Below are 60,948 nucleotides of genomic sequence, written 5' to 3'. Positions count from 1 at the left end.
GGGGCACTCGGTTCACAACGTTGACATCTGAAAACTGCTCTCCCACACTGCGCCATACATGCTGTCTGCCATCTGCCCGGTACAGTTGAAATGAGGATTCAACCGTTTACAGCACACTTCTTTAACGTGCCAGTGGCCATCGAAGGTGAGCATTTGCCCACTGAAGTCGGTTACGCCGCCAAACTGCAGTCAGGACAATACCCTGATAAGGACGACGAGCACACAGATGAGCTTCCCTGTGTCGGTTCCTGACAGTTTGTGCAGAAATTCTTCAATTGTGGAAACCCAAAGTTTCATCAGCTGGCTCGTCTCACACCATCCCGCAGGTGAAGAAGCCAGATGTGGAGGTCCTGTGCTGGCGTAGTTACACGTGGTCTGCGATTATGAGGCTGGTTGTGGGTACTGCCTAATATTCTAAAATTACGTTGGAGGAGCCTTATGGTAGAAAAATGTACATTAAATTCTCTGGCAACAGCTCTGGTGGACATTGCTGCAGTCAGCATGCCAATTGCATGTTCCTTTAACTTGAGACATCTGTGGCATTGTGTTGTGTGACAAAACTTCACATTTTACATTTTAGAGTGGACAAAGACACGGTGGTTGGAACCAAAAATCACAAATTTGGACTCATCAGACAAAAGGACAGATTTCCACTGGTCTAATGTCCATTGCTCGTGATTCTTGGCCCAAGCAAGTCTCTTCTTATTATTAATGTCTTTAATAGTGTTTTTTTTTTTTTCAGAAATTCGAACATGAAGGCCTGATTCACGCAGTCTCCTCTGAACAGTTGATGTTGAGATGTGTCTGTTACTTGAACTCTGTGAAGCATTTATTTGGGCTGCAATCTGAGGTGCAGTTAATTGCCGATTTCTGAGGCTGGTAAACCTAATGAACTTATTCTCTGTAGCAGAGGTAACTCTGGGTCTTCCTTTCCTGTGGCGGTCATCATGAGAGCCAGTTTCATCATTGCGCATGATGGTTTTTGCGACTGCACTTGAAGAAACGTTCAAAATTCTTGAAATTCTCCTTATTGACTGACCTTCATGTCTTAAAGTAATGATGGACTGTTGTTTCTCTTTGCTTATTTGAGCTGTTCTTGCCATAATATGGACTTGGTCTTTTACCAAATAGGACTATCTGAATACCAACCCTACCTTGTCACAACACAACTGATTGGCTCAAACGCATTAAGAAGGAAAGAAATTCCACAAATGAACTTTTAACAAGACACACCTGTTAATTGTTAAATAACACTTGTTAACACCTGTTAAATAATAATGTCCAGTTTCTTCTACTTCTTTGAGACTTGTGCTGTACAGTTTATAACTGTGGCAATGAACACACCCAAATCCAAATGTTTAACACACCGGGTATCTTTTGTCTGGCAGCAAACATTTACTACAGGCTGTGGTGTATCCACTGCCATATCTTCACTGGCATCTCTTGTTTTCTCAACTATTTTAGTCGACTCTGCAAAGGAGATTCAATTGTCCGCTCTTACTTTTGCCACCTCAATTTCCTTCACCCTTACAGGGCACTCCAGGAACTCAGGATCAGGATCCCCACCACAATTGCAAACCATCTTCCTTCTACACACCACTCTTCAGTATACTCTGTTCGTCTGCACACACTTGAAACATTGCTCTTTATCAAAAAACAACAGGACCGACAGACTTTCTTCTTTTTCTCTATTCAGCCAGCGAGTCAGACGCCAGGCACCAAACACACCAGGAATTATCTTCAGGTATTCAACCTGAACATCTGTCTTCACCCCTGAGATGACTCCTTTCCCAGGTTTTCTCCTCCGAAGTAAAAAACACAAAACTTCTGTTGTCCGGATTAGGGCTGTGGTGTTCACAAAATTTCATCAGTATATGATTGTCAAGCAAATAACAAACACATTTAGCATCTCCTGGCTTCCACACATAGCCTACAGGCCACTGATGCAGACCTTTGGAACATCTACATTTTAAAAAGTCTAATAAATCCATTTAGCCTACACCTTCGCAATAAATCCATTATTTTTTTAGACAGGTCTAAAGTAACATGATATGAAGAAAATGTAGTCTATTTCAGAAGATCAGAATAGCATACTCTGAGTTGTCCTTATGTTAGGTCCTGATCTGGCTATGCCAAATGGCTGTGGGCTACACTAGTTCATTTAGCAGACAAGATTTGCTTAGAATTCTATGGCGTTATTTTACATTATTTTATAGTATGAAGAACACAATTGAATAAAGCTGAATAAAATATGATTTTTTTCTCCAAATTATTTGAGGGAGTGCGAGAGAGGCCTGTAATTTTCATCATAGGGACACTTCAACTATGAAAGACAAAATGAGGAAAAAAATCCAGAAAATCACATTGTAGGATTTTTAATGAATTTATTTGCAAATTATGGTAGAAAATAAGTGACTATGACTACAGCACTACAGGTGAGGACACTAGCAGGACATTACTACAGCGCTACAGGTGAGGACACTAGCAGGACATGACTACAACACTACAGGTGAGGACACTAGCAGGACATTACTACAGCACTACAGGTGAGGACACTAGCAGGACAAGACTACTGCACTACAGGTGAGGACACTAGCAGGACATGACTACAGCACTACAGGCTACAGGTGAGGACACTAAGCAGGACATGACTACAGCACTACAGGTGAGGACACTAAGCAGGACATGACTACAGCACTACAGGTTACAGGTGAGGACAGTAGCAGGACATGACTACAGCACTACAGCACAACAGGCGAGGACACTAGCAGGTCATGACTACAGCACTACAGGCGAGGACACTAGCAGGACATGACTACATCACTACAGGTGAGGACACTAGCAGGACATGACTACAGCACTACAGGCGAGGACACTAGCAGGACATGACTACAGCACTACAGGTGAGGACACTAGCAGGTCATGACTACAGCACTACAGGCGAGGACACTAGCAGGACATGACTACATCACTACAGGTGAGGACACTAGCAGGACATGACTACAGCACTACAGGCGAGGACACTAGCAGAACATGACTACAGCACTACAGGTGAGGACACTAGCAGGACATGACTACAGCACTACAGGTGAGGACACTAAGCAGGACATGACTACAGCACTACAGGTGAGGACACTAGCAGGACATGACTACAGCACTACAGGTGAGGACACTAAGCAGGACATGACTACAGCACAACAGGTGAGGACACTAAGCAGGACATGACTACAGCACTACAGGTGAGAACACTAGCAGGACATGACTACAGCGCTACAGGTGAGGACACTAGCAGGACATGACTACAACGCTACAGGTGAGGACACTAGCAGGACATGACTACAACACTACAGGTGAGGACACTAGCAGGACATGACTACAACATTACAGGTGAAGACACTAGCAGGACATGACTACAGCACTACAGGTGAGGACACTAGCAGGACATGACTACAGCACTACAGGTGAGGACACTAGCAGGACATGACTACAGCACTACAGGCTACAGGTGAGGACACTAGCAGGACATGACTACAGCACAACAGGTGAGGACACTAGCAGGACATGACTACAGCATTACAGCACTACAGGTGAAGACACTAGCAGGACATGACTACAGCACTACAGCACTACAGGTGAGGACAGTAGCAGGACATGACTACAGCACTACAGGCTACAGGTGAGGACACTAGCAGGACATGACTACAGCACATCAGGTGAGGACACTAGCAGGACATGACTACAGCACTACAGCACTACAGGTGAGGACACTAGCAGGACATGGCTACAGCACTACAGCACTACAGGTGAAGACACTAGCAGGACATTATTACAGCACTACAGCACTACAGGTGAGGACACTAGCAGGACATGACTACAGCACTACAGGTGAATACACTAGCAGGACATGACTACAGCACTACAGCACTACAGGTGAGGACACTAGCAGGACATGACTACAGCACTACAGGCTACAGGTGAGGACACTAGCAGGACATGACTACAGCACTACAGGTGAGGACACTAGCAGGACATGACTACAGCATTACAGGTGAGGACACTAGCAGGACATGACCACAGCACTACAGGTGAGGACACTAAGCAGGACATGACTACAGCACTACAGGTGAGGACACTAGCAGGACATGACTACAGCACTACAGCACTACAGGTGAGGACACTAGCAGGACATGACTACAACACTACAGTTGAAGACACTAGCAGGACATGACTACAGCACTACAGCACTACAGGTGAGGACACTAGCAGGACATTACTACAGCGCTACAGGTGAGGACACTAGCAGGACATGACTACAGCACTACAGGTGAGGACACTAGCAGGACATTACTACAGCACTACAGGTGAGGACACTAGCAGGACATTACTACAGCACTACAGGTGAGGACACTAGCAGGACATGACTACAGCACTACAGGCGAGGACACTAGCAGGACATGACTACAGCACTACAGGTGAGGACACTAGCAGGACATGACTACAGCACTACAGGCGAGGACACTAGCAGGACATGACTACAGCACTACAGGTGAGGACACTAGCAGGACATGACTACAGCACTACAGGTGAGGACACTAAGCAGGACATGACTACAGCACTACAGCACTACAGGTGAGGACACTAGCAGGACATGACTACAGCACTGCAGCACTACAGGTGAAGACACTAGCAGGACATTATTACAGCACTACAGCACTACAGGTGAGGACACTAGCAGAATATGACTACAGCACTACAGGTGAAGACACTAGCAGGACATGACTACAGCACTACAGCACTACAGGTGAGGACAGTAGCAGGACATGACTACAGCACTACAGACTACAGGTGAGGACACTAGCAGGACATGACTACAGCATTACAGGTGAGGACACTAGCAGGACATGACTACAGCATTACAGGTGAGGACACTAGCAGGACATGACTACAGCACTACAGGTGAGGACACTAGCAGGACATGACTACAGCATTACAGGTGAGGACACTAGCAGGACATGACTACAGCACTACAGGTGAGGACACTAGCAGGACATGACTACAGCACTACAGCACTACAGATGAGGACAATAGCAGGACATGACTACAGCACTACAGCACTACAGGTGAGGACACTAGCAGGACATGACTACAACACTACAGGTGAAGACACCAGCAGGACATGACTACAGCACTACAGGTGAGGACACTAGCAGGACATGACTACAGCACTACAGGTGAGGACACTAGCAGGACATGACTACAACACTACAGGTGAAGACACTAGCAGGACATGACTACAGCACTACAGCACTACAGGTGAGGACACTAGCAGGACATTACTACAGCGCTACAGGTGAGGACACTAGCAGGACATGACTACAGCACTACAGGTGAGGGCACTAGCAGGACATTACTACAGCGCTACAGGTGAGGACACTAGCAGGACATTACTACAGCACTACAGGCTACAGGTCATGTTCTGGGCCTGGTGGGGTTGTCTGTGTCACTGGGTAGATGGTAGATCATGTGGGTCAATGGCAGTTAATGTGGGTAGAGAGTAGTTAATGTCGGTAGATGCTCTGAGTTATTAATCGATGTGTGCCTGTAGTTGGGATGGGATATTGCATTGGTTTAACCATTTTGTGTGTGTTTGTCAGGAGGGACGTTCTGCACATCAGAGACAATGGAGCAGGCCAAACCCCACTACTGCAGTTCCTGGGCTCCTATCTTCCAGGCCACGACCCTGTGGCTCAATAGCACTGACTTCATCATGGTTCACGACGGCCCTGCCAACCTGTCACGGCCCGTCACCCCCACCTCCATGGGCCAGTCCACCTCCCTGGCCTCCATCAAGTCCCCTGAGGACATCAGCTCCGACCGACTCCACCTCATCCTGGGTGAGAAGAAATGGGCATGCCCACGGCTTCTCTACTAACTGCCTATGTTGTGTATGGTCTTTCTGTTTGGAGTCACACTGACTCAAGGGCAGCTTTCTATGAATATCATCGAATGAGGGAGAGTGTGGAACAGGAAGACCTGCCTGCCTTGTTTGATCGATCAATGAAGAAACAGCAATGATAGGGAGCAACAGTGGATGATGGGGAGCGTTACCATCTTTAGCACATGTATTCTACCACTGCAAGGTAGGACATTGTATTTTGTTGAAACGTGTCACTTTCTCCCAGTGGATGACGGGGCAGCAGAGAAGGACACAGGCGGCCTGATTCGGGGCCCTGGAGCTGTGCCTGTATGTGCTGGTGCGTAAACTTCCCTAGCTCAGCCCCAAGCTGGCCTGTGGGGGCCAGGGAGGACCGGCATGGAGTCTGTGACAGTGATTGCATACTGGTAGCGGCTGCTCTGGCCATCCTGTCTGACCTCATTGGACAGGAAAAGGCGCAACGCTCGCTCACCATAAAAAATGTGTATTTTTTATGGTTTAAAATATTTTTAAGTTTAAAAGATTGACATTTTGGCCTTCAATGGCCAATGAGGGTAAGCCAAGCTAGGCCTGCTTGCTATACTATCCTGGACTGTGGTTAATTAATTCCATCTAAACTCAACCAAGTCAGTAAGTAAACAGCACAGAGAGTAGGTCAAGACCATGATTAATCGTGAGATTGATTCAGGGAGAATGATTGATTATTTGATCAGTAATGGTCAATACATGACTCACAAATGGACTAATACTCATTTGCAAATGAATGTGTTAAAGCAATTTAAAAACAACTTTATCTTGTTTTAAAGAATGATCACTCAGATGATAGGCTGATTAAACATTCTCCTCCTCACCTCTCCCTTGTCTTTTCTATTGTGCTGTGGTTAACCTGTGGTTAATAGTTAAACCCTCTCTCTTCTCCCCTCAGAGGTAGTGTATCCATCCTGCCTACAGTTGATGGGGGTGCTGAGCGAGTTAGTCCAGCAGCCCTGTGGTGTTGGGGCTCTGGGGCCAGGTAGTGCCTCCTCCCCTATGAGTCGCTCAGAGAAGAGCTGCGGGGCCTGGGCCCACATGCTGCACTGTGCCCTCAACCACCCTGCTGGACTTCTGGGACTCGGGTACGGAGTCAGGGACGAAGCGGAATGGGACCGCATGTCACATAGAAAACAGAATCATGCACACACACACAACCAATCACCCCCCGCCCTCCCCTCCACATACACACGCAGTCAGTTATGACATGGGAGGCCACATCACAAGGAGAACTTGATCACACAAACCAGCCTACATCAAATGGCATGGCCTTTAGTTTGAAAGTCTATACATGCACAATCCCATTTTAAGTTCCTTAATTACATTCCAAGTTTGGTCTTGGGTTTTACAAGTCAAAATACAGTTCAGAATGCACAATTCCATTATAAATTGTATTAAGTTCAGTCAGATTCTAACTGGATGAATTATTATCTTTGTGTCCCTGTCTCTGTTAACAGATGAGCTGAGATCAGTCTGTTGACAGCTCTCACCATCTTCCTGCTGTCTGCCAGTTCTGAGGTCACCACAGCCCAGCCACTGCAGACATGCTGCATAGACAAGTTTCAAGACATCCTGGATTCTAAAGACCCTGTAGAAACTCAGCACTAAATAGTTCAGCAGTAATACAAAACGAAAGCACAAGACAGGCTTTTTAGGACTCCTTGGTGACTCACTGTCTTATGATGACTATAAAAGTATTTTAAGAGTCAACTTTTCTACTATTCTAAGTTCCTCAGTATTACATTCTCTTCAAGCGTTCAATGCAAAGAGGTTCTCCCCACTGATTCTCATATGTAAAGCATATGTAAAGGCGTTATTCACAATTGACTCTATACCAGCTCTCTACTCTTCCTCAGGTGTTCAGAAGGAGTTACCTGTCATGTATTGTCATGTTGTGTCTTGTTTCTGTCCTTTCCCTTCACCCTGTCTCCCTCTGCTGGTCATTATTAGGTTACCTTTTCTCCCCCTCTTTCCCCCAGCTGTTCCTTGTCTCCTCCTAACTACCTCGTCACCCCTTTTCCTACCTGTTCCCTTTTTCCCTCTGATTAGTCCTCTATATCTCTCTCTGTTTTTGTTTCTGTATTTGTCGGATTCTTGTTTGTGTTATTCATGCCTGAACCAGACTATCGTCATGTTTGCTGCAACCTTGTCCTGTCCTGTCGGAATCTGCCGGTCCATCTGAGCCTACGTTTGTTTTGTTATTAAAGAAGCTCTGTTTACGTTGATTCGCTTTTGGGTCCTCATTCACGCACCTAACAGAAGAATCCGACCAAGAATGGACCCAGCGACTTCGGATCCTCTCCACTCAGCCGTCGAGATCCAGGGAGCGATGCTAGGCAGACACGAGCAGGAATTGTCTGCTGCTCGACATGCCGTTGAGACCCTGGCCACCCAAGTCTCCAACCTCACAGAACAGGTTCACCATCTCCGCCTCGATCCACCGGCCACTTCCAGGGCTTTCGAATCTCCGGAGCCCAGAATCAATAACCCGCCGTGTTACTCTGGGGAGCCCACTGAATGCCGCTCGTTCCTCACCCAGTGTGATATTGTGTTTTCTCTCCAGCCCAACACTTACTCCAGGAGCACTGCTCGTGTCGCCTACGTCATATCTCTCCTTACTGGACGGGCTCGTGAGTGGGGCACGGCAATCTGGGAGGCAAGGGCTGAGTGTACTAACCAGTATCAGGACTTTAAGGAGGAGATGATACGGGTTTTTGATCGATCTGTTTTTGGGGAGGAGGCTTCCAGGGCCCTGTCTTCCCTATGTCAAGGTAATCGATCTATAACAGACTACTCTATTGAGTTTCGCACTCTTGCTGCCTCCAGTGGCTGGAACGAGCCGGCTTTGCTCGCTCGTTTTCTGGAGGGTCTCCGCGCAGAGGTAAAGGATGAGATTCTCTCCCGGGAGGTTCCTTCCAGCGTGGATTCCTTGATTGAACTCGCTATTCGCATTGAGCGACGGGTTGATCTTCGTCACCGAGCTCGTGGAAAGGAGCTCGCGTTCTCCGTTGCCCCCCTCTCCGCATCACTACCATCTTCCTCTGCCGGCTCGGGTGCTGAGCCTATGCAGCTGGGAGGTATCCGCATCTCGACTAAGGAGAGGGAACGGAGAATCACCAACCGCCTCTGTCTCTATTGCGGTTCCGCTGGTCATTTTGTCACTTCATGTCCAGTAAAAGCCAGAGCTCATCAGTAAGCGGAGGGCTACTGGTGAGCGCTACTACTCCTGTCTCTCCTTCAAGATCCTGCACTACCTTGTCGGTCCATCTACGCTGGACCGGTTCGTCAGCTTCCTGCAGTGCCTTAATAGACTCTGGGGCGGAGGGCTGTTTTATGGACGAGACCTGGGCTCGGGAACATGACATTCCTCTCAGACAGTTAAGGGAGCCCACGGCCTTGTTCGCCTTGGATGGTAGTCCTCTCCCCAGGATTCAGCGTGAGACGCTACCTTTAACCCTCACTGTCTCTGGTAATCATAGCGAAACCATTTCTTTTTTAATTTTTCGTTCACCTTTTACACCTGTTGTTTTGGGCCATCCCTGGCTAGTTTGTCATAATCCTTCTATTAATTGGTCTAGTAATTCTATCCTCTCCTGGAACGTCTCTTGTCATGTGAAATGTTTAATGTCTGCTATCCCTCCTGTTTCCTCTGTCTCTTCTTCACAGGAGGAGCCTGGTGATTTGACAGGGGTGCCGGAGGAATATCACGATCTGCGCACGGTGTTCAGTCGGTCCAGGGCCACCTCTCTTCCTCCACACCGGTCGTATGATTGTAGTATTGATCTCCTTCCGGGAACCACTCCCCCCCGGGGTAGACTATACTCTCTGTCGGCTCCCGAACGTAAGGCTCTCGAAGATTATTTGTCTGTAGCTCTTGCCGCCGGTACCATAGTCCCCTCCTCCTCTCCCGCCGGAGCGGGGTTTTTTTTTGTTAAGAAGAAGGACGGGTCCCTGCGCCCCTGCATAGATTATCGAGGGCTGAATGACATAACAGTGAAGAATCGTTATCCGCTTCCTCTTATGTCTTCAGCCTTCGAGATCCTGCAGGGAGCCAGGTTTTTCACTAAGTTGGACCTTCGTAACGCTTACCATCTCGTGCGCATCAGGGAGGGGGACGAGTGGAAGACGGCGTTTAACACTCCGTTAGGGCACTTTGAATACCGGGTTCTTCCTTTCGGCCTCGCTAACGCTCCAGCTGTCTTTCAGGCATTAGTCAATGATGTCCTGAGAGACATGCTGAACATCTTTGTTTTCGTTTACCTTGACGATATCCTGATTTTTTCACCGTCACTCCAGATTCATGTTCAGCACGTTCGACGTGTCCTCCAGCGCCTTTTAGAGAATTGTCTTTTTGTGAAGGCTGAGAAGTGCACTTTTCATGCCTCCTCCGTCACATTTCTCGGTTCTGTTATTTCCGCTGAAGGCATTAAGATGGATCCCGCTAAGGTCCAGGCTGTCATTGATTGGCCCGTCCCTAAGTCACGCGTCGAGCTGCAGCGCTTTCTCGGCTTCGCAAACTTCTATCGTCGTTTCATCCGTAATTTCGGTCAGGTGGCAGCTCCTCTCACAGCCCTTACTTCTGTCAAGACGTGCTTTAAGTGGTCCGTTTCCACCCAGGGAGCTTTTGATCTCCTCAAGAATCGTTTTACATCCGCTCCTATCCTTGTTACACCTGACGTCTCTAGACAGTTCGTGGTCGAGGTTGACGCGTCAGAGGTGGGCGTGGGAGCCATTCTTTCTCAGCGCTCCCTCTCTGACGACAAGGTCCACCCTTGCGCGTATTTTTCTCATCGCCTCGTCTCTTCAGTTCTTCAGTAGCCTCCACTGACCCCGAGGGGATTCTCCCTGAGGGGCGTGTTGTCGGGTTGACTGTCTGGGGAATTGAGAGGCAGGTAAAGCAAGCACTCACTCAAACTCCGTCGCCGCGCGCTGGTCCCAGGAACCTTCTTTTCGTTCCCGTTCCTACTCGTCTGGCCGTTCTTCAGTTTCATACTGCGACGGGTTGATCTTCGTCACCGAGCTCGTGGAAAGGAGCTCGCGTTCTCCGTTGCCCCCCTCTCCGCATCACTACCATCTTCCTCTGCCGGCTCGGGTGCTGAGCCTATGCAGCTGGGAGGTATCCGCATCTCGACTAAGGAGAGGGAACGGAGAATCACCAACCGCCTCTGTCTCTATTGCGGTTCCGCTGGTCATTTTGTCACTTCATGTCCAGTAAAAGCCAGAGCTCATCAGTAAGCGGAGGGCTACTGGTGAGCGCTACTACTCCTGTCTCTCCTTCAAGATCCTGCACTACCTTGTCGGTCCATCTACGCTGGACCGGTTCGTCAGCTTCCTGCAGTGCCTTAATAGACTCTGGGGCGGAGGGCTGTTTTATGGACGAGACCTGGGCTCGGGAACATGACATTCCTCTCAGACAGTTAAGGGAGCCCACGGCCTTGTTCGCCTTGGATGGTAGTCCTCTCCCCAGGATTCAGCGTGAGACGCTACCTTTAACCCTCACTGTCTCTGGTAATCATAGCGAAACCATTTCTTTTTTAATTTTTCGTTCACCTTTTACACCTGTTGTTTTGGGCCATCCCTGGCTAGTTTGTCATAATCCTTCTATTAATTGGTCTAGTAATTCTATCCTCTCCTGGAACGTCTCTTGTCATGTGAAATGTTTAATGTCTGCTATCCCTCCTGTTTCCTCTGTCTCTTCTTCACAGGAGGAGCCTGGTGATTTGACAGGGGTGCCGGAGGAATATCACGATCTGCGCACGGTGTTCAGTCGGTCCAGGGCCACCTCTCTTCCTCCACACCGGTCGTATGATTGTAGTATTGATCTCCTTCCGGGAACCACTCCCCCCCGGGGTAGACTATACTCTCTGTCGGCTCCCGAACGTAAGGCTCTCGAAGATTATTTGTCTGTAGCTCTTGCCGCCGGTACCATAGTCCCCTCCTCCTCTCCCGCCGGAGCGGGGTTTTTTTTTGTTAAGAAGAAGGACGGGTCCCTGCGCCCCTGCATAGATTATCGAGGGCTGAATGACATAACAGTGAAGAATCGTTATCCGCTTCCTCTTATGTCTTCAGCCTTCGAGATCCTGCAGGGAGCCAGGTTTTTCACTAAGTTGGACCTTCGTAACGCTTACCATCTCGTGCGCATCAGGGAGGGGGACGAGTGGAAGACGGCGTTTAACACTCCGTTAGGGCACTTTGAATACCGGGTTCTTCCTTTCGGCCTCGCTAACGCTCCAGCTGTCTTTCAGGCATTAGTCAATGATGTCCTGAGAGACATGCTGAACATCTTTGTTTTCGTTTACCTTGACGATATCCTGATTTTTTCACCGTCACTCCAGATTCATGTTCAGCACGTTCGACGTGTCCTCCAGCGCCTTTTAGAGAATTGTCTTTTTGTGAAGGCTGAGAAGTGCACTTTTCATGCCTCCTCCGTCACATTTCTCGGTTCTGTTATTTCCGCTGAAGGCATTAAGATGGATCCCGCTAAGGTCCAGGCTGTCATTGATTGGCCCGTCCCTAAGTCACGCGTCGAGCTGCAGCGCTTTCTCGGCTTCGCGAACTTCTATCGTCGTTTCATCCGTAATTTCGGTCAGGTGGCAGCTCCTCTCACAGCCCTTACTTCTGTCAAGACGTGCTTTAAGTGGTCCGTTTCCACCCAGGGAGCTTTTGATCTCCTCAAGAATCGTTTTACATCCGCTCCTATCCTTGTTACACCTGACGTCTCTAGACAGTTCGTGGTCGAGGTTGACGCGTCAGAGGTGGGCGTGGGAGCCATTCTTTCTCAGCGCTCCCTCTCTGACGACAAGGTCCACCCTTGCGCGTATTTTTCTCATCGCCTCGTCTCTTCAGTTCTTCAGTAGCCTCCACTGACCCCGAGGGGATTCTCCCTGAGGGGCGTGTTGTCGGGTTGACTGTCTGGGGAATTGAGAGGCAGGTAAAGCAAGCACTCACTCAAACTCCGTCGCCGCGCGCTGGTCCCAGGAACCTTCTTTTCGTTCCCGTTCCTACTCGTCTGGCCGTTCTTCAGTTTCATACTGCGACGGGTTGATCTTCGTCACCGAGCTCGTGGAAAGGAGCTCGCGTTCTCCGTTGCCCCCCTCTCCGCATCACTACCATCTTCCTCTGCCGGCTCGGGTGCTGAGCCTATGCAGCTGGGAGGTATCCGCATCTCGACTAAGGAGAGGGAACGGAGAATCACCAACCGCCTCTGTCTCTATTGCGGTTCCGCTGGTCATTTTGTCACTTCATGTCCAGTAAAAGCCAGAGCTCATCAGTAAGCGGAGGGCTACTGGTGAGCGCTACTACTCCTGTCTCTCCTTCAAGATCCTGCACTACCTTGTCGGTCCATCTACGCTGGACCGGTTCGTCAGCTTCCTGCAGTGCCTTAATAGACTCTGGGGCGGAGGGCTGTTTTATGGACGAGACCTGGGCTCGGGAACATGACATTCCTCTCAGACAGTTAAGGGAGCCCACGGCCTTGTTCGCCTTGGATGGTAGTCCTCTCCCCAGGATTCAGCGTGAGACGCTACCTTTAACCCTCACTGTCTCTGGTAATCATAGCGAAACCATTTCTTTTTTAATTTTTCGTTCACCTTTTACACCTGTTGTTTTGGGCCATCCCTGGCTAGTTTGTCATAATCCTTCTATTAATTGGTCTAGTAATTCTATCCTCTCCTGGAACGTCTCTTGTCATGTGAAATGTTTAATGTCTGCTATCCCTCCTGTTTCCTCTGTCTCTTCTTCACAGGAGGAGCCTGGTGATTTGACAGGGGTGCCGGAGGAATATCACGATCTGCGCACGGTGTTCAGTCGGTCCAGGGCCACCTCTCTTCCTCCACACCGGTCGTATGATTGTAGTATTGATCTCCTTCCGGGAACCACTCCCCCCCGGGGTAGACTATACTCTCTCGGTACCATAGTCCCCTCCTCCTCTCCCGCCGGAGCGGGGTTTTTTTTTGTTAAGAAGAAGGACGGGTCCCTGCGCCCCTGCATAGATTATCGAGGGCTGAATGACATAACAGTGAAGAATCGTTATCCGCTTCCTCTTATGTCTTCAGCCTTCGAGATCCTGCAGGGAGCCAGGTTTTTCACTAAGTTGGACCTTCGTAACGCTTACCATCTCGTGCGCATCAGGGAGGGGGACGAGTGGAAGACGGCGTTTAACACTCCGTTAGGGCACTTTGAATACCGGGTTCTTCCTTTCGGCCTCGCTAACGCTCCAGCTGTCTTTCAGGCATTAGTCAATGATGTCCTGAGAGACATGCTGAACATCTTTGTTTTCGTTTACCTTGACGATATCCTGATTTTTTCACCGTCACTCCAGATTCATGTTCAGCACGTTCGACGTGTCCTCCAGCGCCTTTTAGAGAATTGTCTTTTTGTGAAGGCTGAGAAGTGCACTTTTCATGCCTCCTCCGTCACATTTCTCGGTTCTGTTATTTCCGCTGAAGGCATTAAGATGGATCCCGCTAAGGTCCAGGCTGTCATTGATTGGCCCGTCCCTAAGTCACGCGTCGAGCTGCAGCGCTTTCTCGGCTTCGCGAACTTCTATCGTCGTTTCATCCGTAATTTCGGTCAGGTGGCAGCTCCTCTCACAGCCCTTACTTCTGTCAAGACGTGCTTTAAGTGGTCCGTTTCCGCCCAGGGAGCTTTTGATCTCCTCAAGAATCGTTTTACATCCGCTCCTATCCTTGTTACACCTGACGTCTCTAGACAGTTCGTGGTCGAGGTTGACGCGTCAGAGGTGGGCGTGGGAGCCATTCTTTCTCAGCGCTCCCTCTCTGACGACAAGGTCCACCCTTGCGCGTATTTTTCTCATCGCCTCGTCTCTTCAGTTCTTCAGTAGCCTCCACTGACCCCGAGGGGATTCTCCCTGAGGGGCGTGTTGTCGGGTTGACTGTCTGGGGAATTGAGAGGCAGGTAAAGCAAGCACTCACTCAAACTCCGTCGCCGCGCGCTGGTCCCAGGAACCTTCTTTTCGTTCCCGTTCCTACTCGTCTGGCCGTTCTTCAGTTTCATACTGCGACGGGTTGATCTTCGTCACCGAGCTCGTGGAAAGGAGCTCGCGTTCTCCGTTGCCCCCCTCTCCGCATCACTACCATCTTCCTCTGCCGGCTCGGGTGCTGAGCCTATGCAGCTGGGAGGTATCCGCATCTCGACTAAGGAGAGGGAACGGAGAATCACCAACCGCCTCTGTCTCTATTGCGGTTCCGCTGGTCATTTTGTCACTTCATGTCCAGTAAAAGCCAGAGCTCATCAGTAAGCGGAGGGCTACTGGTGAGCGCTACTACTCCTGTCTCTCCTTCAAGATCCTGCACTACCTTGTCGGTCCATCTACGCTGGACCGGTTCGTCAGCTTCCTGCAGTGCCTTAATAGACTCTGGGGCGGAGGGCTGTTTTATGGACGAGACCTGGGCTCGGGAACATGACATTCCTCTCAGACAGTTAAGGGAGCCCACGGCCTTGTTCGCCTTGGATGGTAGTCCTCTCCCCAGGATTCAGCGTGAGACGCTACCTTTAACCCTCACTGTCTCTGGTAATCATAGCGAAACCATTTCTTTTTTAATTTTTCGTTCACCTTTTACACCTGTTGTTTTGGGCCATCCCTGGCTAGTTTGTCATAATCCTTCTATTAATTGGTCTAGTAATTCTATCCTCTCCTGGAACGTCTCTTGTCATGTGAAATGTTTAATGTCTGCTATCCCTCCTGTTTCCTCTGTCTCTTCTTCACAGGAGGAGCCTGGTGATTTGACAGGGGTGCCGGAGGAATATCACGATCTGCGCACGGTGTTCAGTCGGTCCAGGGCCACCTCTCTTCCTCCACACCGGTCGTATGATTGTAGTATTGATCTCCTTCCGGGAACCACTCCCCCCCGGGGTAGACTATACTCTCTGTCGGCTCCCGAACGTAAGGCTCTCGAAGATTATTTGTCTGTAGCTCTTGCCGCCGGTACCATAGTCCCCTCCTCCTCTCCCGCCGGAGCGGGGTTTTTTTTTGTTAAGAAGAAGGACGGGTCCCTGCGCCCCTGCATAGATTATCGAGGGCTGAATGACATAACAGTGAAGAATCGTTATCCGCTTCCTCTTATGTCTTCAGCCTTCGAGATCCTGCAGGGAGCCAGGTTTTTCACTAAGTTGGACCTTCGTAACGCTTACCATCTCGTGCGCATCAGGGAGGGGGACGAGTGGAAGACGGCGTTTAACACTCCGTTAGGGCACTTTGAATACCGGGTTCTTCCTTTCGGCCTCGCTAACGCTCCAGCTGTCTTTCAGGCATTAGTCAATGATGTCCTGAGAGACATGCTGAACATCTTTGTTTTCGTTTACCTTGACGATATCCTGATTTTTTCACCGTCACTCCAGATTCATGTTCAGCACGTTCGACGTGTCCTCCAGCGCCTTTTAGAGAATTGTCTTTTTGTGAAGGCTGAGAAGTGCACTTTTCATGCCTCCTCCGTCACATTTCTCGGTTCTGTTATTTCCGCTGAAGGCATTAAGATGGATCCCGCTAAGGTCCAGGCTGTCATTGATTGGCCCGTCCCTAAGTCACGCGTCGAGCTGCAGCGCTTTCTCGGCTTCGCGAACTTCTATCGTCGTTTCATCCGTAATTTCGGTCAGGTGGCAGCTCCTCTCACAGCCCTTACTTCTGTCAAGACGTGCTTTAAGTGGTCCGTTTCCGCCCAGGGAGCTTTTGATCTCCTCAAGAATCGTTTTACATCCGCTCCTATCCTTGTTACACCTGACGTCTCTAGACAGTTCGTGGTCGAGGTTGACGCGTCAGAGGTGGGCGTGGGAGCCATTCTTTCTCAGCGCTCCCTCTCTGACGACAAGGTCCACCCTTGCGCGTATTTTTCTCATCGCCTCGTCTCTTCAGTTCTTCAGTAGCCTCCACTGACCCCGAGGGGATTCTCCCTGAGGGGCGTGTTGTCGGGTTGACTGTCTGGGGAATTGAGAGGCAGGTAAAGCAAGCACTCACTCAAACTCCGTCGCCGCGCGCTGGTCCCAGGAACCTTCTTTTCGTTCCCGTTCCTACTCGTCTGGCCGTTCTTCAGTGGGCTCACTCTGCCAAGTTAGCCGGCCACCCTGGCGTTCGGGGTACGCTTGCTTCCATTCGCCAGCGTTTTTGGTGGCCCACCCGGGAGCATGACACGCGTCGCTTCGTGGCTGCTTGTTCGGTCTGCGCGCAGACTAAGTCCGGTAACTCCCCTCCTACCGGCCGTCTCAGGCCGCTTCCCATTCCCTCTCGACCGTGGTCTCACATCGCCTTAGATTTTGTCACCGGACTGCCTTCGTCAGCGGGGAAGACTGTTATTCTTACGGTTGTCGACAGGTTCTCTAAGGCGGCTCATTTTATTCCCCTTGCTAAGCTTCCTTCTGCTAAAGAGACGGCACAAATCATCATCAAGAATGTTTTCAGAATTCATGGCCTTCCGTCAGACGTCGTTTCGGACAGAGGTCCGCAATTCACGTCTCAATTTTGGGGGAGTTTTGCCGTTTGATTGGGGCTTCCGTCAGTCTCTCTTCCGGCTTTCACCCCCAGTCTAACGGTCAAGCAGAACGGGCCAATCAGACTATTGGTCGCATCTTACGCAGTCTTTCTTTTCGCAACCCTGCGTCTTGGTCAGAACAGCTCCCCTGGGCAGAATACAGAATACAGAATCTGAATCACATGTTGTCATTATTAGTGCGTACTGTCAATTTATCTTAGTAGGATTATTTTATTTATTTGTACTTTTTACACCTTTTTGTGATATCCGAATGGTAGTTACAGTCTGGTCCCATCGCTGCAACTGCCGTATGGACTCGGGAGAGGCAAAGGTTGAGAGTCATACGTCCTCCAAAACACGACCCTGCCAAGCCACACTGCTTCTTGACACACTGCTCGCTTAACCCGGAAGCCAGCTGCACCAATGTGTTGGAAGAAACACCGTCCAGCTGACGACCAAAGTCAGCTTTCATGCGACCGGCCTGCCACAAGGAGTCACTAGACCATGATGGGACAAGGCCATCCAAACCCTCTCCTAACCCAGACGACGCTGGGCCAATTGTATGGGTCTCCCATTCGCGGCCGGCTCCGACACAGCCGGGTCTGTATTGACGCCTCATCACTGCAATGCAGTGCCTTAGACCGTTGCACCACTCGGGAGGCCATAGTAGGATTCTTACCGCATTAATATTTTTAATAGTCACTAAAGCCAGACACAGATCAAGGACAGTGCCGTAAAAATAATTGTATGACTTTGTATAGTTTAATTTCATGGTAGAATAGGTGTTCATCTTAACTGTTTAACCTCTATGAGGGAATGACAACAGAGTAAAACCAATGTCATCATCAAACACAGATCCCTAACCAGGGAGCTCAAATGCTGCTGCTAGGTTGACACAGGGAAAGGTCTGTGGTTAGTCATATCCTATGTGGGGAGGATTCATTAGTGCAAAGTGTAGCAAAACATTTTGGACTGTAGCAAAACGGAAAAGGAAAACAAGTATTTCTTATGGACAAATTCAGGTAGGTCTCTCTCTGTTTCGGCCTGTTTGCTTCCTAGTGAATACACACACCCCTGCTCAATCAGTGAGGGAAACATTAGTTCACCTCTAACCACAGCAGTTTCATTCACATCTAAACTTTGCTTGGCATCCATGATTGGATGTCTACAGTATTTGTTTTGTCATATCATTTGAATGGCTGTCATCATATTATGTAGAGAGGCAGTCTATACATATATTATACAGACATTTTCAAAGCTGAAAGAGATACATACATACACACTACTGTCATAATTGGAGATTGTTGAAGAAAAATACATATCAGTGTTAAATTCATTCTCCAACACAACTTAGGTTTGAATTGCCATAGCAATACAGGTCAATCAATGTAAACTACCATGTACTGACATGGTTTTTTTAGATGTTTAAGACTAATTGAACTGTACAGAGCAGTGTGTCCACAGAACAATAGAACCACTGCACTGATGTTCTTGAAATGGCATTGCACTTATCATACAGTTTAATGTTGTAACTACATGTCCAGCCAGCAATCAAAACGTTGCTATTAAGTTAACATTATAATGGTCATAATCTTAGAACTTTATTATGGTCACTGACTACATAACATGTATTGAGATCCACATAGCCAGCAGTCAGTTAGCAGCGTCATTTTATCGCTACTTTTTTATTTTGTATTTTACCCCTTTTTCGTGGTATCCAATTGTTTTTAGTAGCTACTATCTTGTCTCATCGCTACAACTCCCGTACAGGCTCGGGAGAGACGAAGGTTGAAAGTCATGCGTCCTCCGATACACAACCCAACCAAGCCGCAGCATTGTGTCGGAGGAAACACCGTGCACCTGGCAACCTTGGTTAGCGCGCACTGCGCCCTGCCTGCCACAGGAATCGCTGGTGCGCGATGAGACAAGGACACCCCTACCCGCCAAGCCTTCCCTAACCCGGGCAATTGTGCGTCACCCCACGGACCTCCCGGTCGCGGCCGGTTACGACAGAGCCTGGGCGCGAACCCACGTCGCGGCCGGTTACGACAGAGCCTGGGCGCGAACCCAGAGTCTCTGATGGCACATCATTTTAGCACTGTATTATGGTCACTGACTACATTAAAAGGGCTGCATTGAGATCCACATAGCCAGCAGTCAGTTAGCAGCGTCACTTTATCGTTACTAGCATAATCCTCTCAGTGTTCATGTTAAATTACCCTACATAAATATCCTGGGTTGCTGAGTGTGATAGAATGTATGTCAAAATAAATTCTGCTCCAAAGATACACTCATCAGAATAGTGGTTTATGAAATGGATGCATGCATCGAATTTCAATCTAATGCAATTAAAATTGAATTGACAGTATAATATTGGATCAGTCAATCGTGGGAAGGTGGTTCAGAAAGTTAACACAACAAATTAAAAAATGTATGCACATTTTTTTTATCTGGTATGGAGGACATTATCCTGCTTTCAGCTTGGTTTTTGCTCGGGCTGTTTAGCACTTTCATACTGCTTTTGTGCCTGTGAGGATACTGTAAAATGTTAGCCTGGCCATTTATTTTGTAAACTGTACAAATAGAAATATTGGGTACAATTAACACATTATTTTCTAATGGCAGTGGGTGAATAAAACCAAAAATAATGTGGGTAAGGGTATGATAGCATTCTGTATGCATGTATTCTGCATTTTGCATTTTCTGTCTGACTGACTGCAATATTCATGAATGATACCAATTGAGTATGTACAGTACCAGTCAAAAGTTTGGACACACCTACTCATTCCAGGGTTGTTCTTTATTTTTACTATTTTCTACATTGTAGAATAATAGTGAATACATAAAAACAATGAAATAACACATATGGAATCATGTAGTAAGCAAAAAAGTGTTAAACAAACCAAAATACATTTTAGATTCTTCAAAGTAGCCACCCTTTGCCTTGATGACAAAGGTTACTACATGATTCCATATGTGTTATTTAATCGTTTTGATGTCTTCACTATTATTCTACATGAGTAGGCGTGTCCAAACTTTTGACTGGAACTGTAGGTCCATCCTTTACACAAATAAAGTAATTCTTGAAATGGGGTCTCTGTGCTTTTCCACGTATTGTAGCTAGCGCCCCCTGGCATACAGCCGCAATGCTGTCAGCCCGTGAATAGAGAATACAGTAGGACGCTGCGTAGCCTCGTGATGCATACGACGGAGAGCCAACTCCGTTACCTCGACCGCTCTCCATTTCGCCTGAATTTATATATTGCATTACTGTCCACTTTGACCTTTATGGCTCGGTAAAAATAACTGGGAATTAAGTATTTTATTCCCCTTAGGTTGGATTGTACCTTAACGCACTATTGTATTTAATCGACTGTCATTTTATTTTTTGTCATCTGAAAGACGGTGAGTGTGTATCTACTATGTTTGTGTTGTAAACCGAGCAACCTAGTTTTTCCTACGTGTTATGACTGACAGAAGTGTTGCGGCCTTGGGCTCTCTTGGAACTGAATCATCGCGGATTATGTGTTGATGGTCAGGCCATGCATTGTAACATTGTATTACGACCATGTTTTGAACTCTTCTGTATTATTCAAACCTCAGAATATACATGTTAGTAATTCTTGTAGCAGTTTCATTGTTTGATTTTAGGCGACTAACTACTGTTAATCTGACTCGGTAGGATGAGCTAGGTACGCTAACGTTAATTTAGCTGTCTAGTGATGTACAGACACCAAAATAACACGCAAATGTTGGCGTCCTCCTATACAGTCTGCTGTGTTTGATATATTATGTCGTTGAGCATGAAGTAGTAGTTATTGAATTAATTGTAATTGACTTGTATTAGCTAACAATTACCGGTTAAATGCTAACGTTCGTTTAGCTAAATATAGCTAACGTTAACGTTAGTCATCTAACAGTAAGCTAACTACAGCAGGTAATACGTTTTTTGTCTTCGTGGACTGATGGCTAACGTTATGTTGATAGAACTGGGCTAGTTAGCCAGTACCTAGCTAAGTGTAGCCAAGCCTTATAGCAAACGTTAGGTTGTTTACGCTAGCTAGCTATGCAGTATAACTTGTTTTGTAAAATTGGTATGCTGCCACTTAACGTTAACTAGCAGTTCTTTCACAACTGTAACGTCAGTAAATTACGTTTGCTAAACTTCTCCGCAGTAAATGCGAACCAAGTCATGGAATTAACTAGCTACTGTAGCTAGTTAGTTAGGTCTATATAAAGACCTGTTTATGTTTGCTGTACTTTCTGGTGTTACTAATAATAATGGATTTGTGACATTAGCTAGCTACTTGAATAATGATAATGTCAAAAGTAAGGAGATTATTAGTGTGTCCATTGTCAGACTGTAGATGTAAGATAGATAAACGTTACCTAGTACTGGGCTATCCTTTCTGGATATTCAGTTGGTGGTTCAAAATAAATGGAACAAAGGGCTAATTCCTACACAAGTACTAGAAACGTCTGGGAGACAATTCGGTGGGAGTCAGTAGTTGCCAGTTATAGAAACCGCAAATGTTCTCTGGTAATTTGTGATGCATCTGTTGATAAGAGTATCTACCCCAATTATCTTATCCTATAGCCATCCAGGCTCTAACAAATTGACACTGTTTTACTGTTTCAAGTCCTAATGAACATAGTCCAACCCCCAACCGAAAATAGTTGAACTCAGTATTGTGTGGAGATGATACCTCCAGTCTGCAGCTTGACTCCTGACCCACACTAAATCCTGGCAGCACTTCACCCCTGTCGACTCCAATAGCTCCCTGTCTCCCAATGCATTGATGATAAGATCCTCATTCTGACCTACAAAGCCCTCACCATCTTGCCTTGCTCCTAGGCACTGAAACTCCCTCCCTCCACCCATTTGTAACTCTTGAGGCCATCATTCTCTTTCATTCCCTCCTAAAGCGCCCCCACCCACATACAAGCAAAGAAATACACTACAAACCCCAATCCCGCCCCTAAACCGGGTTCGTATCCCAAACCCGCCCTTACCCTAATCCGGGTTCGTATCCCAAACCCGCCCCTTACCCTAAACCGGGTTCGTATCCCACCCCTTACCCTAAACCGGGTTCGTATCCCAATCCCGCCCCTTACTCTAAACCGGGTTCGTATCCCAATCCCGCACCTTATCCTAAACTGGGTTCGTATCCCAACCCAAATCCCGCCGCTTACCCTAAACCGGGTTTGTATCTCAACCCAAATCCCGCCCCTTACCCTAAACCAGGTTCGTATCCCGACCCCCTCCTTACCCTAGACCGGGTTCGTATCCCAACCCAACCCTCCCCTCTCCATACACTGATACATCACTCTTTCCCATCTTTGAGCCCACCCCTCTTTTTATTAATGTTTTTGTTTAGTCTGATGTTTATTTTGACTCCTGTTTTATTTTTGTAATTCTTGATTTCTATGTTGTAAAGTGACTTTGGGTTCTTGAAGTCCCATTTTTTTAAATTATTGTTACATACAGTACCCAGAGAAGTGAGGCCCAAAACCTGTTATTTTCCTGAGAGGAAAAGTTACTGTTGCTTAGTTATTTATAGCAATTACCATGTTTCAGATGTCACAAGAACTAGCTACAAACCTTTGTTGCTCTGATTTGCCCAACGTAATCCCTTTGGCAACTGCAAATTGAGCCAGTCATGATTAAATTAAATGCCAGCTTTCTCTCTTTCTCTCCCCCCCATCTACCTCTCCACCCCAGGTGAAGGAAGACTACATGACACACAGGAGGGAGCAGTGATTGGACCTGTCCGTGTTTTCTCCATCCGGCGGATGAGTCCCCAGCTCAGCCCACAGCAGTGATTGGGCTAGGTGCCAGATAGGGAGCTGTAGCAGGGGGGTAATCATGGCGGACGTGGACCCAGACACCTTGCTGGAGTGGCTCCAGATGGGCCAGGGAGATGAGAGGGACATGCAGCTGATCGCCCTGGAGCAGCTCTGCATGTTATTGCTCATGTCTGACAACGTGGACCGCTGCTTCGAGACGTGAGTCACCAACACACACTGTCAACTGTCTATCTCACAAACATCTCAAGCATTAGTCATACTGTTGAGAGGACAATGTCGCGCTTATACAAACTGCCTATAATGACGGCACAAGCCTTTTTATTTGGTTACTGTTGAGTCGTTCGTGGATGCTTATGTTTATATAGCTAGTCCTCTCTTGCAAAATAGATTTTCTCATTGAGAATAACCTATATAAATAAAGGTTATATATGCCCTCCTCTGTCCCCCAGGTGTCCCCCACGCACCTTCCTCCCCGCCCTGTGTAAGATCTTCTTGGACGAAAGCGCCCCGGACAACGTGCTGGAGGTGACGGCCCGTGCCATCACATACTACCTGGACGTGTCGGCTGAATGCACCCGCAGGATCGTGGGCGTGGACGGGGCCATCAAGGCTCTGTGTAACCGCCTGGTGGTGGTGGAGCTCAACAACAGGACCAGCAGAGACCTGGCCGAGCAGTGTGTCAAGGTACGCTTTTATTTAGAATTTGGGCTTGAAGCATTATTCTATTAAACACTGTGGGAGCATTACACCGCTGTGGAGAAGTCGTTTTTGTTCTACTTTATAAAAACAATTCCCTTGCTTTTTTATTTTTATGTGATCAACTGTTTGCTTCAGGGCATAAAATGAACACCTGCCAAATGCGGGTCGATTTAGGTATTGGTGGGTAAGAATTAGAGGTCGACCGATTATGATTTTGCAACGCCAATACCGATTTTTTTATATATATATATATATTTATATATATTATATATTATATATTATATATTTGTAATAATGACAATTACAACAATACTGAATGAACAATGAACCCTTTCATTTTAACTTAATATAATACATCAATAAAAATCAATTTAGTCTCAAATAAATAATGAAACATGTTCAATTTGGTTTAAATAATGCAAAAAACAAAGTGTTGGAGAAGAAAGTAAAAGTGCAATATGTTCCATGTAAAAAAAAAGCTAACGTTTAAGTTCCTTGCTCAGAACATGAGAACATATGAAAGCTGGTGGTTCCTTTTAACATGAGTCTTCAATATTCCCAGGTAAGAAGTTTTAGGTTGTAGTTATTATAGGACTATTTCTCTCTATACCATTTGTATTTCATATACCTTTGGCTATTGTATGTTCTTATAGGCACTATAGTATTGCCAGCCTAATCTCGGGAGTTGATAGGCTTGAAATCATAAACAGCGCAATGCTTAAAGCACAGAGAAGAACTGCTGGCCAACACAGTAAAGTGCAGTTTGAATTAATGCTTACGAGCCTGCTGCTGCCTACCACCGCTCAGTCAGAGTGCTCTATCAAATCATAGACTTAATTATAATATAATAACACACAGAAATACGAGCCTTAGGTCATTAATATGGTAAAATCCAGAAACTATAATTTAGAAAACAAAACATTTATTCTTTCAGTGAAATACGGAACCGTTCCGTATTTTATCTAATGGTGGCATCCCTAAGTCTAAATATTCCTGTTACATTGCACAACCTTCAATGTTATGTCATAATTTTGTAAAATTCTGGCAAATTAGTTCGCAACAAGCCAGGCGGCCCAAACTGTTGCATATACCCTGACTCTGCGTGCTATTGCCTGCTAACCTGGATTTCTTTTAACTAAATATGCAGGTTTAAAAATATATACTTCTGTGTATTCATTTTAAGAAAGGCATTGATGTTTATGGTTAGGTACATTTCGTGCAACGATTCTGCTTTTTTCGCAAATGCGCTTGTTGGCTGTCTTTGTTAGGATGAAATAGCCTTCATACAGTTCGCAACGATCCAGGTGGCCCAAACTGCTGCATATACCCTGACTCTGTTGCACAGAACGCAAGAGAAGTGACACAATTTCCCTAGTTAAAATAAATTAATGTTAGCAGGCAATATTAACTAAATATGCAGGTTTAAAAATATACACTTGTGAATTGATTTTAAGAAAGGCGTTGATGTTTATGGTTAGGTACACATTGGTGCAACGACAGTGCTTTTTTTGTGAATGCGCTTGTTAAATCATCACCCGTTTGGAGAGGTAGGATGTGATTCAATGCTAAATTAACAGGCACCGCATTGATTATATGCAATGCAGGACAAGCTAGATAAACTAGTACTATCATCAACCATGTGTGGTTAACTAGTGATTAACTAGTGATTTTTTTTTTTTAATAAGATATGTTTAATGCTAGCTAGCACCTTACCTTGGCTCCTGGCTGCACTCGCATAACAGGTAGCCAGCCTGCCACGCAGTCTACTTGTGGAGTGCAATGTAATTGGCCATGATCGGTGTCCAAAAATGCTGATTATCGATTTTGAAAACTTGAAATCGGCCCTAATTAATCGTCCATTCCCATTAATCAGTCGACCTCTAGTAAGAATGTCTACCTCACCAGTCACGTTGGCGGGAGGTCAATTTTCAGGGCTCTACAGTGCGAGCATTACATTTGCATTTGTGAAAAAAAAATGGTCAAAAGTCAAGTATGAGCATATGTGCGATTTCTAGCATAAAAATGCTGAAGTAGCTGTTTTCACAGTATTTCTGCTGTTTTGTTTCATAGCCGCTAATCACACCAAGAAATACGAATACTACATCCCACCTCGCGCAGCAACAGTTTTGCACACTGTGAGTGAAGTGCTGATAGATCATTTTTTTGGATGCACAGGCATCAATGTTGGTCTAATTTACTCATGACCCACAATTCAATGCAAACTGTAGTCGCGTGTCAAACTCCGGTGGCACGGTGTCATTTAATCAACGTGGCTGTATTTTTGGAATGTGAGAAACTTATGATGCTGTCTTGCAAAAAAAATATGTATAGATGACATTGATTTTAGTGTTGGCATATTGGCTTAGTCTCATAGTGAGGAGCCTATAAAACGTTGTTAGCTTTAGAAACAGATTTTTGGGGATTCTGAAATTTATTGGAATAAATGACCAAACTATAAAACTAACTAGCCAGCTATAAGTAACTAGCTAGCTAGCAACCTGACAGGAGTGCTAACTAGCTACGTTAGCTTGCTAGGCACAATAATAGCTTTAGATTGGTTGTTTTTTAAGCTCAATTTCAAGATTTCCACCAAGGACGTTATCTCTCTTATCACTCTCCCTCGCTTGGGCAAGGGACATTTAAGGTACACTCTGATGTGACGATGTAATACGTCATTCAAGGGCTGAGGGTTTAGGGCCAAGGGCTGTCGACTTTTAATTTGGACTGCAGCCACTGTCTACTACTAGTCACATCCCAAATCTCACACACATACAGACACACGTGACATGACTCCAGTGGCCCCGTTAATCTCACACCCTTAAAGGGGAAGCTGAACATTTGGTCTAATCGGATATTTTGGTTAAAAGAAAGTATGACATTTAAATTTAGCACATTACTTATTAATACATGTATTGTTTTAGAAACATTACAAAACATGGTCATCAGTTGTTTAAAAAAAATGTAATTATGACAAAAAAAAATTTTGGCTGGTAGAGTTCTTTTCATCTACTTGCCACAGTTGCTGGTGGAAGAAAAAATAACATGTTACGCCCTGCAAGAAAACATTATCTTTCTTTACCTGGGACCTTTTATTCAAATCACAAGATGCGTATGAGGAGTTTATTCAAATTAGCTCTTGAATATGTAGGTCATGTTTCACAACATATATATATATATCTGGTTTAGGAAGGGTTTATGTATGTGGTAGAATATTACAGAACATGCTCATACTCAAAGTAGTCAGGTGCAGAGTCCTCGTTGTGAAATCCATAGTAAAAAATGGGCCGCGCATCATAAATAATAATTTATGAATATATTCTTCTGCTGACTATTTGTGGTGTCATTTGTCAGGTGCTGGAGCTGATCTGTACCAGGGAGTCTGGTGCAGTGTTTGAGTCTGGGGGTCTGAACTGTGTGCTTAGCTTCATCCGGGACAGCGGTCATCTGGTCCATAAGGACACCCTGCACTCTGCCATGTCTGTGGTGTCTCGCCTGTGCAGCAAGATGGAGCCCCAGGACTCCTCTCTGGAGACCTGCGTGGAGTCCCTCTCCAGTCTTCTCAAACACGAAGACCACCAGGTGAATGGCACACCCACTCAGGGGTCATCGGTTGGGGGGGTGGTCATCCATGCACATTGGTGGTGGATGAATAAGTTTTCCCCATTTCTATATTAAGTGCTTTGAACTACTGGAAAAGTGGTATATAAATCCAATCAGTTATATAAATTGAATCAATTATCACTGGAAAGAAGCTTGAATGTCTAGTTGCAAATGATTGCATTGTTATTGATGAAAATGCAACCCATTGATTGACAGGTGTCTGACGGTGCTCTGCGCTGCTTTGCCTCCCTGGCGGACCGGTTCACCCGTCGAGGGGTGGACCCCGCGCCACTGGCCAAGCACGGTCTGACAGAGGAGCTGCTGTCCCGGATGGCGGCTGCAGGGGGCACGGTCTCCGGTTCCTCCTCCACCTGTAAGCCAGGCCGGACCTCCACTGGGGCCCAACCCACCGCCGCCGACTCCAAACTCTCCAACCAGGTGTCCACCATCGTTAGCCTGCTGTCCACGCTGTGCAGAGGCTCTCCCCTCGTCACTCATGTAAGGACATTTTACATTTAGTATTGTTAAAAAAACAAAAAAAACATTTACAAATCAAATTGCCCATTGTTGGTACAAAATACTTTTCTCAATGTGAGTCTTTAAGGACCAGCTCATATCTCAGAGACTACTGAGAAGAGTTTTATTAGATGGCTTTTATTTTAAGTCCTTAGCCTTGTCAAATTATTGCAGTTTGATTTGTGGTAGCTGTATTTGGTGTTATGAGCACTCTGGGACACATTTCTGTATTAGTAAGAATTCATAATGTATTTCATAGCAATTTTATTGGCACAAATTTTAATATATGAACTGCAATATCTTGAAAGCTAACCGTAATAAAAATAACATAAAACGTTGAAAGGATCTAATTTCAGAATATATTAGTGAAGAGAACTGTATTGTAATGAGAGCTATTCTGAAGTGACACTGTGACTAGTATAAGAGAATAATGGGATAATAATAGAAGTGGTGTTTTTGTTTTGTCTCTCTGTGTGTGTGTTTCCTGTGTGTGTGTGTGTATAGGATCTGTTACGCTCTGCTCTGCCTGACTCCATGGAGAGTGCCATGCAGGGGGACGAGCGCTGTGTTCTGGACACCATGCGTTTGGTGGACCTGCTGCTGGTGCTGCTGTTCGAGGGCCGCAAGGCTCTGCCCAAATCCACTGCTGGCTCAACAGGGCGCATCCCGGGCCTGCGACGGCTGGACAGCTCCGGGGAGCGTTCCCACCGACAGCTCATCGACTGTATCCGCAGCAAAGACACAGACGCTCTCATTGATGCCATCGACACCGGAGGTGGGTGGGTGGATAGTATTGGCTCAAAAGTAATGCACTGTAAAGGGTATAGGGCACCATTTGGGACCCAGATATATCCTATATGTTGGTCTGTCAGGAGGCTAGGGCACATGATGATGTGGCAGAGGAAGTTTGTCCAATCTGGTGTAATGGTGCAATTTTTCTTAATTAATTTCAGCCGTTTGTTTTGCATAATGGTAAATGTGTCATGTTTATGAAAAGTGTCTGTTATTGCACACGCATATTCAATTGCTTAAAATGGTTCCTATGTTGCAGCTTTTGAAGTGAATTTCATGGATGACGTCGGGCAGACTCTTCTGAATTGGGCCTCTGCGTTTGGCACACAGGAAATGGTAAGCTATTTCAGACTGAGTCTCGTATCCCTCTATCTCTTTACAGAGATTACCCAATACATTATGGGGACCATTACGCATGCGAACAGAACAGAATGGCTTATTGTGCCAGGGGGATTAAAGATATATTTTGGAAATGAGGCACTGTATCTAGTTCCCCAGAGTCAGATGAGCTCATGGATACCATTTTTATGTCTCTGCGCGCAGTTGAAGGAAGTTGTTAACTAGCTCTAGAACAATTACTTTCTAGCGCAATGCAGATACCCATATACAGTGCCTTCGGAAAGTATTCAGACCCTTCGACTTATTCCACATTTTGTTACGTTACAGCTTTATTCTAAAATGGATTAAATCGTTTTTCCCCCCTCGTCAATCTACACACAATACCCCACAACGACGATATAATACCCCATAATGACAAAGAAAAACGGCTTTTTAGACATTTTAGCAAATGTATAAATAAAATAAAAAACGGAAATATCACATTTCCATAAGTATTCAGACCCTTTATTCAGTACTTTGTTGAAGCACCTTTGGCAGTGATTACAGCATCGAGTCTTCTTGGGTATGACGTTACAAGCATGGCAAACCTGTATTTGGGGAATTTCTCAAATTCTTCTCTGCAGATGCTCTCAGGTTGGAAGGGAGCCGTGCTGCACAGCTAATTTCAAGTCTCCAGAGATGTTTGATCGGGTTCAAGTCTGGGCTCTGGCTGTTTTCTTGGCTGTGTGCTTAGGGTGTTGTCCTGTTGGAAGAAGAACCTTCACCCCAATCTGAGGTCCTGAGCACTCTGGAGCAGGTTGTCATCAAGGATATCTCTGTACTTTGCTCTGTTCATCTTTGCCTCGATCCTGACTAGTCTCCCAGTTCCTGCCGCTGAAAAACATCCTCACAGCATGATGCTGCCACCACCATGCTTCACCGTAGGGATGGTGCAAGGTTTCCTCCAGACGTGATGCTTGGAATTCAGGCCAAAGCGTTCAATCTTGGTTTCATCAGACCAGAGAATCTTGTTTCCTTTAGGTGCCTTTTGGAAGACTCCAAGCAGGCTGTCATTTGCCGTTTACCGAGGAGTGTCTTCCGTCTGGCCTCTCTACCATAAAGACGTGATTGGTGGAGTGCTGCAAAGAGATGGTTGTCCTTCTGGACGGTTCTCCCATCTCCACATAGGAACTCTGGAGCGCTGTCAGAGTGACAGGGTCCGAATACTTTCCGAAGGTACTTTGTCATTGCAGTAATGCTAGTTAGCATTGGCTCAGTAAACTACCTCTAACTTCCTTTATACTGGACATAGAGACACAAAAATTGTATCCATGACTTAATCTGACTCCGGGGAAGTAGATAAGTGGCATTGACAAAATCCCAAAGTATCCTTTTAAGGACAGCATCTCTTCCCTGTTGTGCTGCAAGAATGGTTTCAGTACTCAAGGTTCTGTCAATAGGTGTCCATAGCAACAAACTGTATGCATGGCCTAATGCAGACAGATTACTATGGTTTGGTTCCATAATGGCTTGTTTGTCACCCCGAAACCAGACCACGACACTATTGTATTCATTTGGCACCAAACAGAAGAAAATGGACTGAAATAAGGAGAGTCCAATAATACACGTCTGTTCCAAAATGTTGTAAAAAGTTGTTCTTTGCGTGCCTTCATTATCAAGACTCTGTTGAAATACCCCTGTTGTGGTTGATGTCCCAGGTTGAGTTCCTGTGTGAGAGAGGTGCTGATGTCAACAGAGGTCAGAGGTCCTCCTCCCTCCACTACGCTGCCTGTTTTGGACGGCCTCAAGTAGCAAAGGTAGCTATGGTCTCTTTAACCTTGAGAGGAAATCTCTTTTAACGCTCAAACGGCTGTTTTTTCCAACAACATCCCTTGATAAAGGCCCAGCAGCTGGACTGTTGGCTGCTTGGTGTATATTGAATTCAATGAATGTAAAGAAAACATAGGATAAAGTTTTTGCGTGTGCACCCTATCCTCTATATGTTGTTTGGGAATACAGGCAGATACAGTAAGTTCCCCTAGTAAGCATTTTTCTATGTGTCTATAGACTCTACTGCGACATGGAGCCAACCCTGACCTCCGAGATGAAGATGGGAAAACTCCCCTGGACAAAGCAAGGGAGCGTGGCCACAGTGAGGTGGTAGCCATTCTCCAGTCTCCTGGTGAGTTCTAACAATATATTAACAGCTGTGCTGCCGACTGATTCCATGAAAATCCTTGGTCGTCAGTGGCTCATGCCCATCAGAGAATAAAGGACGGTGGTTATTTCACAATTTGTTGTTCTCTTTTGTTCTGAAGGAGACTGGATGTGCCCTGTTAACAAAGGAGAGGACAAGAAGAAGAAAGACTTGAACGAGGAGGAGGAGGGCAGCGAACCCAAAGGAGACCCTGAGATGGCCCCCATCTACCTGAAGAGGCTGCTACCAGTATTTGCACAAACCTTTCAGCAAACCATGCTACCTTCTATTAGGTAAGCACAACTTTGAGAGTAACTTGACCAAAGGACCTTTGTCTAAACTCACAGAGATGTATATATTACTGAGTTCCTGAATGCAATTTTATTTGAATAGGGACACATACAAATCCATTAACACAGGGTTTCCCAAACTATGGGTCGTGTGATTTGAAAATGGGGTTGCGAGAGAAGTTTTGCGGTTGGTTCATAGAACATGCTATTGTAATAAACCGAGTGAGTTATTTTTTCTCCCTACACGTGTCTCTATCTTTTTTAAGCTACAAAATATTATGACCCCATCACTGAAAGATACTGTAAGACTCTCAGGAACACGTACGTACTGTTTCTCTACTATGCCCACAAGCTGTTAGCACCGAGTGGACAAGACCAGGCTCTAAATCAGACTAGGGGGGAAAGAACATCATCAACAATAAGGTTATTTTCTACATAGAGATCATACAACATTATTGCCTGATGCTCTTCTGAACTTCTCAATCCCTTTTCTAAAGCATTTCAGTCACTTCAAACCATAATGTCTTCAGATTGAAATACTGTCAAGCTGAAAAAGTTTGGAAACCCCTGCATTAAAGGTGCAATATGCAGAAATCGTACCTCCATTTCCTGGTTGCTAAAATTCTAATAGTTTGCTTAATTTCAGTTTCTCGTTCAGAGAATCATTGTACCATCTAAACCTCTGTGAAATATATTTTCATTAATCAAAAATATTGTAGTTTCAGCTGTTTTGAAGCTGGTGTACAAAACCGAAAGCAAAAGACTCAAAAATGACACAGATCTGTTCTATGCATCTTATACTTGCTTTCAATGATCATGACAGATCTATAACTCACATTTCTATGGGCATTTGGTCAGGTTGCCCAAAAAGTGACATTGGTGCTTTAACATGTCGTCCCTCTGTCCCTTACAGGAAAGCTAGCCTGGCTCTGATCAGGAAGATGATCCACTACAGCTGTGAAGTGCTGCTGAAGGAGGTGTGTGACTCTGACGCCGGTCACAACTTGCCAACCGTGCTAGTGGAGATCACCGCCACCGTACTGGATCAGGAGGTACGGCACTACACAACATCCATCTCTTTGTGTATGTGTGTGTTCAAGATGTGTGTGTGTGTGTGTGTGATCCTCCACTATTAACAACGTCCACCAATAACCGAATGCCTGTTAAAAAGCAATTTAGTTGCACCAGCTCTCTAGTAATCCACAGGCTAAGTTAAATGTGGTGTCTCTTCCTGTACAGGACGATGATGACGGTCACCTGCTGGCACTGCAGATCATCAGAGACCTGGTGGACAAAGGAGGAGATGTCTTCCTGGACCAGTTGGCTAGACTGGGCGTCATCAACAAGGTGTCCACTCTGGCTGGACCCACCTCAGACGATGAGAACGAGGAAGTGTCCAAACCAGAGAAGGTGCAATAAGAACACCATAATGCAGTTCAAATATACACTGATAGAGCTTTGTGATTTCTGTGTAATAAAAAGTGTTCCGCAAAGAAAATTGATTTAAAATCTCTGGATAAGAGCGTCTGCTACATGACTAAAATGTAAAGTAAATGTCTCTGGTTCCACCAGGAGGATGAGCCACAGGAGGATGCCAAAGAGGTGCAGCAGGGGAAGCCCTACCACTGGCGTGACTGGTCCATTATCAGGGGGAGGGACTGCCTGTACATCTGGAGTGATGCTGCAGCCCTGGAGCTCTCCAACGGCTCCAACGGATGGTTCCGCTTCATCCTGGACGGCAAGCTGGCCACCATGTACTCCAGCGGCAGCCCCGAGGGAGGCTCCGACAGCTCAGGTAGACCTAGCTACATACCTTCTCAATCGACCTGGTATGTTATGACTTGAACTTTCCTCAACTAGTTACTTATTCCTCTCCATCTCTTATTTGGAATTGAGGCCAGAATGAGCTCCCTCCACTCGCATACATGCAGTTGTAACAAGTGAATAACCGTGTTGTACTACCCACCCAGAAAGTCGTAGTGAGTTTTTGGAGAAGCTGCAGCGTGCCCGGAGCCAGGTGAAACCTGTGACAGCCAGCCAGCCCATTCTGTCTGCCCTGGGTCCCACCAAGCTGACGGTGGGGAACTGGTCCCTGACCTGCCTGAAGGAGGGAGAGATCGCCATCCACAACTCTGACGGACAGCAGGCCACCATCCTCAAGGAGGACCTGCCCGGCTTCGTGTTTGAGTCCAACAGGGGCACGAAGCACTCCTTCACCGCTGAAACATCACTAGGTCTGTTAGTTTGAACTTCAGTGCATATAGATCATATCATTTTGTTGTATTTAATTCTGTAGTTAAATGTGCCTAAATTGTTTATAGATTAATCTCTCTCATTTTATAATTTATTTATTTCATCTCAGGGTTTCCGTTATGAAAATGTGTGTCCGGACGTTTGACTGGCAGAATTTTAATTTACTGGACTTTTTGAGAAATTTACCATAACCTGATTCTGACACACGGTGCTCAGAATGACAAAAATCACATTTTATATTATGGTAATTAAACTTAACAGAACATGCAAATCGAGAAGGCGATGATGTGTGTCCTTACTGCACACAATTACTTTTCCCCAGTAATGAACAGCAAAATCACTAGCCTATACATAGGCTGCGTGTGACTTTCATGTTTCGGAAGCACATTTTCACCGTAAAAATGCACCTTTATAATAAATCATTCCATGCATCATCGCATTTGCAGACTTATGTAACAGCCTGCTAATCATAATGTGATTAGATTGGATAGTCATAATTTAGGCTAATATAACTCAATCACTGTTGCATGGCTGAGCGTGTAGTGTAGAGGCCTGGACTATAAGCTATATCAGATGTTTTTCCTGTGCAAAGAAAGAAACCTACGTCATGCAATTCTACTAAACTTTATATGACTGGAGACAGCAGAATCTTTTTTTAGGCCTCTGAGAAGGGGAGATAAATAGAATATGACGTCCATCTAAACTGGAGGAGGAAATTATTGTTTTAGGACAGACTTTTATGTGTCACTGACCCAACAATGATCGAGTGAATATGCGCACTGCACACTCACTGGGGATATGGCCGATGTTTTCTGCTGGTGCCAATAAGATAGACTACAGGCCTTCGCTTGTTCACTCAATTAAGTTGATCATTTTCATAACTAAAAGACATTAGTATTTTTGTCATGGTCTTCTCTTTCCAAACTGTTTTTATTTATTTCTGTAAAGACAGGAGTATGCTAATTAGGCTATCATTTTGGCAATTTAATTCCATTAGCCTTTTGGACGCGGCGCTTATGTCAATCTACTACCCCAATAGTAGAACAGTTTACCTAGGCTATTGGGATATTTCTTTCTTGACAAGCTGACCAAACGGACAGTTGTGGGATTATAGATCCCAAATTCATACAACTTTTAAAAATCAATGAATCTGATGCAATACATCAGAACGTTTCGCTTAAAATGTTGATCAACTATTTCTTAACATTATTAGTGCAGTAATGCACACAAAGCACTAGGATATGGACAATGAAATAAAATAATTGCCTTTTAAGATAGGACAATGTTTTGTTTCATGAGCATGGCTTTATTTCTATTACAGCATATTGGAGGCCTATCATTCATATTCCATTCACCCAGTTGAATGTAACTTGAATAGGTTTAGGCTACTACAAAATGTTCCTATACCCATCATGAGGTTGCTACAACTTAGCCTATGAAAAGTTTACAACATAGGTGTAGAGAGAAATTAGGTGAGACCGTGACACATGGGCAGACAGTGACACATTCAATACCGCCTTTCACACTCCTGCCTGCATCTAGCTGATCTAGGGTGTAATTATTAGTCCAACAGTTGCAAATTAGAGTTTTTATTGGACAAATTAAGATATGTTTATCACTGTTTCGTTCCGTTTGCTTCTGTTTTTAAGAAATGTTTTTCAACAGAATAGGAGGAATGAATACACCCCTGATCACACACACACACAGTTTACTTTCATAGCAGCCACGTTGTATTCCTTCTCACCTCTACACGCTCTCCTCTCACCTTTTTCCTTCACTTGTGGACGTCAAACCATATAACCTAGACATAGCCTACATTGTTGTCACCATATTAGCTAAAGTAATGTGATAGACAACATAGCTAATAGAACTAACACATTAGTAAACCCAATACAAGCATTCAGTACAGTGTTCAATCAGTAAGCAGTTTAGCAGTTCCACCGATGGGTCTCAGTGGCAAAAAATGAGTAAAACCAAAAGCTTACCATGTCTTGGAAGAGAAATTCATTTGTTTCCAAACTGTTCAACTATTGTCTTTTTCTCTCTTTGGGTCAACTACTCAACCCATTTTATGCACTGCAGTGCTAGCTGTAGCTTATACTTTCACTACTAGATTAATTGGATGGATAACATGTCAGTTCATGCTGCAAGAGCTCTGATAGGTTGGAGGACATCCTCCAGAAGTTGTCATAATTACTGTGTAAGTCTATGGAAGGGGGTGAGAACCATGAGCCTTCTAGGTTTTGTATTGAAGTCCATGTACCCAGAGGAGGATGGAAGCTAGCTGTCCTTCGGCTGCACCATGGTGCTACCCTACAGAGTGCTGTTGAGGCTACTGTAGACCTTAATTGCAAAACAATGTGTTCTAATAAATTATTTGGTGACGTGAACATGTTTTATAGTATAGTTTTATCTAAAAATGACAATGTTTCACTATAAAAATATATAAATAATAATTCACTAAGGAATTGTCCTCCCCTTCCACCTCTGAGGAGCCTCTACTTCGCTACAGATATGGTTGGGTTTTGCCTAGGCTACTTTAAAGCAAGATGATGTCTCATGTAGTGCCACATTCTGGTTTCAACGATTAGGTAGCCATATGTTTTCTAAATGCATACTGCCTCCAGCTCATTGCAAAGTGTTGTGTGGCACGCTGAAGCCTACCTACTGTTGCCTCAGCATTTGAATAGCGAATGAGAAGTGCACTGAAATTGCCAGTTGATATATCGAGTAGCTTATTTTAATCATGGCCCAAAAATTAATAAGATCCATAATGAATGTACACCCTCCAATTTAATTCCACTAAATTATGCAAATGAACTCATAGACCAGTAAGTATGACCAGTCAAATGTATTTCCATCAATTAATAGACTATAAAGCATTATCTCAATAGGATTTGTTTTCTATTCCCGGACAATTGGCCTTTTAAAATTAATTACAGCCAAAAGCCGGGTAATACCGGCTAACGGAAACCCTGAGACTATATTAAAAGTATGTGGACACCCCTTCAAATTAGTGGATTTGACTATTCAGCCACACCTGTTGCTAACGGGTATATAAAATCCAGCACACCGCCATGCAATCTACAAAGAAAAACATTGGCAGTAGAATGGCCTTTACCGAAGAGCTCAGTGATTTTCAACGTGGCACTGTCATAGGCACATTTCCAGTTTGTCAAATTTCTGCCATGCTAGAGCTGCCCTGCTCAACTGTAACTACTGCTATTGTGAAGTGGAGCAACAATGGCTCAGCTGTGACGTGGTAGGCCACTCCCCCTGCCCAAATGCATAATGCCAACTGTAAAGTTTGGTCGATGATGAATATTTTCTGGTGCTGTTTTTCATGGTTTGAATGGGGCTAAGCGCCTTAGTCCCAGTGAAGGGTAATCTTAACGCTACAGCATACAATGACGTTCTAGGCGATTCTGTGCTTCCAACTTTGTGGCCAGTTTGGGCAAGGCCCTTTCCTGTTTCAGCATGACAATGCCCTGGTGGACAGTGTGAGGTGAATAGAGAAATGGTTTGTTGAGATCTGTGTGGAAGAACTTGACTGGCCTGCAAAGTGCCCTGACCTCAACCCCATCGAAAGCCTTTGGGATTAATTGGAAGGCTGACTGCAAGCCAGGCCTAATTGCCCAACATCAGTGCCTTACCTCACTAATGCTCTTGTGGCTGAATGGAATCAAGTCCCCACAGAAATGTTCCAACATCTAGTGGAAAGTTTTCCCAGAAGAGTGGAGGCTGTTATAGCAGCAAAGGGGGCACAAACTCCATATTAATGCCCATGATGTTGGAATGAGATGTTCACCGTGCAGGTGTCCACATACTTTTGGTCATGTAGTGTGTATGTGTGTATAAAGAAAAATGTGTTATCCTCTACTAATAATGATGTGGTGATGGCTAGTGGAAAGCCATTAAGTGCATCTCCCAGTCCGCCCTGCATTTGATGTGAATTGTCTTAATGTTTTCCTTCTCTGTGTTGTGTTGTACAGGGTCTGAATTTGTGACTGGCTGGACTGGAAAGAGGGGAAGAAAGCTCAAATCCAAATTGGAGAAAACAAAACAAAAGGTGGTTGAGTCCGTCTTCTGTTCAGCAGTATTTTTGTTGTTGTTTAAAGCCAGCTTCCTGAATTGAGAAGATTACTTTGTCTATTGTCACAGGGACACCTTTTTTTTGTTGCTTTAGAGCACATTACATATTATCCATCTCGTTTAGCCGCCATATCATTCTTCTGTTTTATATAACAGCGGGTAGGCTTGGGCAGTATCCAGATTGTCATAACTTCATACCAGCCTTGTTCCATACCAGGATCTTAGGTAATACCGGCACTAAACACAGGGGGCGCTGTTTATAAACTCCATTGAGCCTTTGCAACACGAAGATTAGTAATGCTAACAAGTACATATAAAATCCCATAGAAAATGCTAACGATCATTTTATACAGTCTCTGACCTAAACTATTTTCAGGACAGACATCCCAGCTCATGCTGTTATTACAATAACTAAAAAATGCTACTCCCAGTTTACTGCACGCACAAAACTAATATTCGACATATTTTGGAAGAAGCTAACCTCTTTGCTAGATAGCTAAGTAGCTACTACATTAGCGAACCAAATGTACAACTGCAGAGCATTTGGCACATTTTAGACAGTTAACTTAATAGTTATAAGATATCTAGCTGGCAAACATTTAGTTGTGAATTCCATACCGTAACTAGATCACCTGGCAGGTGCTGCACAACATTGAGCGACTCATAAGGCTCTGGTCTAGTCATTGTGTGCTTGTAAACTAACACTACATGACTGGGTACTACTACCTGTAAGCTTCATAATGAAAAATCATCTGACAGGTGAAATGAAGAACACAATCTTCTCTATCTCCTAACATATATTTGACAAGTTGACTATGTATTTTACTTAAAAAGTAGCTGCAAATATTCCAATGTATAAAAAGTTCAAATAGTTTCAACAGTATTGGAAAAACCATCCTGTGTCTATTTCCAAAACCCCCGGTATACAGCCCAAGCCTAACAGCAGTTTTATGCTAGTTATCCCTCACTTTTTCCTTAACACCCAGCGAGCCTAGAGCCCCTCTGTCTGTTTCTGTGATGTGTGGTTGTGTTACCTTAGTTGAATGCACTGATTTGTAAGTGGCTCTGGATACGAGTGTCTGCTAAATGGCTAGAAATGTGAAACGCAGGTGAAGACCATGGCCAGAGACCTGTATGATGACCACTTCAAGGCGGTAGAGAGCATGCCCAGAGGGGTGGTGGTCACCCTGAGGAACATCGCCACCCAGCTGGAGTCTGCTTGGGAGCTGCATACCAACAGACAGGTAGGGGGGAAAAGCACATCAACTCTAACCTAAATTTATGTCAGAGTCGGATAACATTATGATTACCAACAGACCGGTAGGTGGGGGAATCGCCCTGATCCACTCACACAACACACATTGACATCAATTCACGTCTACTTGCACTTTATGGAAAGTGCGCCTTAATGCAATTTACAGTAAATTGGTACTTTAATTTTAAAAAACGAAGTAGATATTTTGATTGACTCACTCTGTGATATGTAGTCGTTTTGTTTTCTTGGTTCTGTCTGAAGCTGTAGGCTTGGTTTGATGACTCAGTGAAAGCTAAATGTGCTGTTTTGTTTCTGTTGCAGTGTATCGAGGGAGAGAACACATGGAGAGACTTGATGAAAACGGCTCTGGAAAACTTGATTGTGGTTCTCAAGGATGAGAACACCATCTCCCCCTATGAAATGTGCAGCAGTGGCCTAGTGCAAGCGCTTTTTACAGTCCTTAATAATGTAAGTAAGATGGGATGGATGAGGTGTACAGGGACCTTTGGCCCAAAGTAGTACTCTATACAGTGAATATGGTTCCATCTGGGCTGCAGATTTCTCTTCCTTTCATACTTTTTCTCAACACTGTCTGGGTAACCAACTTCCTCGTAAGTCCAACTCGGCTCAATTAATGTTTTTCTCTTTTTCAGAGTGTGGAACTTGACATGAAACATGATTGTAAACCATTAATGGAAAGAATAAATGTATTTAAAACCGCATTCAGTGAAAACGAAGATGATGAAAGGTAATAATTCAGACTTTTATATAATTAATTTGTATAAATGTGTTTTTAAATAATAAAAACCTGTCAGTGGCTCACTTCCTGGTTTGTCCCATTTAATTTAGCCGACCCGCAGTTGCCTTAATCCGCAAACTACTAGCAGTCCTGGAGTCCATTGAGAGGTTACCTCTGCACCTGTATGACACCCCAGGCTCCACCTATAATCTGCAGGTGAGTCTCCTCCACCACATCTCTCAGTAGTATAGTGGTGTTTGTTCCAGCGACCTGTTTTAAAGCTTAGGTTCAGTAAAACTCATTCTAGAGTTCTGCATGAGTAAACTAACGTCAAAACTCAATCTTTTTTTATTTTTTATTTAACCCCCTTTTCTCCCCAATTTCGTGGTATCCAATTGTTAGTAGTTACTGTTAGTAGTTATTATCTTGTCTCATCGCTACAACTCCCGTACGGGCTCGGGAGAGACGAAGGTCATGCCATGTGGCCGACTGCGACAGAGCCTGGGCACGAACCCAGCCCTAAACCACTGCGCCACCCGGGAGGCCCAAAACTTGATCTTTAACCAGAGATCCCATTTTCTTTCCAAATACAGTGCATTCATAAAGTATTCAGACCCCTTCCCCCTTTCCATATTTTGTTATCTTACAGCTTTATTTTAAAATTGCTTAAATAGTTTTTTCCGCCTCAATCTACACACAATACCCCATAATGACTAAGCAAAAACAGGTTTTTAGAAACCTAGAAATGTCGTTTACATAAGTATTCAGACTCGGTACATTGTTGACGCACCTTTGGCAGCGATTACAGCATCGAGTCTTCTTGGGTATCACGCTACAAGCTTGGCTTACCTGTATTTGGAGAGTTTCTCCCGTTCTCTGTGGATCCTCTCAAGCTCTGTCAGGTTGGATGGGGAGCATCGCTGCACAGCAATTTTGGGTCTCCAGAGATGTTCGATTATGTTCAAGTCTGGGCTCTGGCTGGGCCACTCAAGGACATTCAGAGATTTGTCCCGAAGCCACTTCTGTGTTGTCTTGGCTGTGTGCTTTGGGTCGTTGTCCTGTTGGAAGGTGAACCTTCGCCCCAGTCTGAGGTCCCCAGTGCTCTGGAGCAGGTTTCATCAAGGATCTCTCTGTACTTTGCTCCGTTCATCTTTGCCTCAAACCTGACTAGTCTCCAAGTCCCTGCCGCTGAAAAACATCCCCACAGCATGATGCTGCCACCACCATGCTTCACCGTAGGGACGGTGCCAGGTTTCTTCCAGACGTGATGCTTGGCATTCAGGCCAAAGTGTTCAATCTTGGTTTCATCAGACCAGAGAATCTTGTTTCTTTAGGTGCCCTTTGGCAAACTCCAAGCGGGCTGTCACGTACCTTTTTACTGAAGAGTGTCTTCAGTCTGGCCACTCTACCATAAAGGCTTGATTGGTGGAGTTCTGCAGAGATGGTTGTCCTTCTGGAAGTTGTCGAAACATCGCAAGGATGATCAATGGAAACAGTATACTCCTGAGCTCAATTTCGAGTCTCATAGCAAAGGGTCTGAATACTTGTGTAAATAAGGTACTTCATTATTGGCAAAAAATATATAACTGGTCGCTTTGTCATTATGGGTGTAGATTGAGGGAAAATATATGTTTTTCACAAGGCTGTAATGTAACAAAATGTGGAAAAGGGGAAGGGGTTTGAATTAGAGGTTGACCGATTAATCGGAATGGCCGATTCTCAAGTTTTCATAACAATCGGTAATATTGGACGCCAATTTTTTTTAGTCCTTTATTTAATCTTTATTTAACTAGGCAAGTCAGTTAAGAACACATTCTTATTTTCAATGACGGCCTAGGAACGGTGGGTTAACTGCCTTGTTCAGGGGCAGAACGACAGATTTTTACCTTGCCAGCTCAGGGATTCAATCTTGCAACCTTACGGTTAACTAGTCCAACGCTCTAACCACCTGCCTCACGAGGAGCCCGCCTGTTACGCGAATGCAGTAAGAAGCCACGGTAAGTTGCTAGTTAGCATTAAACTTAATCAATCATAATCACTAGTTATAACTAACTACACATGGTTGGTGATATTACTAGTTTATCTAGCGTGTCCTGCGTTGCATATAATCGATGCAGTGTGCATTCGCGAAAAAGGACTGTCGTTGCTCCAACATGTACCTAACCATAAACACCAATGCCTTTCTTAAAATCAATACACAGAAGTATATATTTTTAAACCTGCATATTTAGCTAAAATAAATCCAGTTTAGCAGGCAATATTAACCAGGTGAAATTGTGTCACGTCTCTTGTGTTCATTGCACACAGAGTCAGGGTATATGCAAAAGTTTGGTCCGCCTGGCTCATTGCAAACTAATTAATTATGACATTGAATGTTGTGCAATGTAACAGGAATATTTAGACTGATGGATGCCACCCGTTAGATAAAATACGGAACGGTTCCATATTTCACTGAGAGAATAAACGTCTTGGAGAAACGGGCAGGGTTTATGACTTTGGCAACTAACAGTAGTGACGACCCTACTTTGTAAACTGCTAGTGGCATTTAGAATTGGTTAGCCTAGGCTATAACCCCCCCCCCCCCCAACATAGACAGGTTCTACACTGAAAATCTGCAAAAACATTAGTTTGATGAAGACGGTGTATTTTCATCAGAATCGTTAAGCTGACCGTTAAGCTAACCAGATGTTCTGGCCATAATTCAAATCCTTGCGGTGTTCAATGTGGAATTGTTAATCGTTTTAGAAAATAACAAGGAACAAGTATAATAAACTCAATTCTAACAGAAGACATAGTTTGGTTTGTAACTCTGAAAAATGTATTTCATCTTGCCAAATTGAGCACTGTTTCAAATTATCTCTTTGAGAATAGCTGTTTTAGACACGAGATGCGATTAACATTCTGCTCTATTTTATTCTGTTTTATTACATCATGGTTATTTTTACTATAAAATAGATGTTTTGACAGTGATAAGGGCTCGGGAAATAAGTGTTTTGTCTGCTAAATGAACAAAACAATGCTATGCCATAGCAGAGCTATTCTACAAGCAAGCACCACTGCTGTGGTTACTACCTTTTTTTAAAGTTTGTGTTCCACAATATAATATAACCAGTTGATATTATAGTTTCAATAAACAAATCTTAAATGGCCCTTTATTTATTATATCTCGGTACTAGTCAAGTTTGGACACACCTAATTCAATGCTTTTTCCTTTTATTTTTACTATTTTCTGCATTGTAGAATAATAGTGAAGACATCAAAACTATGAAATAACACATATGGAATAATATAGTAACCAAAAAAGGGTTAAACCAATCAAAATGTATTTTATACTATGGATTCTTCAAAGTAGCCACCCTTTGCTTCGCTGACAGCTTTGCACACTCTTGGCATTCTCTCAATCAACTTCATGAGGAATGCAAGTACTCCTGCAAGTACTCGTCAAACAGTCAAATGCCCATTATTCGTCCTTCCTGTGTGTGTGTTAGATCCTGACAAGGAGGTTGCGTTTCCGTCTGGAGCGCGCACCTGGGGAGACGGCGCTGATCGACCGTACCGGACGTATGCTGAAGATGGAGCCCCTGGCCACCGTGGAGTCTCTGGAGCAGTACCTCCTCAAGATGGTACCACCCCCTCTTCCTTAACCATGTCATCTTCTTTCACTATCTGTCCATTCAGCATATTTGAGGTGATCAGTTTGAGCGAACACTCACGCGGTCTCAGAGTAATCTCCTTTCTCTCCCCCAGGTGGCCAAGCAGTGGTATGACTTTGATAGATCCTCCTTCATCTTCGTCAAGAAGCTAAGAGAGGGACAGACCTTCACATTCAGACACCAGCATGACTTTGACGAGAACGGAATAGTCTACTGGATTGGTACCAATGCAAAGTAAGTCTCCTCCCATCGTCATTGTGTGAAGACCTGATAATCAGCTAAATGCTTATTATACAATACAAGAAAGTATTTAGAAAATAACCTTGTATTAATCTTGTGTGTTTCCTCTGTCTCCAGGACTGCCTATGAGTGGGTGAACCCAGCAGCCTATGGCCTGGTGGTAGTGACCTCCTCTGAGGGTCGTAACCTCCCATATGGACGACTGGAGGACATCCTGAGTCGAGACAGCTCTGCCCTCAACTGCCACACCAACGATGATAAGAACGCCTGGTTCGCCATCGACTTGGGCCTGTGGGTCATCCCCTCTGCCTACACCCTGCGCCACGCACGTGGCTACGGCCGCTCCGCCCTCAGGAACTGGGTGTTCCAGGTGTCCAAAGACGGCCAAACCTGGATGAGTCTCTACAACCATGTGGAGGACTGCAGCCTCAACGAGCCGGGGTAAGTCAGCCTTGTCCCAGTCAGAAGGGCCCATATCCAGGAGCCTATGGTCAGGAAGAACTCAGGATCCAAAACCTATATCTGATTCTGACAGTGAGTTTGTGTCCTGTCCTGTTGTGAAGGTCCACAGCCACTTGGCCTCTGGACCCATCCAAAGAGGAGAAACAGGGCTGGAGACACATCCGCATCAAGCAGATGGGGAAGAATGCCAGCGGGCAGACCCACTACCTGTCTCTGTCAGGCCTGGAGATCTACGGCACCGTCAGTGGTGTGTGTGAGGACCAGCTAGGTAAGAGTCTGCTCCTGGGTTCTCTTGAGGTTTCTTCTCTATGGGAGGTTTGTCCGTGCCACTTCTGCTTGCTCTTTGGGCGTCTAAGCTCTCGCCACTGCTGTCAAGAAACAGTCAAAACACATAAGTATTTTAGTAAGGTATGTGCGATTTTACTGAGACACTATGTTTATGAATCATTATTCATTAGATTTGAATGATGCAAAGCAATCTGACCAACCTCCTTCTCCCTTCTACAGGTAAAGCAGTGAAGGAAGCGGAGGCCAACCTGCGCAGGCAGAGGCGTCTATTCCGCTCCCAGGTGATGAAGTACATAGTGCCCGGTGCGCGCGTGGTGCGGGGCATCGACTGGAAGTGGAGAGACCAGGATGGCAACCCAGCAGGAGAGGGTACGGTGACGGGGGAGGCCCATAACGGTAAGACTAGTACATCCTGAGCCCCACCATCTAATAAAACATCCCTCTGTGTGGAACTGAACACACACACATGGCTTGCATAGAAAGCTTTTGTTTTATATGAAAAAAGTGTTTGTTAAATGTTCTGTGGGACTTCAGCTGACATGATGATGCATGTTTAAACTGCTAAAGCAGGACATAATGCTGAGCTTTATCCCAGAATAATCCCATACGTCACCCCATCATCATCACTGGGGCAGTGTTATAATAGTAATTCAGAGACATCGGGCTACGTAACTATGACGATTGAACATAAGATGTGCAAAAACTAGTGACAAGGGAGTCATTGATAAATATGGTAGACCAACCACAAAACAAATTGTGAACATCAAGTGCATTTATATAATTTGAGGAGCCTTTAGTGCATCTTAACCCAAAGCACCTATTACTAACGCTCGTAGAAAAGTCTCACTTTTGTATGTTAAATACTGAAAATATCAATCAGCAGTTGTTCATTGTCCTTTCATAACATTATTAGTAACTTGAAAAACAATTTCTATATCAGACATTGTACAGGTGGTTTGTGGGTGACGCTACTCAACATTTCTAAACGGTCCAGCCTTTGTTCCTGGTTTTCCAACTGAAGGCTTTCTCCTCTGCTTCTGACCTCACACCATAGGCCTATTACTTAACCTAATGCTTCTGACCGCCCTAGGTCGACAGATTCTGATTTTTCAACACTGATACCGCCGATGTGTTTAAATTTTTTATTTTTTTAAATGTTAATTATTAACTTTTTAACATTTTTATAAATGATGACAATTACAACAATACTGAATGAGCACTTTTTTTATTTTAACTTAATATAATAAATAAAATCAATTTAGTCTCAAATAAATAATGCAACAGAAGTGCAATATGTGCCATGTAAAAAAGCTAACGTTTAAGTTCCTTGCTCAGAGCATGAGAACATATGAACGCTGGTGGTTCCTTTTAACATGAGTCTTCAATATTCCCAGGTAAGAAGTTTTTTTAGTTTGTAGTTATTATAGGAATTATAGGACTATTTCTCTCTATACCATTTGTATTTCATATACCTTTGACTGTTGGATGTTCTTATAGGCACTATAGTATTGCCAGCCTAATCTTGGGAGTTGATAGGCTTGAAGTCATAAACAGCGCAATGCTTGAAGCACAGAGAAGAACTGCTGGCCAACACAGTAAAGTGCAGTTTGAATTAATGCTTACGAGCCTGCTGCTGCCTACCACCGCTCAGTCAGACTGCTCTATCAAATCATAGACTTAATTATAATATAATAAACACACAGAAATACGAGCCTTAGGTCATTAATATGGTAAAATCCGGAAACTATCATTTCGAAAACAAAACGTTATCGAACGGCGGCAACCCTAAGTCTAAATATTGCTGTTACGTCATAATCATGTAAAATTCTGGCAAGTGAATTACGGTGTTTGTTAGGAAGAAATGGTCTTCACACAGTTCGCAACGAGCCAGGTGGCCCAAACTGCTGCATATAGCCTGACTGCTTGTACAGAACGCAAGAGAAGTGACACAATTTCCCTAGTTTAAAAGAAATGCATGTTATCAGGCAATAAATAACTAAATATGCAGGTTTAAAAATATATACTTGTGTATTGATTTTAAAGAAAGGCATTGATGTTTATGGTTAGGTACACATTGGTGCAACGACAGTGCTTTTTTCGCGAATGCGAAAATGACCTTACACTATAGGCCTATTAGTTAACCTACTGCTTCTGACCTCACACTATAGGCCTATTAGTTAACCTACTGCTTCTGACCTCACACTATAGGCCTATTAGTTAACCTACTGCTTCTGACCTTATACTATAGCCCTATTACTTAACCTACTGCTTCTGACCTCACACTATAGGCCTATTAGTTAACCTACTGCTTCTGACCTTATACTATAGCCCTATTACTTAACCTACTGCTTCTGACCTCACACTATAGGCCTATTAGTTAACCTACTGCTTCTGACCTCACACTATAGGCCTATTAGTTAACCTACTGCTTCTGACCTCACACTATAGGCCTACTTCCTCTTTGTCCCCATTGGCAAATAAGGCCATGCTTTGTTAATGAAGGATAAATAATTACCTTGAAATGCACTAACTGTAGAGGCTGACTACAGAGCAGCGTAGTTGTTGATCTGAGTCAGTGCTACTGCTGTGTGACTAGACTGCATTACGTGATGCTCATCCTCCTATTGCTCTCCTACCGCATTATTTTATTTTTAACATTTTATTTTGTATTATTATTAAATACAAGGGGCGTGTAAAGGATTACATGTCTATCTCTGTATGCCAAACGTCTTAAAACAGCTCCCATTATCATTTACGTATTTGACTAAACTTGCAAACTGTCACTACCATTATACCCTTTTTGTTATTAGTTTGATATTTTGAAGTGCAACCCTCCCCCCTCTCCCCCAACTTATCAGGTAACCTTTTCATACTTGTACAATCATTTCCTCCGTCGCTATCTGTTAAATCTCTGGGCAGCCATGTTTCCAGTGTGTTTTTAAATACTTTTTGACTAATTGTCTCCATCAGTCAGCTGAGTGCATGTTGATGTTACAATTTGCAAGCTCTGAATGGGCTCCATTGCAATTTTTTTATATTTACATTGACAACGATATTATTCAGTTCCTTTTTCTCAAGTGGCTTTCAGCTTTGCATTTGCTAAATTCTACCTTGCTTTGTCATTTTCTGTAACTCATGATTTCTATCTGACTGCTTCACCTGGACCAGAGTACTAGACCATACAGTTTCATCAGGACATCCAGTATCTCAATTTGACTTAGCATTGTGCTGAATAGTAAAACCAATTGTATCAGCTTCAGTATAGCTGCATAGAATTGTATACTGATGGTGAGTAATGGATCTAGTCTGAATCTGTATTCAGCCCACCTGTAGACAACGTCACAAACATGGTTATCTGGTCCAGTGTTGAGCAGAACTGCTGTCTTGACTTGCTCTCTGCTGGGTCTCACTACATTCATATCCTTTTCCAGGCTGGATTGATGTCACCTGGGATGCTGGTGGCTCAAACTCTTATCGTATGGGTGCTGAAGGAAAATTTGACCTCAAGCTTGCGCCAGGGTACGACCCTGAGTCTGCGCCGTCACCCAAACCTGTCTCATCCACTGTTTCAGGCACAGCGCAGTCCTGGAGCAGCCTGGTGAAAAATAACTGTCCGGACAAGGGCGGCTCCTCCTCTGCTGCAGGGGCCAGCTCCTCCAGCCGGAAGGGCAGTAGCAGCTCGGTGTGTAGCGTGGCCAGCAGCAGTGATATCAGTCTCAGCTCCACCAAGGTAGAGCGTCGGGCCGATAGCCTGCTGGAGCAGGGGGGGTTACTAGGGGCTGGTGGTGGCATCCCTGGGTCAGAGGGCCAAGAACCCATTGTGGTGCTGTCTGAGGCCGGATCCGCCTCCAGCACCAGCACGATAACCGCGGAGGAGGGAGGCGAGCGGAAAGCGGGCACGGACAGGCAAGCGGCGGCAGATGCCACGGCCATCTCCATGGCACTAGTCAGCGTCAGCTCGCCTGACGTCAGCTCCGTGTCGGAGTCCTCCAGTAAGGAGGCTGCTTCCCAGAGACCTCTATGTTCCGTGGCCAGCGCCCGTCTGTCCGTCAGCTCTCTGCTGGCGGCCGGTGCTCCCATGAGCTCAAGCGCCAGCGTGCCTAACCTGTCATCACGAGAGGCCAGCCTCATGGAGTCATTTGTGCGGCGAGCTCCTAACATGTCCCGCACCAATGCCACCAACAACATGAACCTGAGCCGCAGCAGCAGCGACAACAACACCAACACACTGGGACGAAACGTCATGAGCGCTGCCAGTGAGTATTCAGCCTCTACTGTCTGCAGGCCAGGGATACATGCAGCCCTCAGCCTTCAGTGCACATAAAGGGACCACTGTCCTGCCAGCTCACTTGACATTATTGGCATGACTTTATAGAAGGAGCCTTGTAGCTTTGGTTTAGAGTTTAGTTTTATAGAGTTTAGCTTCAGCTTGTACAGTTAAGTTATACAATTTTTACATTAACCTGGAGTAGTAGTCAACAACATTTTGTCCTGGCAATGTAAAATTGTAGATTGTGTTCAATGTTGATATGATTGCTAATCTGACTCTTGATCACCACACAAAGGGAAGAAACAGGACAGACACTCATCTAGCCAAGAAGAAGAAATACTGACTACACATATCTGAATGGTGTTCTTGCTTTTGTGCTGCAGTTTTTTTCTGGTTTTCTTTGTTCTAATATTAGGCTATTTCATTAAACCAAGGAGAATCAACCATATTATTGCATTGCTGACAGACTATTACTGGCATTTTCGAATTACATTTTTGCGTCATCCTTGTGTAAAGTGAGCGGTGATCAGTGCATTATTTTCTAATGTTAACCTTTAAAAGTAAGATGCACAGTTTTTTTTTAAACTCAAAACATGACTTCCAGTGGTCAGAAGGTGCTGACTGAGGCTTGAATGTGACAAGCATGTGTAGTGGTAGAAGAGCAACCAGCATTCAGTTTGAACTGGAACCAAAATAATACCTGCTTCTTTTTCTGGTTTTGAACTAATTGCATTTTGGGTTTTTGTTTGCAGCTTCTCCTCTCATGGGTGCACAGAGCTTTCCTAACCTCACCACCACTGGTACCACCTCAACTGTTACAATGTCCACATCCATAGTAACCAGCAGCAATAATGTAGCCACGGCAACCACAGGTTTGTCGGTTGGCCAGTTGCTCAGTAACACTCTGACGACCAGCCTGACCTCTACGTCTAGTGAGAGTGACACTGGTCAGGATGCTGAGTTTTCCCTTTATGGTAGGCTATACTAGACTTACTATTATTCCTATATTATACATCTCTCCTATCCTCCTCCACTACTCCTCCGCTTCTTCATTTAACACATACGTGTTTCTACTGCCTAACTTCCATCTTGTCGTTTCACACTTCTTGACTCATCAGTGTCCTCCTCGTATATTTGGCTAGCGCTTTCTGACTCTATATGAAGTGCATTATGCTCAAGTTGTTTCTAGTGAGATCTCACCACCTCTCCCTGCAGACTTCCTGGACAGCTGTCGTGCTAACACGCTATTGGCTGAGTTAGATGATGAGGAGGATCTGCCTGAGCCTGATGATGATGATGATGAGAACGAGGATGACAATCAGGAAGACCAAGAGTATGAGGAAGTTTTGGTACGGTCCAGGGTAAACCTTGGTTTCCACATTCATTTTAATAGGGTAAAAATCTGTTGCAGTTTCTATTCATATAAAGTGTACTTGTCGATTGCATGATTGCACCCTCGTAAAAAAAAGGATTGCCTGAAAACCTCCCTATTTCAGTTTAAGTTCTTGTCAATTTCGAATGTGAAATGTGTGACTAAATGTATGTGACCTTGTTTTTATGAAAGTTTTGTTTCTCCTGTAAACGTCGATCTGTGTTGCATGTTTGTGTTGTGTGTAATACCTTGCCTGCCACTCCCAGAGAACTAAGGGCTGTTCATGTCCTGTTTTATCAGGAAGAGGAAGAGTATGAAACCAAAGGGGGTCGGCGTAGAACCTGGGACGATGACTTTGTCCTCAAAAGGCAGTTCTCTGCTTTAGTCCCGGCGTTTGACCCCAGGCCAGGCCGGACCAATGTCCAGCAGACCACAGACCTGGAGATCCCTCCCCCAGGTACACAAACACGACACAGTTCAGTTCAATATCCATCTGTGGATGGACTTGGATTGTACATGATTACTAGACAAATGGCAAGTCTTTCACACCTACTTCAATTGCACCCTAGGGAATAGTGGTGAGCTCTTTCCTCATGTTTTTCCTTGTCCTTGCAGGTACACCTCGCTCTGAAGTCCAGGAAGAGGTTGAGTGTGCCCCCTCCCCCCACCTCGCCCTCATCCTCAAAGTGGCAGGGCTTGGAACCACCCGAGAAGTTGAACTACCCCTCTCCAACTACAAGGGTACTATCTTTTACTATGTCCAGAAGCTTCTACAGGTCTCCTGCAACGGGAGCATCAAATCAGATAAACTACGCCGGATCTGGGAACCCACATACACGTAAGTCTGCCAGGCAGGATGCTAGTTTGTTTGGGTGTTTAGTTTTTCATCAGGATTCTAACTTGACGCTATGATGAAACCTAAACTGAAAGTAGCTGGAATTAATGGCAGATCTCCATTTTTACTTTGTTTTGCAGGATAATGTACAGAGAATTGAAGGATTCGGACAAAGAGAAGGAAAGCAGAAAAATGGTAATTAACAAGTTTCACACCTCCCCCCCCGTCTTCTGCCCATTTTTTAAATCTTTGCTGTGATTTTTTTGTGGCTGTTTTCAATGTGTGGCGAAATGCTCCTCCTGGATAATTAAACAGACCTAGTCTCGAAAACCTGACCTAGGCAACAGTGACTCTTTATGGTGTAGAGGAACTGCGTCCCTGCCCACATCACTACCTTATCCGCTTGAATAAAATACTAAACAGTAGCTGGCAAGATTGAGATCACTGAGTGCTTTTCGCAAGTGGCTATCTTCAATAAACCACTGCAAAGATTTTGCCTGAACTTTGGTTTTGAATTGCAACATTCTGGAATGTCTGCATCGTGATTTGTTGGGAGAGTTGTCAATCTGAAGAGGACCCACTCCGGAACAAGGAACATTTTTTTTCTCTTATCAAAGTTGCCAAAAAAGTCTGTTATTGAAACCAGACCCTAGTCATTGTTGCCTAGGGTCGGGTTTTCGAGACTAAGACAGACCTATCTCACTAACCTTTAAAGCAGCAAGGATACTGTGACTTAAAACCCTATTATTTATAATGTAACTAGAGTAACTGCATGGGTCTCTTTTTAGTGGTTAAACCAACCTACTGTAATGCATGTCTATTTTCCTTGAGACTTTACAATCAGGAAAGACCAACATTTGGTTCTTCCTGTTGTAGGGTTGCTGGTCTGTAGAGCATGTGGAGCAATACCTTGGCACTGATGAATTACCAAAGAATGACTTGATAACCTACATGCAGAAGAATGCAGACTCCTCTTTCCTGCGCCACTGGAAATTAACCGGCACTAATAAAAGTATTAGGAAAAACAGAAATTGTTCTCAGCTCATAGCTGCATACAAGGTATAGACCGGCATCAAGATGTTGCTTATCTGTCTATGTATCTATTTATTTTCCCTTCTCTGTTTTGATATATTGTTTTCCTTCTTGCTTGACTGTCATTTGTCTAGCCACTTGTTAGACAGTTTTTGCTCTTCTCTTAACTTTATCCAAATGGCTTGTGGCTGTTCTGTAAATTATGCATTACCATGATTTACATAGTGAATCTGTTCCCTTTCATTATTTTGCTGTGCGAACATAATGATTGTGAGAATGCAGTAACTGGATGTATGTGCAGCAAAATAGCCATGTCCAGTTTTATGCTACTGTCTTCGCTGTTAATCAGAGAGTTCATAGAGTCAGGTAGCTGAGGAAACATCAGGTTTAAACCACGGTCCATATGATTGCTTGCAGGACTTTTGTGAGCATGGGTGCAGGTCGGGGGGCCTGAGCCCTGGGTCTCTGGGTGCCATGCAGACCTGTGACATCCTGAGTGTGGCTAGTGAGCAGGCCCAGGCCAAGGCTGGCTCTAGCCAGAGTGCCTGCGGTGTGGAGGATGTGCTCCAGCTGCTCCGCATCCTCTTCATCATCGGAGGAGACCCCCACGCCCACACACGCACCTTCCAGGAAGGTACAGATACACACCTAATACCACCTCAGACCCCCCTCCCCATCACATATCACCTGAAGATAATATGCTACCTTATTTTATCGTCCTCTTGCAGTGAAAATGTTACTTTTTGGTGTTCTTAATAACACATGTTGTTGATCAACTGTTTTTTACCATATGTAGAGGACCTCCAATTCAATGCATCGCCCGAGGAATTCACCAGCAAGAAAGTCACAACGAAGATTCTCCAGCAGATTGAGGAGCCTCTGGCCCTGGCCAGCGGGGCCCTCCCAGAATGGTGTGAGCAGCTTACCAGCAAGTGTCCTTTCCTCATCCCGTTCGAGACCCGGCAGCTCTACTTCACCTGCACTGCGTTTGGAGCCTCCAGGTTAGTGCTGCTTGATGTTTAAACAAAAGGGGTGTGTACTCCAGAAACTGGTGCAACGTCTTCTCACATCCACACCCATTTCATGTCTTTGTTTATATAGCATTGAATAACAAACTAATACAGCTCTCGCATATTACAGGGCCAATTATTGCTGTTAATTTCATTGACTTCGTACTGTATTGTCGGTGCAACTCAGGGCGGTAGTGTGGCTGCAGAACCGGCGGGAGGCGACCATGGAGCGCTCGCGGCCCTCCACCACGGTGCGGAGAGACGACCCTGGGGAGTTCAGGGTGGGCCGGCTCAAACATGAGAGAGTCAAGGTCCCCCGCAGAGACCAGATGATGGAGTGGGCTGAGAGCGTCATGCAGATCCACGCTGACAGGAAATCTGTTTTGGAAGTAAAACACCACGCCTGATTTAAACCAGATTAATTGTACTCCTGGACTAACATGCATGCTCATTGGAGAGTCTGTGTGAAGGGATTATTGATTATCATTGGTACCCATGAATAAGTGGTCCATGTCATGCTAAATGGTGTGAAATATGTACTCATTCATCCAATTCATAGGCATACATTTTGTAATCTTACTGTACACCTGTTTTTTCCAACTTGGTAATGTCTTCCCCTATTTCTTTGAATGGCATGGCCACAAGAGGTCATAGTGACTGGTTATGAGAGGTCGTAGCGAATGACCAGTCTCTCTCTCCCCAGGTTGAATTCCAGGGGGAGGAGGGTACAGGCCTGGGTCCCACACTGGAGTTCTATGCTCTGGTGGCAGCTGAGTTCCAGAGGGCATCCCTGGGTATATGGCTCTGTGATGATGACTTCCCAGACGATGAGTCTCGCCAGGTAAGTGCTGCTTCACTGTCACATTATTAAAATGTAGATCTAAACGGTAATATTTGAACCATGTCAGTGTCACCTTTTAATTAATATTTTTGGGTTAAGGTCATGTCAATGAAAATGTCCTGCTTCTTATTGACTGTGTGTTGTGTACTATCAGGTGGATCTGGGTGGGGGTCTGAAACCTCCAGGTTACTATGTCCAGCGCTCCTGCGGCCTGTTCCCAGCCCCATTCCCCCAGGATAGTGACGAGCTGGAGCGCCTCAGCAAACTCTTCCTCTTCTTGGGGGTCTTCCTGGCCAAGTGCATTCAGGACAACCGCCTGGTGGACCTTCCCATCTCACGACCCTTCTTCAAGTTGCTCTGTATGGGTGACATCAAGAGCAACATGTCCAAGCTGCTGTACGCCTCCCGTGGGGGCCCTCTCCTCCTCGATCCCACCGAGCAGCACCACCACTTCTCAGAGATCCAGTCGGAGGCGTCTACCGAGGAGAGCCTAGACACCTATTCTGTCGGCAGCTTTGACGAGGACTCCAAGTCCGAGTTCATCCTGGACCCCCCTAAACCCAAGCCCCCGGCCTGGTACCACGGCATCCTGACCTGGGAGGACTTTGAGCGGGTCAACTCCCACCGGGCCAAGTTCCTGAAAGAGATGAAGGAGCTGGCGGTGAAGAGGAGGCTGATCTTGGGGAACAACAGTCAGTCTGAGGATGAAAAGAACACTAGGCTGCAGGACCTCATGCTGAAGAACCCCTTGGGCTCTGGACCCCCACTTAGTGTAGAGGACCTGGGGTGAGCACAGCTACTACCACCACTCTTACTGAGCTTCTTAAATTAGTCAGGCATTCAGTGGATAATATCCTGAACTGGAATGACATTTTTGCTAATTACATTGTTTTGTAGGCAATGATTAATCGCTTTTGAATTTGTTCACTTTTCTTTTGTCAGTTTCCCATGATGCTGATATAGTATTTGATCTTGACAGCTGTATAATTATTTCATCATTCAACATGGTTAATTTTGAGTCCCTTTTCTCTCAGATTGAATTTCCAGTTTTGCCCCTCATCCAAAGTGCATGGGTTCTCAGCAGTGGATCTGAAGCCCAATGCGGATGACGAGGTAGGTAGAGCACCACTGTTGGCTCTGACCTGAGTTGTATTAGTTAGATGAGTTGTCTGAAATTGTCCTGTTTCCCTCTCTGTTTATCCATCCAGATGGTGACCATGGATAATGCTGAGGAGTACGTGGAGCTCATGTTTGACTTCTGCATGCACACTGGCATCCAGAAACAAATGGAGGCATTCAGAGGTATGCCTATTAATATGACTCGCAGATTGTATCTCTTTAGCATTAGTTATCACAAATGAGTTTATTTTCCTACACTACACTTTGGATGTAATGAAATGAACGGTTCCTTTCTCAGAGGGCTTTAACCGAGTGTTCCCCATGGAGAAGCTGAGCTCCTTCAGTCACAAGGAGGTGCAGATGATTCTGTGTGGAAACCAGTCTCCATCCTGGACCTCTGAGGATGTCATGAACTACACAGAGCCCAAGCTGGGCTACACTAGGGACAGGTATGATGACCCTCCATCGACTGCAGCTTGTAGAATAGAACTTCATTTGGCCAACTTGGAAATCATTTATTTGTCGTTAGATCTCCTTGAATTGACTGTTAGTCATGTTTTAAAAGGGACTCAAATGGCAAGGTCACTGACATAACCAGAACATGACTTACTTACTTAATGACCTTTGTTTCTGGAGGAACATGAGGCGTGTACTAAAGTACCAGTTCATAAACTAACAGCTGGTTGTTTTCATATTTCGCTGGAGAGTCCTTTTAACGGTTTCATCGGTTCCCTTGTCCTCTCCACAGTCCTGGGTTCCTGCGTTTTGTGCGGGTGCTTTGTGGAATGTCGTCTGACGAGAGGAAAGCCTTCCTCCAGTTCACCACAGGATGCTCCACTCTGCCCCCTGGCGGTCTGGCAAACCTGCACCCACGCCTCACCATCGTTCGAAAAGTAAGGAAAGGGCTCTTGATGATGCAAATCACTACTGAGTTTAGAAAACTATGTCAACCTTGCAGTACAGTAAGCCATCCTAATGATCTTGACATGTTTCAGAAATGCTGACAGTAGGAATTTGGGGAATGTTTGATATTAAATGTATTCTATTTATCTTTAAAACATAATATTATCCTATCATCCAAGAATGACACTACCCCTCCATCACTAATGTCTGCCACTCATACCTCTGGGATTATAGACAGGGTTCAAACTAGTGGTCAGAGTGTTGGGCCAGTAACCGAAAAGCTGCTGGATCGAATCCCCGAGCTGACGAGGTAAAAATCTGCCGTTCTGCCCATGAGCAAGGCAGTTAACCCACTTTTCCCGGGCGCCGAAGACGTGGATGTTGATTAAGGCAGCCCCCTGCAACTCTCTGATTCAGAGGGGTTGGGTTAAATGCGTTAGACACATTTCAGTTTAAGGCATTCAGTTGTACAACTGACTAGGTATCCCCCTTTCCCTTCCCTAAAGTGTTGTTCCCATGTTTCATGAGCTGAAATAAACATTTGCACATTTGTTTATATCCCTGTTAGTGAGCATTTCTACTTTGCCAAGATAATCCATTAACCTGACAGGATTGGCATATCAAGAAGCTGATTAAACAGCATGATCATTATACAGGTGTACCTTGTGCTGGGGACAATAAAAGGCCCCTAAAAGTTGAGGGAGTGTCAATTGTCTTGCTGACTGCAGGAATGTCCACCAGAGATGTTGCCAGAGATTTCTGTTAATTTCTTTTCCATAAGCCGTCTCCAACGTAATTTTAGAGAATTTGGCTGTACGTCCAACCTACCTCATGACCAGAAACCACGTGTATGGCGGCGTGTGGACGAGCGGTTTGCTCATGTCAACGTTGTGAACAGTGCCCCATGGTTGCGGTGTGGGCAGGTTTAAGCTACGGACAACAAACACAATTGCATTTTATCAATGGCAATTTGAATGCACAGAGATACTGTGATGAGATCCTGAGGTCCAGTCGTGTGAAATCCGTAGATTAGGATCTAATGAATTTATTCAATTGACTGATTTCCTTATTTGAACTGTAACTAAAATCTTTGAAATTGTTGCGTGTTTTGTTCAGTATATAGTTTACCGCAAGGTGACTGCAATGCAATTAAACTAATTGTTCCTTTCCATAGGTGGACGCGGCAGACTCCAGCTATCCCTCTGTTAACACTTGTGTACACTATCTGAAGCTGCCAGAGTATTCCTCTGAAGACATCATGAGAGAGCGTCTCCTAGCTGCCACCATGGAGAAGGGCTTCCACCTCAACTGAGCATGCCCTGTCTGCCCCATTCTGACTGACAAACCCCCCCTGCTGGTGAAGCCTATTGTGTTTTGTTGCAGAAAAATAGATCTCTCTCCCCCCTCCCCTCCCAACCCCACCAACCACCCTCCCTTAAATGTCCCCTGTTCCGTCCTTTCCCCCTGTGAACTCTAGGAAAACAGTCCCATGTTGGCTCAACTAGCTACTGATACAGATAAGGTCCGGGGCACCCCCACCTTCCTCCGCTCCACCCACTACAGCTCCCTCCCTCCCCAGGGCACACTGCTGCTTGAAGGACTTGAGCGACTAGAAGACAGTTTCCTCATGGTCTACAGTGTTTACTCTCTCTCATACTCTGGCTGTGAGCATCTGTACATTCTCTGTAGATTTTAGGGTTTTTAGATTGCCACCATCTCTCCACCACCCGGCTGTCAACCCCCTTCCTTTCCCTGCGTGACCTGAGGGGAGAAGGGCATCTGCTTCTGTAGCGCTAACTGTAGTGTGTTTGGGCATTTCCTTACCAGGTTAAGTTTTACTAGTGCCTGCATTGTTTGAATATTAGGATTACATTTTTCCCTCCTTTTACTTAATCTTACGGCATACAATCATGATGCACATGCTTATTATTTTTGCTCTTCGTTTTTCTTTCGTTATGTATGTTTTGATTGTTTGTTATCCTGCTATAAGGATCAAAGTCCCTGAGTGCATTTCTTGTGTAATTTTACAATAAAGCTATAGACAAAAACACTGGTTCTGTGTGCAAGGCACATTTAAAAAGAAAAAAGCAAGCTATGCTTTCCCTTGTATTTTCTTTGTATATTATAAACATTTATTTAACTCAAGTTGCAATTTGAAGTAAACAGATATTTTCAAATGTGTATGCTCCAAAAAATTAAAATGTTTGCAAAGTATGAAACGTCTTGTTTATTTACTTAATAAAAGACCTGAATTACATATTCCAGGCACATTCAAGACAGGGTTTGTGTGATACCTTAGTCAATCTATTACTACAGATGTCTAAAACCTCCCTATTCTATATTAATAACAATGGGTTGTTGATAAATTCAAGTATGAAGTCCATGCTATCAAAATGATTTAATGTGTCCCCTTTTTCAAAGGCCGACAGTCTTCGTGTTCAAACAACTGCTCAATGAGCCTCAGACATCTGGTCCAGAGCTAGTAGAGGTGCCAGGATGCGGTTCTTGTTGGTCTCCACTAACATTGAATACATGAATACACATGTAATTCCCTATCACAGTGTAAAGTAGGGCATTTACCCCCTCCCCAAATGAGCCCTTTCCATTGGTAAGAAAAATGTTATTGTTAACCCTGGCTACTCTTCGAGGGGTCAAAGTTTACTGTGACATTATTTCAGTCATGGATTCTTTGAAAAACAATTAAACATTGAAAATGTCAAATTCACAGTTTAATACATGTACAAAATGATTGTCTTTCTGTAAAAGGATGAATTGACTTAAGTTTCAGTCATGGAATTTAACCTCTGCATTAACATGTCTCGCCAGGTTGAACAACTTTAAAAAATCCAACCGACTGTAGTTGCATTCCACTTCTTATGACTGGTCTGACCCCGGCAAGTCTGACTGCCCACTGAGAAAAAGACTCAGACAATGACGGTTGTCTTCATCAGTCTGTGCAGTGCCGCACTAAATGCCAGACCTGGAATGGCACAGTCGGCTAGCCACGTGACAAGCCCCTAATGTGAGGGGTGGACACGCAGACAACCCCAGCATCTGTTTCAATGAATTTCCTCAAACTGGTTAATAACAAAACGTATCATTTGTAAAGGATACATCCAATTCACTCTGTTAGGAGAGAAAAACAAAGAAGTTACATGGTTATTTTTATTGTAGTTATTTAACCTTTATTTTTAACAGGGAGTCATGCTGAGACCAAGGACTCTTTTGCGGATGAGCCCTGTAATTACAAGAATATTCACATCAATACAAAAGGAAAAATAGAGATACATTAAGCAAACCAAAGATACATCTGCCAATGGAAAACAACTTAAATGTAAAGTATTGGCTTCTCTAATGGGGAATGCTCAGTTTAGAGTAATGTGTTTTTGTCCCAGAAAAAGCTGACCTTTGAAATGCTGAGCTATGCACAGGTGGTTGAATAGTTGACATGCAGTACATCTAGCATACAGCCAGAATGTGCTGAAGTAGTGAACAAAAAGACTCTGAACTCACCACATGACCAAAGTACTTGTCAAGAACCTCAAAGTTGTCTGACAGTTCATTCTGTGGGAAAGAAAGACATCCTACACCATGAATACTCTCAATAATAAAATCTCAACCTTAATCTAATAACACTATTTTTACACATAACAGTAAAATTATGAACTCTCACCTCAGTGTCACTGATACCAACAACCAAGAAGACCGTACTGTCTATATACTAGTTTGAAGTCCATAAAAGATAGAAAATAATAGTTACTTGGATGTTTCAATAGCAGAATGAGTTCTGTGTCACCTGTATAAAATGCATGTGGACTGGCAGTGGCAAACGAACTCAGCAGGAAGAATGGCATAACCAAATTTATAAATTAAAGGGATAGATGTAGGTTATTGAACTGGATTTCTTTCTGTTCTGTATTGTCTCGTCCATGCCCGTCACCAGTTATGTACATCTTCTCACTGTTGTGTCCTACCCCTGAAAGTAAACAACAAAAAACTAGTTTTTCCAAGCCACTGTGCTTCTGCCTTCACATTGCTTGCTTGCTTTTGGGGGTTTAAGGTTGGGTATCTGTAAAGCATTTTGTGACAACTTCTGATGTAAAAAGGTCTTTACAAAATGCATTTGATTGATTGAGATTTCTAATAGAGTAAAAATAACAATTGAAATAGAGACCTCTTCTTTGTAGCGTGACAGGCATCCCTTGACAACATCAGCCTCCAGAGAAGGCCTCTTTCCAGTGTCCGGTCTGGCCCTTCTTGTTCACCATCAGGAGGAACTTGATCCTGGTGACCTCCTAGTCCAGTGTATCTGCAAAAAAAGGAAATAATAATATAAATGGTGTCATAGCAAATCATGCATAAAGTCTTTATGTAATACCCTTTTGTGTTAATGCATCTGTAACCAGACAGTTACAGTGCCTTGCGAAAGTATTCGGTCCCCTTGAACTTTGCGACCTTTTGCCACATTTCAGGCTTCAAACATAAATATATAAAACTGTATTTTTTTGTGAAGAATCAACAACAAGTGGGACACAATCATGAAGTGGAACGACATTTATTGGATATTTCAAACTTTTTTAACAAATCAAAAACTGAAAAATTGGGCCTGCAAAATTATTCAGCCCCCTTAAGTTAATACTTTGTAGCGCCACCTTTTGCTGCGATTACAGCTGTAAGTCGCTTGGGGTATGTCTCTATCAGTTTTGCACATCGAGAGACTGACATTTTTTCCCATTCCTCCTTGCAAAACAGCTCGAGCTCAGTGAGGTTGGATGGAGAGCATTTGTGAACAGCAGTTCAGTTCTTTCCACAGATTCTCGATTGGATTCAGGTCTGGACTTGGCCATTCTAACACCTGGACATGTTTATTTTTGAACCATTCCATTGTAGATTTTGCTTTATGTTTTGGATCATTG

The 60,948-nt window shown here is 44.7% G+C and overlaps 1 protein-coding gene across 15 annotated transcripts; it reads left to right on the top strand.

The window, feature by feature from the left end:
* The first annotated feature begins 20,513 nt into the window (after positions 1–20,513).
* LOC110505770 (E3 ubiquitin-protein ligase HECTD1) lies at positions 20,514–58,246 on the top strand. 15 transcript variants are annotated; one of them, XM_090221099.1, is made up of 41 exons: positions 20,514–20,853; positions 23,171–23,454; positions 23,706–23,940; positions 27,307–27,534; positions 27,772–28,053; positions 28,576–28,846; positions 29,123–29,199; positions 30,900–30,998; positions 31,249–31,363; positions 31,500–31,671; positions 32,582–32,720; positions 32,908–33,078; positions 33,241–33,463; positions 33,639–33,902; positions 37,914–37,990; positions 39,123–39,257; positions 39,590–39,736; positions 39,922–40,016; positions 40,118–40,223; positions 43,496–43,630; positions 43,755–43,894; positions 44,018–44,341; positions 44,464–44,630; positions 44,870–45,046; positions 48,223–48,906; positions 49,673–49,894; positions 50,136–50,269; positions 50,593–50,749; positions 50,908–51,130; positions 51,268–51,322; positions 52,004–52,186; positions 52,577–52,793; positions 52,956–53,160; positions 53,357–53,558; positions 53,873–54,010; positions 54,165–54,796; positions 55,045–55,123; positions 55,219–55,312; positions 55,428–55,578; positions 55,878–56,022; positions 57,207–58,246. In XM_090221099.1, the coding sequence occupies exons 2-41, from the start codon at positions 23,315–23,317 to the stop codon at positions 57,342–57,344; spliced, it is 7,578 nt and encodes a 2,525-aa protein (XP_090077225.1). In that variant the 5' UTR covers positions 20,514–20,853; positions 23,171–23,314; the 3' UTR covers positions 57,345–58,246. The 15 variants fall into 15 exon arrangements, with proteins under 15 accessions (XP_090077225.1, XP_021440876.3, XP_021440875.3 ...); XM_021585201.3 differs by having other exon boundaries at positions 50,136–50,314; XM_021585200.3 differs by having other exon boundaries at positions 48,082–48,906.
* The last annotated feature ends 2,702 nt before the right edge of the window (positions 58,247–60,948 follow it).

This window comes from Oncorhynchus mykiss, chromosome 25 (genome assembly GCF_057628025.1).
Source record: "Oncorhynchus mykiss isolate SJ-2025 chromosome 25, ASM5762802v1, whole genome shotgun sequence".
Taxonomy (NCBI): domain Eukaryota; kingdom Metazoa; phylum Chordata; class Actinopteri; order Salmoniformes; family Salmonidae; genus Oncorhynchus; species Oncorhynchus mykiss.
Note: the sequence above shows the minus strand (reverse complement) of the source record. Positions and strands in the feature narration are given on the sequence as shown.

What these genes read in the sequence shown, in the direction of transcription:
- LOC110505770 (XM_021585199.3), top strand. Translation starts at nt 23,315, where the DNA reads ATGGCGGACGTGGACCCAGACACCTTGCTGGAGTGGCTCCAGATGGGC. An exon ending in GCTCCACCTATAATCTGCAG is followed by an intron (nt 40,224 to 43,495) that starts GTGAGTCTCCTC and finishes TGTGTGTGTTAG; the next exon opens with ATCCTGACAAGGAGGTTGCG. An exon ending in GCCTCACCATCGTTCGAAAA is followed by an intron (nt 56,023 to 57,206) that starts GTAAGGAAAGGG and finishes TCCTTTCCATAG; the next exon opens with GTGGACGCGGCAGACTCCAG.